At 37.0% G+C, this 72,089-nt stretch overlaps 3 protein-coding genes across 5 annotated transcripts; 1 reads left to right on the top strand and 2 right to left on the bottom strand.

Moving 5' to 3' along the window:
• Positions 1-15,646: 15,646 nt before the first annotated feature.
• ERA1 (Prenyltransferase family protein) lies at positions 15,647-30,710 on the top strand. Its single transcript, XM_039047164.2, has 14 exons — positions 15,647-15,972; positions 16,071-16,157; positions 22,737-22,842; positions 23,138-23,173; positions 24,111-24,193; positions 24,275-24,328; positions 24,528-24,579; positions 27,050-27,114; positions 28,049-28,105; positions 28,382-28,454; positions 28,593-28,682; positions 28,748-28,850; positions 29,484-29,608; positions 30,384-30,710. The coding sequence occupies exons 1-14, from the start codon at positions 15,851-15,853 to the stop codon at positions 30,615-30,617; spliced, it is 1,287 nt and encodes a 428-aa protein (XP_038903092.1). The 5' UTR covers positions 15,647-15,850; the 3' UTR covers positions 30,618-30,710.
• Positions 30,711-31,850: 1,140 nt separating this feature from the next.
• Positions 31,851-36,152, bottom strand: LOC120089774 (carbonic anhydrase 2). Of its 3 annotated transcripts, none has more exons than XR_005485323.2 (10): positions 35,924-36,152; positions 34,248-34,309; positions 33,970-34,116; positions 33,687-33,735; positions 33,467-33,583; positions 33,319-33,372; positions 33,067-33,152; positions 32,583-32,688; positions 32,269-32,484; positions 31,851-32,031 (listed from the first exon to the last, which is right to left on the bottom strand). XR_005485323.2 is itself a non-coding variant. In XM_039047167.2 (10 exons), exons 1-9 carry the CDS (start codon positions 36,110-36,112, stop codon positions 32,320-32,322), a joined length of 975 nt encoding a protein of 324 aa, XP_038903095.1. In that variant the 5' UTR covers positions 36,113-36,152; the 3' UTR covers positions 31,851-32,031; positions 32,291-32,319. The 3 variants fall into 3 exon arrangements, 2 of the variants coding, with proteins under 2 accessions (XP_038903095.1, XP_038903094.1); XM_039047167.2 differs by having other exon boundaries at positions 32,291-32,484; XM_039047166.2 differs by having other exon boundaries at positions 32,326-32,484.
• A 5,509-nt stretch (positions 36,153-41,661) lies between these two features.
• LOC120089746 (phosphoglucan phosphatase LSF1, chloroplastic) lies at positions 41,662-47,109 on the bottom strand. Its single transcript, XM_039047122.2, has 10 exons — positions 46,659-47,109; positions 46,184-46,290; positions 45,513-45,972; positions 45,256-45,327; positions 44,545-44,666; positions 44,075-44,290; positions 43,382-43,487; positions 43,180-43,292; positions 42,686-42,830; positions 41,662-41,973 (listed from the first exon to the last, which is right to left on the bottom strand). Exons 1-10 carry the CDS (start codon positions 46,965-46,967, stop codon positions 41,854-41,856), a joined length of 1,770 nt encoding a protein of 589 aa, XP_038903050.1. The 5' UTR covers positions 46,968-47,109; the 3' UTR covers positions 41,662-41,853.
• Between the last annotated feature and the right edge of the window lie 24,980 nt (positions 47,110-72,089).

The following is a 72,089-nucleotide window of genomic DNA, read 5'->3' as shown; positions in this document are numbered from 1 at the left end:
AGTACCCCCTTGGTTTCGGGGTGGACCCTTTCACTCTATTTTATTATATACGCTTAGCGAAAATAATGTTTTTTGATACACCTAGGACATGGATTCTATATGAACCAATGGATCGTGACAAGTCGTTACTACTAGCAATGACTTCCTCTTTCATTAATTCATCCTTTCCATATCCCTCTCCCTTGTTCTCAGTTACTCATCAAATGGCACTCAGTTCATATCTTTAAGTTCGATCATTGACAAGGTTCAAAGAAAGGGTGGGCCATTGATAAAGAATCGATTCCAAACCACAATGCTAGCAGATGGCGGGCCTCCGCTTTTCTTTTCATTAATGAAACCTGCCAGTTATTTATTATTAACTCAAATCAAACAGTCTTTGTTCAAAAAAAAAAAAGACATGGGTGGCATTATGACTAGGGTGTCAGTTAGAAAGGTTCTTACAATGTTCGTTCAAATCAAGCAGCATTCTTTTTTTTTTTTACTTAAGGAGGGCTTTCTAAGAAGGGCTTGGGACCTATGAACGAAACAAAACAAAAAACATGAAAGAATTCCGCAGAATGAACGGGAGGCGTCGGAGGAAGGACTGACGAACTACTTACTTGTGTTTGGTTAACTACTTTACTGACTTGGGGTTCTTTCTCGTAAGTGGTATACCTACACCCTGCACACACACTCACTATATCTATATACGTCTATGTTGATAGCCTTTCGCAAAAAGCCCCCCTCTCTCTACTAAATCGACGTTTTTTCAGGTCGAACCACCAGCTGAAAAACTGAATGGAATACTCTAAGATGCTTCATAACTTCAACAAGCCCATATTTTTCCCCTTGGGGAAAGATTCGAGTTCCAAACCTTTATTGAAGAAAGAGCTCTTGCCTTCAACTCAAAACAGAACAGAACGTTCCTTCCGCAACGCAAGGCCAATATGTTTCATAGCAACCAAGGATGAGTTCGATCCATTAGGTTCTTCGATTTATTCGGAAAAGAAATGAGAGACAAGAAAACATCTTTGATTACAATTAAAAGGAACAATCTCAAATAGACCAAGATCCAATTTCGGGTCATTTCTTGGTGAACATGATCTGCCATAATCTCTTCGATCCCTTCATTTATGTGCCAGAATAAAAAGAGATTTGGTAGGAAAGTGGAAGAGACTTTTTTGTATATAATAATTAAAGGGAGTGGGAAAGCTGCTATAATTCTTTGGAAAAGCCCGGTTCTCTTTGTCTTCAAGCTTTCATTCCTCAATCCACTGTTTCGTTCTTTCATATACCTCCCCACCAATAGATAGAGACAAATAGGAATAACCGAACCACGTCTACAAAATGCCAGTACCATGCAGCTGCTTCAAAGCCAACGTGATGCTCCTTGGTCAGATGACCAAGATATTGGCGAATACCACATATGATCAAGAAAAGAGTACCTATAATCACATGAAAACCATGAAAGCCAGTTACTAAGAAAAAGGTAGAACCATAAATACTATCCGAAATAGTGAAGGGTGCTTGATAATATTCCATTCCTTGAAAGCCTGTGAATACTAGAGCCAGTGAAACGGTAGCTACTAAAGCGTAAACTGCTCGTTTTTCCTTCCCCGTGAGTATAGCATGATGAGCCCAAGTTACGGCTGCTCCGGATGAAAGGAGAATAGGGGTATTAAAAAAAGGGATTTCCCGAGGATCTAAAACCCCAATCCCTTTTGGGGGCCAAATACCTCCGATCTCTACCGTAGGTGCCAAAGAAGAATGAGAAGAAGCCCGAAAAAAAAAAAGCAAAAAGGAACATAACCTCCGATACGATAAACAGAATAAAACCATACCGAGGTCCTAATTGTACGACTTTGGTATGATGTCCTTCCAATGTGGATTCACGTAGAACATCGCGCCACCATACGAACATGGTATATAGGATAAATATGAGGCCCAAATTTAGAAGTGTTGCACCCCCTTGAAATGGGTGCATGTACATCACACCTTCTACGGTGGTTGCCAAAGCTCCGAGTGAACCCGAAATAGGCCATGGACTTGGATCTACCAAATGATAAGAATGCCTCTGAGATTCAATCATAAACCACTTTGCCTCGGTTGTATGTAAACCCCCCTTCACCCCCACCCGTTAAAGTGGTAAAGAAGGGCTCTTTGGGGTCTCATTTTCTTTCTATCTGATAGGACAAAAAAATAGGAAGGGATGGTTCTTTCATTGCATTGATAGAAGTCTAACTAGAAAAATATCTCTCTATTACTTTGAGAAGAGAATCTCGTTGGTTTGACCGACGAACTACGTGGGAAAATGGACCTTCCTTCTTTCGTTGATTTTCAGCAAGCATTTTTGTAAAGTAACAATTCTCTTCAGTTTGGTTTCGGAAAACTTGTTGGTCGCAGATTAGTGCGTTCTGCGAGTAATAATATCGACTAGAAGTAGTCGATTGCTCTATGACGGGCTTCCCCGTTCCCTGGGCTCTTCTCGCTCCTCTACGCTCCGATCCTGCAAGTAATAATAGAAAAACTCTCTTTCCTTGCCTGCATTAAGATTTCAAACTTGTTGTAAAAAAAAAAGGCAATCAATCAAAAAAATGGAAATAGTGAATCAAGATCTAGATGGATCCCTATCTTTATCTCTATCCACGGAGATACCGATACATATGGATAGAAATCGATATATGAATCGATCTAGACGAGACTCGAGATGGATAGATATGTCCCTATGAGCGACTACACCGATCTTTATATGTTTTGGCCACGTCCGTTTCCGCTCCAAAGAGGAAGGTTTGGATCTTTCAATCTTATGTCGTGAGGGATGTGACCTATGTTAGGTCCATAAGATACCACAGCTTTTAGTGTTCTATGATTCACCTCCGAATAATGAGTAGGTAGTTCGATCCTTTTGATTTTGCTCTTCATAGTAAACTGATGGGGGGATGCGGAGCAATAGGTCGAATTACTATATAAAGAAGAGTTGTAAACTATAGGACTTCTTGTTCGAGTAGGAAGATTTCAGTTTTTCTCGTTCCTTCTATTCGATAAGAATAGGGATTGAAAATGATACAAATTCCTCTTCATTCTGTTGTGCTCAGCGAAGGAACTGCCTAAGCATATTTTTTCTGATCCAAACTTCTTTGTTCTTTCTAAGTCTTCTTCTTGCATAGAAGAACGCAACTGTTGCAAAAACTGGGATTTTAGTAGTAGGCGGCATCCCCTCTTAGTTTTGAGTAGGTGGAACCATTCTGTTTTAGTTCTTCTCCACATTCTTACCGGGTGATCCAGGAATTTTCCTATGATTTTTTCAACTGATATTTCGATATAGAAAGATCTCCTTATTTCTTCACCGCGGATTCTCGCGTCATTTTCTTGAAAAGATATTAGATCACCGTGGGAAACTTTAAAATGAGTAATGCTAACCATTCCTTTATTCACACAAACCCTTCGATGACTTATCGGCTGCCTTGCTTGAGGAATAGTTTCACAAAAATGGAGACGAACCGGAATAACGTCCGATCTTGTTTCTGGATTAAGTGGAAAAGGGATATAAGAAGTTTGTTCTGTTCCTCTGTGCATCTCTGTGATGGGTAAATCCCCATGAAAAAGGGGCAACTTTCGTGTAGTTTGTGATTGGATGTAACTATTAAGATTTTCTCTCGGATAAATCTTTCTCTTAATAGATCTCTTCTTCTTTCTCAATTTTCGGAGAATGCGGCATTGTATTATTGTAAGTTCTCTGTTCCGAACATTTCCTAAAAGTAGACGACAAGTTTGAAATCTTAATGCAGGTAAGGCATATCTTGTTGAATCTGTCTTTTTTGCCACATCGTGTATAACGGGAATCGAACCCCCTCTACACCTGGCGAGCGGATGGGGAATGTTCGAGATACTTCGATCCAGCAACTTTTTAGGAGTTGGTTTTGGCTTGCCCCTTTCTCTAATAAGAAGGTATCTTTATGCCAAAGATCCTTCCTTCAGTTGGTGCGCAGAAGCGCACTTCCGTTTTCCCCAACCTATACAAGAGGGTGTAATGAATAGAGATCTCCCGCCAGCTGTCTTCTCTTTCTATCACTTCACTTCGTTCGAGAGATCTGATCTTATCGGACTCACCAGGCTGGGCGAAGGGGAAGGAAGGGATGGGTGATCCGGGAATAGCAACAGGAGAGGGCTCGTAGCCCCCTCTCTCCCTCTTCCTCACGCCTATTTGTTCTCCCGGCCTCGGGGAGATGCGGAACTCTTTTTTCTGAATAAAAAGATGAATAGATAGGGCCATGATACATTCCGGAATATTGTAAAGAAATAGACTTTTTTCATCCCCGCCTGCCTGAGGACTTATGTGTATGTTTTGGAATAGGGATGTTCGCCTTTTGTAACAAGTAGACCCATGATACGGACTAATAGATGTTCATACTCTTACCCGAAAGTCAGATATCTATTCATAGTTGGCCAGTCCCCCGCGGCTTCTCGTTTTTCATGAATGTGTCTCCCCCTCCGCTTATGTGAGTTTGACCCGCCTTTGACTCCGCTTGCTTCTGACTCCCTATGAGCCATTTGACGACCTGACTTTTTCGAAGGGTCGGCGGGACATGGGAGCCTCAGCTCATGCATCGGTTTACCGAAATCACCTCCGCTATCCCACTTCCTTCTATTCAAAAAGGCAAGCTGCCCTTACTTAAACAAAAAGGCCAAATTCGGGGGCTCCTCTTTATATATTACATAAGCCCTCAAGTAGGTAACCCCGAAAGGCGAACTCAGCAACTTTTTAGGAGTTGGTTTTGGCTTGCCTCTTTCCGTCTTTAGTTTAGGTTCATTATGGCAGTTGTTAGTTTCATCTCTTTATCAGTTAATTCAGTATCGTTTATTAATTGCATATATTCAAAAAAGGGTAGTCCTTCCCCCAGGTACGCCTAAAGTCTTATGATGATCCCTTTCAAAACCGGTTAAACCATCAAGCTCGACTAAGAAATCAATGTCGGAGACTCCTTCTAGTAAGCATCCCCATAATCCAGGGAGGTGTTCTTGAAGACATGGCGGGCTCCAAGCTACACCCTTCTCTGCTACCAAATCATAGATCTTCCAGAGAAGACCAAAGCGAATGAGCTCACTCGATTCGCGTCTGATCCTCCATTCTTTCTCATAGACTGATGCTGAAAATCTTTCTTAAGGAAAGAAAGATCCGGTGAATTCACGACATTCCAGTACCAATGGACGTACCGAAGCCAATCCTTCATCCAGTTCTTGAGCAAAGACCACTCAAGGAAGTCCCGGACTCTTTCTGTTGGAAATCAAATAATTAATCAGGAGCCACCTTTAAATCTGAAGGTTTCATCTCTTGTTGAAGGAGATAATGAAACCGCAAAGATAAGGAAGCGAAAGCTCACTCTACCAAGCCACAATTCTAATGTCTCGTCATTATGACCCCGAGGCTTGGTGTACATAGCAAGAACCCGCTCAAAGTGACGAGATCTTGTATGACTGAGTTTGGCAAGGACCCTATGACCTCCACCACCTATCATTACTAAGGTAGAGAACCTTCGTAATGAATGGATATTTTTTACATATAGACATCAGACCATATGGATGATGGTAAGCAAGCAAACAACGAGCAGACATGGTATAAAAATCCATGCGTCCACCCTTGACGCAAAAACGCTTAGCAAACTCAAATGCACCAGTGTCAGAAAGAAGAGATTTGTGAGTTTCAATTTGAACTCCTAATTTCTAAAATCAACTTCAGCAATTTGGGTATCAGCGATGACAACATCATCACCGAGCACATTGATTGGGACACATCAACTAAAGTGGCTTTTGAACGAGACCTATCGGTTTAGGGGCAGTTGCTACTAAAATGGGTGTACCCGAAACGGGGTTCCGATCTCTAAATGGATCTACTATAGCTACTTGATCTCGATCAAATGGCTTTGGATTTGTTTCTACATCTGGAATATCTGTAAGAGGATATGGAACTCAATATCGATCTGAAACGTCGAAGGGGTGCTCCATATAGCGAAAACGAAGACTGCTTCTAGCCACCATCGGCTATGGATCACGCCCATCATCATAAGGGCATCTCGGTATGGGGTTGGATCATCGACCCTGGTGATGGCTCCCCTTATTAGTAAAGGGAACTGGAAGGGATGCTATTGGTGCTATCGGTACTGCTCTGTTATCATCGGTAGATATGCTTTTCTATTAGCGGGGGTCTTTCTCTACTGCTGTTGGTATCGGCTTCTGGATATGCTTATGCTTTTACTGATGCTTATGGATTACTTGTTGGATCGAACCCAAAAACGTCTCGATTTGATCGGCCTGCCTCGGGTGGTGGATCGAATGAACACTCAACTGCGTCATCACAGCTGCGATGGATGAACAAATCTATATTTTTAAAAAAAAGCCAGACCCGGTACGGTATTCCTTGGAATCCTGAATATGATGCTACCAATAATTGTACTAATCCACATATGTCTTTCTCCCATTCATCGGTACTAGTTGAAGAAATGGAAATTCAGAAATGTGAAACTCAAAAAATCGATAATATCGGAATGAAATTATGCTATTTGTACTTCTTTTCACAGAAAATGGAGAGATGAATTTATGTATTTTTTATTGGATTTTGATCCGTCGGGACTGACGGGGCTCGAACCCGCAACTTCCGCCTTGATAGGCGGTGCTCTGACCGATTGAACTACAATCCCAGGAAAATTAGGTGTACAGCCTAAACTTCTGATTTTTTCTCATTGGATTTCATTTCATTTGAACCATTTGGTTTCGCCGTGTTGTAACAGAGACACGAATGCTGATGAGAAAAATCATTTGAATAAGAAAGAGATATATAAACGATGATTATGGATGCAGTAAACTCATAGTGGGCTAATTCATGAATTGAATCAAATGGGCCCTTTTTTTAACTAAGCGGTAGAGTCACGCTCTTTAAACGCCCTAAGAAATAGGCGTAAGTCATCGGTTCTAATCCGATAAAGGTGCTCTATTTTCCACGAAACTCCTGTCTTAGTCTTGATTTTTTAGCAGAGGATATAGATATGAAAAGAAAAAAGGTAACCACCTGGCGAGTCGTTTTTTTATTAGTTTTTAAGCAGAATGTTCATTATGATGAGTTGTAGTCGATTAGGAGAATAGCTATGTCACTACAGGGTTTACTCTTCCTCATGTTTCATTATTCATATTTGATGTCCTGGGACATAGATATTCGAGATATTCATTATGAATCGCCAAAGTCTTCCTACTTCTCCATTGTTCCAATCAGATCCGAAAAATGAGAAAGAAATCAGAACCAGAATTGAATCATGACTATATAAGCTATTCTGATATTCAGATTCGATATAGATGAAATCATGGAAGCGGACGATTTCCTTGGACCATGTAAGAATTCGTTGTCCGATTTCATCTTCTTGTTCCTGGATGCTCCATAGGAATCCATCGCTATTCCTTTTCTTCCACCGAGAAAGGTTCATTCCGAATCACAAGAGTTCTCCTTTTTTTTTTTAATTCATTTTGATTTTCGTTATGGTAATGCAATGCACGAGGTCTCGAAAATCAATCAGGTTGTTTCTGATGATAAAAAGAGCTTTTTTTATGTGAAATTGATGAAAACCCGATATTGAATTTAAAGGTCGATAATGTTAGAAGACGACTGTCGGTATCTGATGGTAAGATACCTACGGTCGGTATATCTTTGAAAGCGAAGACGGAGAGAATAAACGGACTCTTTGAGGGCTACTTAAGGCACTTTAGTGGAAACCTGTAGGACTGGAGCTGTTGGATGTTTCTCAGTGCTGCTATAACTTAACAACCAAAAAGCTCTGCGTCAAACTTCAGCCTCTTCGAGTTGGCCACGAGGCAATAGCCTCTGACGCCTCACACCATTGCGGCTGGAGGGGTCTTGCCCATCAGCCTACTTTGCCAAGAGGTGGGGCAGGAGCTCAATGACCTAGCCCAAACCCACTTAGATGAAGCTGCAAGGCGTATGAAGGGAGCGACGACCCTTCTTGAAGATCACTCCAAAAGATCAACCTAACCTAGCCCAACCTACTTAAACAACCTAAAAGCTTGGCCAGGTCTGAAGGAAGAAGAAAGTCGACCTTGTAGAGAAGCGGATAGGAGAGGTAGCCAATAGACTCAAGCGATCAGCTCGGTGAAAACTCACCCCGTATTCTATGTGAGTCAGTTGACTTCGATTAGACCAGACCGACCTTGAGAGAAACGTGCCCACGAGGGCACCGCCAGATGTTGTAGATGAACTTCCCCAAGAAGAAGTTTAGTATATCATAGCTGACCGCACCATGGGCGGGACGGGACCATACACCCACTACAAGGGTAGAATACTACTTAGTAAAGTAGAAGGGCCAACCTGAGAGCGAGGCAAGCTGGGAACAGGCTGAAACTTACGATTCGAAGACAAAGTCAAAGACTACTGGACGTCTCGCAGAGCGACTCTCTCCTCGTTCTATCAAATGTGCCTTTTTGGGTTACTCTCGTCTTCAAAAGGGGTCTCGTTCTCCCGAGCTTCGTCACTTCTTTACGAGTGCCGACGTTACCTTTTTTGAAGATACACCCTAATTTCCAGTCTCTTCTGTTACTGCATCTTAAGTCCCTCTCACATTACCACTTCCGGTCCCTACTTTCCTTATATCTGCACCTTCACCATCTTCTGTAGGTATAGGGAAAGTATCAGGTGTATCAGCGCAGGACCTTCGCTTCTACTATTCCACAAGTTGAGCAAGCTCCTGTTCCCTCTACTACAGCTCCAGTGGACTCGTCTCCTGTGCCGGTGGCCCCTACAGTCCCGGATCCACCCTCTGACTTAGATATGCCCATCGCACTCCGTAAAGGTACTCGTACATGCACAGCTCATCCCATTCCAAATTTTTTTTCTTATCGCCATTTATCTCCCAGTTATACTGCCTTTGTTACTTCGCTATCCTCTGTGTCTATTCCTAAGTCTTTGGTAGAGGCATTATCACATCCAGGATGGCGGGCAGCTATGGCTGAGGAGATGTCTGCTCTTCATGCCAATGGTACTTGGGAGCTTGTGCATCTTCCACGTGGTAAGACGACCGTTGGCTGTCGATGGGTGTATACGATCAATTTTCGGCCTGATGGTTCTGTTGATAGGCAGGCTGAAAGCTCGGCTGGTTGCTAAGGGTTATACTCCGGTTTATGGTGTTGACTACTCTGACACCTTTTCCTCGGTTGCCAAGATTACTTCAGTCTGGTTACTTATTGCTTTAGCAGCTATATCTCATTGGCCCTTGCATCAGCTTGACATAAAAAATGCATTCCTGCATGGTGATCTCGAAGAGGAGGTTTATATGGAGCAACCTCTAGGGTTTGTTGCTCAGGGGGAGTCAGGTTGTGTATGCAAACTTCGGAAGTCGTTGTATGGCCTCAAACAGTCTCCTAAAAGACTTTACTGAGCCCAACCAACCCCCTTAACTAATAGATGCTAGTTGGCGAGGCCATCTGCTAAACCCAACCTAAGTCTAATAAATATAAGGGGGTTTGGCTCCGGACTCCAACTCGATCGAAGGGAGAGGAACTCTCAAGGAAAAACAGTTACTTCTCAATCAGACCGGGCGACAGACGAGACCTTGCTGTCGCCTTCAAGTGGAGGTTCTTCTTTCAGACGTCAGATCACACTTTACCAGAGCTCATTGTCGCTGGAATCAAACATGAAACTAAGACGACAGTGGAAAGAACGACGTTTGACTTGCTTCGGGAAGAACTCGATTTCCTCCGGATTCCGACATCCTTCTTGTCGTCTGCCTCAAATGGGGTTTGGGGATTGAATCCCTTTACTTTAAATGGAGTGATCATGCTTGTAAAAGATAGCTATTCTTCGTATCTCGAAAGAAATGTATTCATAAAGGATCTCTCCTCAGAAGAGGATGACGCGCATTCTTCTTCACTCTTATTCCCTTGAAAAGAGACGATTCGATAAAAGACTATTCTGTTTTCAGACGATAAGGACGATACTCAGGTAAGGGCAGGGATTGTAGCTAAGACTGTCTCGACTCCTTGCCTTGCTCAATGGCTTCTCCATCAACAGCAGCCGGAATAAGGGAAGGAAGAAAGAGACCATCTTGGCCCGAGGAAAGGAATGCTCTTGACTACCATTGCTATCCATCAATGCACACTATATATCTGTTTACAACTATAAATGTCAATGGTATAAACAAATTTGCATTATATGAAAAGGTGAAAAGCAATCAAAGCAGGGGGGGGGGGATCCATACACGCCCATAAACACAAGATTCAGATCTATCAAACCTATGATAGAGATTGAAAAAGCTATCCATCGAAAACCCACACCACCCAACACTTTACGCGCCCAACTCAAGACTTCCTTGCTCCCTCAAAGCAATGAATGCGCTCAAAAGCGCGCCATAGCACGAGAGAAAGTTTCCCCCCGGCTGAAGACGGCATTGAACAGTGGTACGTACGGCTTAGAGCCAAGGCATTCATAGGTCTCCTTCCTATCAGAGCTCTATGACGGAAGTGATAGCGGAAAAGGCAAGTCTTCCTGGGTCTAGAACAGCAAATGGGAAGGCTCTTTCTCCTCACACTCACGACTCTCATGTATATTCTTCCCAAATCCTAGCGTCAGCTACCATAAAAAGCTAGGCCTTCTTGCTCAAGCTGTTAGCGTGTAGTCTATCTTATATGCCTCCAAGGGCGGTGGTGGGTGTAGTACCGCACAGGAAGGCGGTTGAGCGCTTAGACCAAGACGGCGACTCTGACCCGTATGGTTAAGACATCCTTCCCCTGGGATTGTGAGAAGCTGAATTTTTCGATCCCTAAATCACTAAATTTTTACTAGATATGACTTCGGACCTATTGTAATGCATTCCAACAGTTTCTCCTATGAGAAGGCTTTTGGTGCAAACTCAACCTTTTCTTTTCAATCATGGAGGGGGCTTTGTCTTAGCCTCTCAAACTTCTGCCTTACAAGTAGGATGGTTTCCATGGAGTCGGGTGTTTGATATCTAGTGTTCTTTTTTAAAGCATTATTTTTTATTTCCATGATGGTTTATTTGCTGAAATTAGGTATCTATTAATCATGCATTCACGTAGTCGTAATCATGCCTTAGAAAATTGGATTTTCCATGATGATGCAGGGGAAAGGCGAATATTTTATTGATCCATGTCATGCATTACAATATCAGCTAGAAAAGAAAAGATGGGAATTCACCCGTATACTATTTCGAACAGCGACTAAAGTGGGCTTACTCGTATGCAGCCATTTTTGCTTCTTGCTCAGCAGCCTCCTTTCTTTCTGCGTCCTTAACTCGCCTTTTTCTCGGCTAAAGCTAGCTCTGTGATCTGCTTTCTTTGTTCACAAGCTTTGCTCCTCTCCCTATGGTCGAGCGTATTAGTTAACCTCTCTCTGTTTAGGGTCAGCTCTCTTCTTTCGACATAAGACCATAGTAAAAAAAGAGTGTTTGTTCTTGTATTTAAGGTCAATCCTTGGATACTAAGACTAAATGTGGTCTTATTTTTAGTTTGGTGCTAAAATAATGAGTAATCCTAAACTCCAGAGGAATATATGCAACCGGTTCGGGTACCGTTATCTAAGACTATATAGACTTAGGAAGACCTATTCAATAAAGAAGATGAGTGTAGATTAAGCATGCCACGCCTTTCCAATCGGTTAAGGCCATTGGTATTGCTTCAACCCACTTGGTGAAGTAGTCTGTAGCGGCGATAACAAAATGGTGACCATGACTAGAAGAAGAATTGGACGGTCGAAAGCGGGTGTGAAAGAAAAGCTAGACCTCTTGAAGGGGTAGCCGGATCCGTTGATAATCTGGCAGTTATTAATGGCTCGGAAATAAAGCTGGGCTAGGTCTTCTTCCCTGAGCTTAAAAGGAGCAGTTAGCCTCGAGGCTGATTTTCCTATCCCGTGTCCGGTTTTATAGGATATGAACTTAGTATAGGTACTTAGTAGTCATGGGTGGAAGGCATTGAGAAATTGTTAAAGTTGCTGTGGCGAGGGACTTTATTAGATTTCACAATCCCTGTAAACATCTATCCTGAAGGGTAGGAATACCCAGAGGTCTTTGTTTACCGTTTGCTTTGGGGATCAGGTTTTTAAATCGATTACCTGATAAACTCTTTTCACTGGTTTAGCGTTGTAAGATTTTTTTTAGGATTATGAATTGCATTCTTCATCCATTCGATTGTTTATCATTTATCTCGATCGCTGATAATCAAACTATTGTCAGACCCTTTAGTTCCACTTCCTTTATTGGAGGTAACTTTTTGTACCGCCAGAAGAAAAAAATCTTTCTTCAGGGCCTGAGTTCTTTTCAATTTGAAAACTCAAGATATTACCTGATTTGGAAGCTAACTCCTCATCTTCACCTTACGAACTTTCTGTTCAATCTTCTTGAAAGAAGTTTTTCATTCACAGGAGGAGATGCCCTTCCTATAGCTACTATAGTCTCTATCTCTGGTGTAACATCCCTTAGTTCGTCATTCATGATGCTAGAAAATAGCAAAAAACTGCTTATGATCTTCCCCCTGACACAACTTTTTTCTGCCTACTGCTTCACTAACAGAAGGACTAGGAGGAGAACTTGGAACTGAATCTGTGTCTGACTAGGGTGCTGGTGCTCTAGCAGTCAAACTTCCCCCGCGGCGGATAGATCTCTTCTCCTTTTCTCGGCCTCTGACGCCCTCCTGCCCGGAACTAGTCCCGATGGAAGACCAGAAGACTTTTACGAACCTTGAGCTCTAAAGCTCTCCAATAGCTCTAAGAATTCATGGATACTTCCAACCTAGATGATGCCCTCCCGTCTGAAAAGGCTTTGAGCCACTCTCAGGTTAAAGGGATATTAAACCTCTTCCCCCAGGAAAAGGGAGATGTTACTAAGTGGGCAAGTCCGTTTCTTTTAGCGAAAGAAGATTCCTCACGTAACAAGGTAATAACCGATTTGCTGTTAGATTGGACCATTGTTCCTCCTTTTCTATATGTCCTATATGTAGGTGGGAAGTACACACCGAATGTAGCATTAAACCAATGTTTATCGAAGTTAACGTGTACGCGAATGCTCGCTTCCTTACTAAAGTTAACGTGTACTTTTTGATCTCTTTGTAACAGAAAGAAGTTTATACATGATATTGATTATCTAAGAATGACGGAATTGAATTATACCCTAAAGATCTACTTCAATATGAGATTGGAGGTAATAAACATACTCGAAAGAGAAATTCATTATTGAATTGATTTTATTCTATTATAGTAGTAAACCCTCTAATTGTGTACTTTTTGATCTGTTTATACTTGATCTTTAATATGTCTTAATTACTAGAACCTCCTCAGGGAATATAAGGTTTGTTTTAATGAGGCTGATCTTGAGCCGCCATCCAAGCACTCATACCTTTGTTTAAGAGAATATTTTTGGTATAGTATAGAAAGTCTCAAATTCAGGATCTTCCGCTGCACGGATTTCCTGAGAAACGAAGTCATAGGCACGTTCAGGGCTAGACCAACTACTCCAAGAGCACTCATCCATAAACCTGTTACTGGTACAAATAACATAAAGAAATGTAACCAACGTTTATTGGAAAAAGCAACCCGGGACCAAAAACGGTTAGCAGTGACCATTGAATAAGTTTCTTCTGGGTTAAAAGCACGGAATGTATTTGCACCATCCCCATCCTCAAATAAGGTATTTTCTACGGTAGCATGAATAGCGCATAGCTGAGCAGCGCCCAATACACCTGCAACTCCCATCATATGAAATGGGTTCAATGTCCAATTATGAAACCCTTGGAAAAAGAGGATGAATCGAAATATAGCTGCTACACCAAAACTAGGCGCAAAGAACCAACCAGACTGACCTAGTGGATAAATCTGGAATACAGAAACAAAAAAAGCAATTGGTCCCGAGAATGCGATTGCGTTATAAGGTCGTAATTGAACAGATCGAGCAAGTTCAAATTGACGTAACATGAAACCTATTAATGGAGAGCAACAAAAGTCCACAGACCACCTAATTGACACCAACGAGTCAAATCTCCTTGTGCTTCAGGACCCCATAGTAACAATAAAGAGTGAGCTAAACTATTAGCAGGAGTCGAAACTGCGGCGGTTAATAAGTTACGTCCTTCCAAATAGGAACTTGCCAATCCATGGGTGGGTATACCATGAAGTTACAAAGGGTGTACCTGTAAACCAACCTCCGATGGCAAAATAGGCACAAGGAAAGAGCAATAGACCGGACCAACCCACAAAAAGGAAACGGTCCCTCCGTATCATCTATAATATTGAATAAATCATTTGATGATTGATCCATAACCTGACCTAGATCAATATTATTCACTCAATACTGTAAATGAAAGTCTCGTTCTCGTCTTCATTCTTCGTCACATTGTTAGAACAAAAATGGAATATGTATCACTATGGAAATATTTGGTACATGGAGCCGTGATCTGATATAGAATCTCTCTTTTTTATATAGATAGAAAATCTCTTATCTTATATAGATAGAAATGGATCTTATCCTTTGTTATCTTCTGTTTTGGAATGGAATCAAAGAAAGATATTTGGAAACGGCTCATATGTTATGACTTGGAATAAAGGTTTCTCTGTGGCGAAAGGGAAATAACTATTTTTTCCTATAGAATGTCTACAAACAAGAGGATTTAATCGGAAATATCGACAGATTCCTGTGTGTGGAGTCCAACTAAATATGAAAATGCAATAAAAAAGATCTACTGTTCATCATCCTTATTGAATTGGAATATCAGAATAGTGGATATAGTCATGATTCAACGAGTTAGGTCCACTTTTGCTTTTTTTTTTTTGTAATCAAAGTGTCACTATATAATTATTAGGAGTTTCTAACTAGAATTACTATTCTATATATTCTGCATTATAATAATAACTTGTTATATATAAGATAACTTTTTGATAATTGAATGAAATTCTATTTGACTTTCCTTTGATTATTACAAAACAATAGGAGAGGGTTCCGAAGGAATATCTTCTTCTGTTAAGCGAAATCGATGTTCCATCTCTCGGCTGGCTTATTGATTAAATATCCTTTGAAATGAAGCAAAAAACCCTGCCCTTAAACTTCAAAAAAATGATTAATTCCCTCGCTAAGAGAGATGGGATACTTGTTTGATCTTATTAATATCCTCTTTCCTTGAATTAGTAATGGGACGTATATCTAGTTCAGTGTGAAATTTGAATGATCTCGATTGTTACAAATTCCAATTTGAGTATCAAAGTCTCTTTATTCCTACGTTCATATATATTTGAATGGATTGGATTTTTAACACAACATACTATATTTCTAAATATTTTTATCTTTATTTAACATAATTATGGATTTTAAAATTTAAAATTCAAATTATGAATACAAAGAAAACATAAAAATGTTGTTTTCAAAAGAAAACATAAAAATGTTATTTTTAGAATTTGTACGAAAAATAATTTTAAAAAATAGAATTCAATGAATTTGAAAACCTAAAACATAACATGATTTAAGATAATTTTAACAACTCAACTAAGGAAGATTCCAAGAATTATAAAGTTATTTAGACAACAACATTTTGTAGTGAGAACTCGATCACAATGTATGAGAGTTTATGCATGCTACTTTACCAAATCAAGACAATTAAAATCTCATAAAACAAGATTAAAATAAAAAAAATGGACAACAAAAAATCAATACCGGGTCATTTAAAACGGGTTAGATCCATATCCGGGTCGTGAACCCGAGTATCTAGGGTTGGTAGGAATCTCGCGCCAAAGATAATCGGCTCGTCGTTGTGAATTTGCTCTCGAGCAGAACCAAGGAGAACCCCTTGGTCTCAGTGCAGTGTCTTTGGACGGCCAATTATGGAAGCGCCGGTGCCGGAGGAACTTACGGTGACGCAGCAGAATCAAAGGATGGTGGAATATGAGGTTGCTCGGATATACGAATTTTTCCTTCGGGCTCCTTGCAGCGCTCAAGAGTTCATGTAATAAGCTAGGAGTTCTTTCTGACTTCAAATGATTCGTTTTAAGTGCAGATGTTGTACTTCGCTTGTGGTTTTTAATGATTTTCGTTTGTTTCTAGACTGGAGCTTCATCGTGAGAATCATATCGAATATCTTACTAATGGTCTCAATCATCTAGGACCCTCATTTCGCGTATTGGATGCCAAGTAAGTCTATATTTCTTGTAGGCTGTCGAATCCGTATCTTCAACTATCATGCAGTCTTTGCTTGTGGCAATTCCTTTTGTTCTAAATGAAAATTTAACTTTTGTTAGTGGGTTAAACTCTACAAGTGGTTTTTGGCGAGGCTTGATGTGTATTTGAAGGTCATTTAGACTTCTAGTTTTGTAGCTAAGTATTCTATTTTGTTGTGTTTCTTCTCAAAATGGATAATGAACACGGGAGCGGATTGGTTCTGCGCTTAACCATCTGTTTAGGAGATGGAAAGGCATCCTAATCATGTGTTTAGGTGTTGGCTCTTGTATGTTTCCATCAGGGCTTCGATCTTCTAGACCTTTTTAACTATCTTTTAGGTTCTATTTTGTATAGTTGGAGTCCCTTTTTAGTTGAGATCCTGTTTTTATGGGCTGGTTTTTTTATGCCCATATATTCTTTCATTTTTATCTCAATGAAGGTTGTTTGATAAAAAATGGGTAGTAAATATGATGAAAAAGACAGAGTAGAGATAGAAAATAGCACACACAAAGTTTACTTGGAAAAACCCTAATCAGGGAGAAAAAACCATGGGATAAAGGATTATTATTAGAAGATTGATGTAAAGTATACACAGTGAGTACCAACTTAAATAGAAAAAAGGGAAACACTAGGGTACAAGGAAAAAGATAGAAATGCCGTTAGAGTAAAAAACCCTAATTTCAACACTCTCCCTCAAGTTGGGGCATAAAAGTCAATAAGACCCAACTTGCTAACACAAGAGTCAAACAACTGTCTGGGCAGTCCCTTCGTTAGGACATCTGCAATCTGTTGGCTAGAAGGAACATAGGGGACACAAATGTTGCCACTGTCAAGCCTCTCCTTGATGAAATGTCGATCAATATCCACATGCTTTGTTCTGTCATGCTGAACTAGGTTATTTTCTATGCTTATTGCAGCTTTGTTATCACAATAGAGTTTCATTGGACCGGTGTGACCTTGATCAAGATCACTTAAAACCTTTTCAAGCCAAATTTCTTCACATATCCCCAGACTCATGGCCCTGTACTCAGTTTCGGCACTACTTCTGGCAACAACCCCTTGTTTCTTACTCCTCTATGTGACAAGGTTACCCCACATGAATGTACAATATCCTGATGTCGGCTTTCTACCCACTATAGAACCTGCTCAATCTGCATCTGTGTATGCCTCGATGCATCGTCTATCAGTTTTTCTAAACATCAAGCCTCTCCCTGGAGAGGTTTTTAGATACCTCAGGATGCGCTCCACCGCCTTCATATGTTCTTTGTAAGGAGATTGCATAAACTGACTCACCACACTAACTGCATATAAAATGTATGGTCTAGTATGAGAGAGGTAGATGAGCTTTCCAACAAGCCGCTGATATCTCTCTTTATTAACTGGTACACCTTCACTCATATTACTTAATTTCGCATTCACTTCTATAGGGGGTGTCAACTGGTTTGCAGTCTGCCATACCTGTCTCCTTAAGCAAGTCTAGAGTATATTTCTGTTGGGAAACTGAAATCCCTTCTCTCGATCGAGCTACCTCCATTCCAAGGAAGTACCATAGTTTTCCAAGGTCCTTGATTTCAAATTCCTCAACCATTTTCGTCTTTAAGCGGTCAATCTCTGAAGCATCATCACCTGAAATGACAATATCATCAACATATACAATCAAAATTGCAATCTTCCCAGATACTGACCTCTTAGTAAAGAGAGTGTGATATGAGTGTCCCTGACTATACCCTTGTGACTTTACAAAGGTAGTGAATATGCCAAACTAGGCTCTTGGGGACTGTTTTAACCCATACAAGGACTTCTTTAGCCTACATACTCGGTGGTTAAATTGTTTCTCGAATCCTGGGGGAGGACTCATGTAGACTTCTTCCTCCAACTCTCCATTAAGAAAGACATTCTTCACATCAAACTGGTGAAGGGGCCAATCTTTGTTAACTGCAACTGAGAGCAGAACTCGTACTATATTCAACTTTGCTACTGGTGAAGAAGTCTCGGAATAATCAACCCCAAAGGTCTGAGTAAAACCTCTGGCAACCAATCTGGCCTTGTATCTATCAATCGTTCCATCGGGCCTATACTTTACTGTGAACACCCATTTACATCCAATTGTTTTGTGTCCATTTGGAAGAGTAACTTGGTCCACGTATGATTTTTCTCAAGCGCCCTCATTTCTTCCATGACTGCGGCTTTCCATTCGGGAATCTCCATTGCTGTGTGTATACTGTTCGTTATTACCACTGTGTCTAGGCTCGTAGTGAGGGCCTTGAACCCAGGGGACAAGTTGCTATAAGACAAGTAACTTTGCAGTGGATATTTCGTACATGATCTGGTACCTTTCCTCAGGGCAATCGGAAGGTCAAGAGATGCATCACGGTCTTTATTCTCCTCAGACTCCATACTGCACTCAACCTCCTGCTCATAGGTCTCATGTTCTGTCATTTCTTTTCCATTCTCAATGGTTTTTTCTGCTGAAATAGGTGACATTTCTTTTCCAGTTTCAACAATGTTCTCTGTTGGAACAAGTCTCACAATCATCACTCCTTGCCTCGATCACATTGTTTCTGGTGCAATCATACTTGCTGTCATTGTCTTCCTTGTCTTTGCTCTCATCATTTTCAACACAAGCATCAGTTTTATCAAAATTATTACCATCATCAAGAATAGGAGTACTAGTACCTGGAACTGACACCCGTTTTGACTCATGGACTGGAGCCGGAGAAATAACAGGCGGCGCTATTTCCTTTATGAGATTCCTCCTATAGTATGTGATCCATGGGACTTGTTTGGTAGGTAGGATGGATTCATTGGTACTTATGTCAAGAATGGGTTCAGGTAAGATGGATAGACTTGGACCCCAATTGGTTTCTTCACTCGTATTCTCCTCCTGGAGGGAACCATTGGGAAAGAATGGATGATCTTCAAAGAATGTCACATCCATTGAGACAAAGTATTTTCTAGAAGAGGGATAATAACACTTGTACCCACGTTGATGAAGAGGATACCCCACAAAGACACATTTCTGGGCACGAGGAGTAAACTTGGTTCGGTTAGGACCATGAGTATGGACGAACACAACACACCCACATACTCGAAGGGGAACATCAGAAATAAGTTGGTTATTAGGGTAAGACTTTTTGAAGTAATCTAGGGGGGTTTGGAATTTAGAGCCCGGGATGGCATTCGATTTATCAGATAGCCTGCTGTCAGAAAAACATCCCCTCATAAGTAGGACGGAAGAGAAGTTGACAACATAAGAGACCGAGCAACTTCGATGAGGTGACGGTTTTTCCGTTCGGCCACTCCATTTTGTTGAGGAGTGTATGCACAGGAACTCTGATGGACTATTCCTTTTGAGATTAAGAACTCCCTAAAGGAATTATTAAAGTATTCTCGACCATTGTCTCTACGGAGAATAGTGATTTTTGCATTGAACTGGGTTTCTATAGAGTAGTAGAACTGTTGGAAGACCGATGTAACTTCGGATTTATTTGTCAGAAGAAAAACCCAGGTTAATCTAGTATGGTCGCCAATGAAGGTTACAAACCACCGCTTACTAGTGGCGGTAGTAGCAGGTGACGGACCTCAAACATCGCTATGGAAGAGGGTGAATGGTTTGGAAGGCTTATAAGGCTGAGATTTTAATGATGCACGGGGCTGTTTGGCTTAGACACACTCATCAAAATTTAACTTAGAAATATTAACATAAATATTAACATTATGAAAAAGATGAGAAAACAAATAATTCATATAATGGAAATTAGGGTGCCCAAGGCGATAGTGCTATAGTTCGTTTCAGAAACAGAAAAATGAGATGAAAGTAAACCAGTCCTATCACATATCCTAGATGAGGCTTCTTCAGTGAGGAAATAGAGCGTGTCATGCTGGGCAGTGCCAATTGTCATCCCTGAGTTCAGATCCGGTAAAACAACAGCATCAGGTGAGAAGATAACACGACATCTCAAATCCCTTGTAATTTTACTAACAGATAAAAGGTTGTAAGAGACTTTTGGCACATGCAACACATCTTGGAGAACTAAGCCCTCAAAGGGTGACAAATGTCCTTTTCCGACAACAGGGGCAAAAGACCCATCAACAATTCTGATCTTTTCATTCCCAACACTTGGTTGATAAGAAAGAAACTGGTCGGAAGAGCCAGTCAAGTGGTCTGTAGCCCCTGAATCTAAAATCCATGGTTTACTACCAGTTATGCTAACAAAGCCAAAGGAGTGAAGAGTACCTGATTGGGTGATTGCACTTACTCCCACTGTACCACTAGTGCTCTGACTGTTTTCCTAATTCTGAGATTGCGTGTCTCTAGTTGCTAATTCACCTACCAGTGCCCGACCTGACTATCGTTTTTTACCATTCGGCGGACGGCCATGCAACTTCCAGCACTGATCTTTCGTGTGCTAGGGCTTCTTTCAGTGTTCACACACTGGAGTCGGCTTACTATTCTGTTTATCTTGGATAGGGCCTGAGGTTTTGAACGCAGTGGAGTCTGTCAGCGTCACAAGTGTATTATTCATTGCCCTAGACCTGTCTTCCTCAAAACGTACTTCAAAGCAGACTTTCATTAAGGATGGTATTGGACAGGTTCCCAATATACGACTTTGTATTGCATCAAACTTAGAGTTTAGTCCCGCAAGAAAGTCGTATGCACGGTCGGTTTCCTCAGACTGATAATGCAAGACTCCTCCACATGGACAATTCCAAATCATCTCACGACACAAATCCATCTCTTGCCAAAGAAGTGACAGTTTATTGAAGTATGCTGTAACATCCATTGCCCCTTGCTTACACTCATGAACTTGCTTACGTAAGGTATATAACTGAGAAACGTTTTGGCTTTTGGAGTAAAGCTTTTGGACTGCCTCCTAAATGTCTCAAGCCGTGGCTGCATATAGTAGGGGTTTTCCAATCTGAGGTTCCATACTCCCTGCCAGAATAGACCGAAGCAGAGAGTCTTCTCCCTTCCAAATTCGTTCTTGGGCATCGACTGGTCTTGGTTTTGGTATCTCACCCGTTAGATACCCAAATTTGTGACAGCCCTCAAGGGTCATTTTAATGGATTGGGACCAAGAGAAATAATTATCACCATTCAAATTTTCTCCTACAATAAAGCTAGAAGAGTTGCCTATTGCTCCAGAGAATAAATTTGAAGAGTATGCAGGGAAAGAAGTTACTGAATTTCCAGGGTAAATCGGTTGATTTTGGTTTAGATCTGGCTGGACATTGGATGTCGATCCCAGTGCTTCCCCAATGGCATCTATCTGCTGCTGGAACATCTCATTCTGCTGCTTTATCTGTAGTTGCAACTGAGTAAACTGGCCTTGGATTATACTCCCTTGGTCCTGACGATGGAACGATGATTCTCCCCCTCCAAACCCACCAATGATCGGCGATGACTGTCCCAAACTACTATTCGCATCTGGTTGGAACAGAGGATCCCGATTGATGAAGTGGCAGCCACTGGTTGGATCCATTCCTGGCTGATTTGGCTGATGAAACAAGCTGCAGCTTGGACCAGCTCCAGCGCCATTGACAGCAGCGTCGATCAGGGAACCTCGGTTCGCGCCGACTTGTGGGATTGGCTGGAACCGGTTGGACAAAGCTACTGGACTAATCCGCACGGGAGGGACGACACCGGTTGGAGGCTGCGTTAACTGGAAAGCGTCGAACGGCTGTGTCGACTTCAATCTTTGTGGCGCGGAAGAAATCAGGTGGACCTGCGTTGTATCGCCGATGGTCTGCGTCTGCGATGAATCGGACGAAATCTGGGGAAAATTGACCGGCTGGTCGAGTCTAGTCGGCTGGTCATCACGTTGAAGATGGGGAAGGACAGATTGGAAATATCAGTCAATAGCATTTTGGATGACAATGGCTATATCTGTGCCATTGGTTTGGGATTCTCCTATTGGGTTTTCCTCAGTGGTGGCCAGGGTTTCGTCTCCATGCTCTGATACCATGATGAAAAAGACATAGTAGAGATAGAAAATAGCACACACAAAGTTTACGTGGAAAAACCCTAATCAGGGAGAAAAAAATCACGGGATAAAAGATTCTTATTAGAAGACTGATTCAAAGTATACACAGCGACTACCAGCTTAAGTAGAAAAAAGGAAAACCCTAGGGTACAAGGAAAAAGACAGAAATGTCCCTAGAGTAAAAAACCCTAATTTCAACCGAATATCATTATGAAATTGAAACTTAACTGGAAAAGTAACCACATTTATTAACTATTTTGTTGTTGCTTGGATTAATGCATATCTAAGACAAGTTTTTCTTTGTGTTCATTCTGGTTCAAGAACACTAATGCAAGGTTGTGCTGATGAGGCTCTGGTCTCCTAAGAATTAGTGAATGAGTCATGGTCAATTCAAGGTTCTATGTAGAGAATCTGAGTGCAAAGTTTTCCTAGCGTTCAATTGTCTGGTTGCCTGATTATTTGTTGTCTGTCCATTCAATTATCTACTATATGCTTGATTGTGCAGTTATAATGTATCATATGCTAGCTTATTTAAGTCCTTTTCCTCTCCTTTTTTGACATTTTGCAGTCGTCCGTGGATTTGCTATTGGATCCTGCATTCTATTGCTCTATTGGGAGACTCTGTAGATGTTGAACTGGAGGATAGGGCCATTGACTTTCTTAATCGTTGCCAAGTATGGTCATTCTACCTCTTCTTGTTTGCACCATTTACTAACAAATCTTTCTTACATTAGGAATCCTTCAGCTTGTGGACTGACTACCCGAGTATCCTTGAATGAATATTATTATTTTATCAGTCTTTGTTAAGTATTACCTTCCCTCCTTGTTCTTGCTTCAGACAGTTTTCATTTTTTTTACCATTTGAACGAGATATTGCATGCATAGAAATTTCTTGCTTCATGTTGGAATGATACGTTTAAACTCTGACGGTTGAAATTGTTGTTATGTATTGGTTTCTCATGCTTGCAGGACCCAGATGGTGGATATGGAGGTGGACCTGGACAGGCAAGTCAATTTCATATTCATTTCTATGGAAAAATTATGCCATTGTCAGTTTATGATGACTGTTGTTAGAGAGTGTTTTTTAATTGAAGAAAGAAAAGCAGCAATGTTCACGTACTAGTCAAATGTTCAGCATTAAAATGACTCAGAAATGAAACATAGGGTTTTGAGTAGAAGAAAATGTCCAATCACTATGTTATAGTATTCTCTGCATATATTATGCAACTTAGTGCATTAGTCTTACAAGGAGTTAATCAGTACAATACTTCCAAGATTCTGCCATACTACCTACTTACAAGTTACACCTTATTGTGTGTTCTGTGTGCAATGTGCATGTCCGTCACTTGTCACACCTACGGAGATGTGTTATGTGATGAAACTGTAGAAAGTATAGAATGGTAGCAAATACTTGTCCTGGACTAAGAATAATTAGAAAGCACCACAATTTGAGAGGTTTAGAGCATGACCCTCCAAATCGGACTTTTAGCCTTGTAAGGACTTTCTTAAAGTAATTGGTGGTTTCTTAGATTCTGCTTTATTAGATATGGGCTTCTCAATAAGTTTACTTATGAAGGTAGAAATTGAGAAGGAAGGAAAAAAGAATTGAGGAAAAAGGAAATTAGTTGTTCAAGTATAGTCCGCAAGTATCAAATATTGAGAGGTCTGGACTTCTTCCTTCTCTAAGGAGTTATCTGGATTTATCTTCCTAGTTCCTCCCCTCTTCTTTATATACTAGTTGCTACTGACAACCTAACTAAAACTTCTCCTACATGCTAAACCTTAATTTGCATCCCTCACCTAAGACCAAGCATTACTTTTACTGTTCTTTAAATCATGTAAATCTGCACAATTCCAATACATTCAGTTTTCTGTTTTGTAGTCCTCAATCTATTGAATTTATTAATATCTGTGGATTCATTAACTTTTTGGTTCTCCACAGTTACCTCACCTGGCAACAACTTATGCTGCAGTGAACTCACTTGTCACATTGGGGAGTCATAAAGCTTTGTCGTCAATTAATAGGTGGTCAATTTATGATCAGGGGATCAGTTACTTTTCTGAGTAATTTTGCAGTGATGACATTATCGTTGAAACATCTTTCAGACATAAACTATACACGTTTTTGCTGCAGATGAAGCAACCCAACGGAGGCTTCAGGTATCAAATCAATTCTAATAGTTCATCCCCAGTTATGATTCCGTATTCTTTTATTGTCTTCCTAGAAATTGTGTTGGCTCCTTGGGTCATAATTACAACTCTATATTTAGTGTTCAAGAATTAATGCTTGATTTATGGTTCTATGGCTGAGTCTTTTTTTTTCCCTTTCTTTGATGTTGTCCGTTGTTGATATTATTAGGATGCATGACCAAGGAGAAATAGACGTTCGTGCTTGCTACACTGCAATTTCTGTAAGTCGACATCTTATTGTTGGGTTGGGATGTAAATATGTTGCATTGTGCATGTGCATGCAATTTCCAGTTGTTTGAGCGAATGGCATGTTTTCAAAGCTTTAAAATGGAAAATGGCTTATTGTAGTGTTAGACAATGCATTTAGGCCATGTTTACACCAAGTGAGAGATAATCCATAAATGGTAATGTAAAAAGTGGACCCTAGTTGATTACTTTTTTTGTTGTTTACTTGCTTCTGTAATTGTAATTAGTTGTGAGGCCCATCTTGAAATCTGCAATCAAATCATGCAATCTAATTAAAGAATGAATGGTGCTTAATCTAATTACGGTTGAAAATTACATGGGACCTACTACCTTTACCATTATCGTTATCATTACCATAACAATATCAAAATTATGAATCTACCACATTTATTGTAACCTTTACCTTTACTGTTAGGATCAAGCAGTAAAGGTAACAATAAAGGTAATAGTAAAATGTGACAGATTCGTAATTTTAGGTAAACGCGATAAAAAAACAATCCAATTATGTATGCGATTCACGCCTATTATGATTCATCCATCAATTATGAATTGGTAAACATGGCCTTAATTGCATGAATATACTGCAGTTTTATTTTATTTGCTGAAGTGATCATTCATGAATCATGATTCATCCAATGGATATACGTATTGTCAACGCACAAATATCAAGGATGGTGGCATTAAGTCTTTAGGTTCTAGCTGAATATTGTTGAGAAAGAGACTCATTCTTGTGAAGAAATGCCCCTAGCTACTTCTATCAGTGCAGCAAATGATATTTTAGGGGATGTTTGGTGTGCAGAGTTGAGTTGGTAATTATTATCTGGGAAGTTAGATTATTTGTGGAGTTAGATTGTCTGTGTTTAGGGTGCAGAGTTGAGTTGAGTTGGAATGTCTGTGTTTGGGGTGCTGAGTTGAGTCGAGTTAAGTCAGAAAGTCTGTGTTATTTTTTGCCCATTTGTGAAATATGAATTTCAATTTTTATAGTTTATTACTTTTTTTTTTTGGGTAAACGTTTGATTCTTTACATTTTACACTAATGCAACTAAATGATTTTTTCTTGTGTAAACTCTTTTTTGAAAATATTTTTTGTGCAAACAGTTTTTATTGTTAGTTTTTATGGTTAAGTCTAATTTGCCTCTTACAAATGAAATAATAATGTCCACAAAAATATCCATGTGCATGTAAAAAAAATGCATAGCAATGAATACCACTCAATACATCACAAATTGTTCCCTAACAATTAAACAAAATTTGGACTATAAAAAGGTAGACTCTGAATTTAAAACGGATGAACCTCAAACTAATTATTGGAGGAGTGCAACTAGTTTGGGTCTTACAAGTAAGAGGTGGTCTTATTCAAAGTTGGTCACTCGAAGTGATGGTTAGTTTTGGTTGTCAAATGTGGTTGTCACTGGAGTTGATCATTGAAGGTGGTCTTCATTGAAGTTGTCATCGAAGGTGGTTGCCAGAACCTAGAGTTGGTCATCGAAGTTGGCCACATGAAGGTGGTCGTCAGAGTATGTCACTGGAGTTGCTTGTGCGGATGTGGTCGTTGGAGTTATCATCGAAGTGGTTACCGGAGCTTGGAGTTAGTCGTCGAAGTTATCGGCGCGAAGGTGGTTGTCGGAGTTAGTTTGTGTGAAGATAGAGTTGGTCATTGAAGTTGTTATTGAAGGTGGTTGCCGTTGCCGGAACCTGGAGTTGATTGTCGGAGTTGGCCGTGTGAAAATGGTCATTAGAGTGTGGTCACGGTAGTCGGTCAATGGGTGGAGCCATTGAAAACATTGGAGGGAGGGAGAGTTAGGGTGAGTTAGAGGGGGAGTTGGGGGGAGTTGGAGTGAGTTGGGGTGAGTTGATAAAAAAAAAAACAACTCAACTCCACCGACCTTTAAAGTTGATGGGCCAAACATTGAGTTGGTAATTTTTACCAACTCAACTCAACTCATGTTTGTGAGCCAAACACCCCCTTATTGAGTTCTGTTTTTGGATTAAATCCGATTTGGATCTTTATTCCTTAACTTTAAGGATAATTCCATTAAAGTCATTGACATTCCAAATATTTATTTTAGACCTAAACACTAAACCATTTTGGTCATTGCTATTATTCTACCTCCTACATCAGCCAACCTATAAATGAGACGTGGATGTATATGCCCATCCCAACATTCCCTGCTTAAACAACTAGGAATAAAAGTAAGGGAGAAATCATAGTGGTTATTTAGTAAGCTTTAGGGACTAAAAGCATTTTGAAAGTTCATGGACCAAAATTACACAATCTTGAAAACTCGGTAAAAAATGGGATTTAATTGTTTGTTTTTGATTTGTCAGTTGTCAAGCATAGCGTGTTAATTGTTTTATGTATAAAATGTCAACCTTTTTTTAGTTTTATTTTTTTCAAATACAGTATGTCATGATGACAATGACTCCAAAACTTCTACCTTTCAGGTTGCCAGTATATTGAACATCTTGGATGATGAACTAGTTCAAAATGTTGGAAACTACATTCAAAGGTTGGTTCCTAGATATTGTCTGCATGCGTGTGCTTCTGTGAAGCATGTGATGAACCTATCACCTACAGGTTTTTATTTTTTATTTTTCAAATAACTGAGAAACAAGAGTAGAGTAAATACGGGAAATCCTAACCACCTCTCTCTTATCCTCGTTGGCCAGTTGTCATTTTTTTAAGAAGTTTCTGTTAGCAGCTAGCTAGAGCATTGGTTTTGGACACTCGTAGTAGCTTGAAAGAAACCGGGAGTCTTTCTCAGTTTAGAAAAGCTCATCGACCTTGTGGAAAGCCTCATTTTGTGGCTCTTAATTGGTGCAAATTTTACAAATTTTTTTGTAGTTATGGTTCAAGTTCTATATATGTCACTTGGAAGAACATTTTGTAATTTTTTTCGCATGAAGCTTCGGTGGCCCTTCCCATCCCTTTTGAATTTCATTTATTTAATGCAATTAGTTCTTTTTTATCTAAAAGAAATTGAGTGCAAACTGGGAACTTTGGATGTTGTAATTTGGCTGTACAGTAAAATTCTTCAGTTGCATGAGACTCAAGTCAATAACCTGTTGGACATGAGACTATGGTTCCCACTGGACACCTGTGACTGATGGATAAACTGGGATATAAAATTAGAATTTGTGCAAACTTTGCCTCTGTGCAGTGCAGTGGTTGGATTGAAAACCTTAAATAAGCCAATAATCTGCTGAAAGTAAAATTATTAAGCAGTTACTGAAAATCTGCCACAGTTAAAAATTACTATATCAGCTTGAATAGCAATTCCATGTGATTTTTCTTTTATTTCTCCAATGTCTGCTTCTTGAAAGAGTGAGATGGACAGCTGACAAGTTCTGCTGTGCTCTGATGTTTATAATTTCTTGCAGACATGTTAAATCAGTCTGCTATTGTGTGTGGTTCATTAACTACTCTGCTAATTTTCTCTGCAGTTGTCAAACTTTTGAAGGTGGTATTGCGGGAGAACCTGGATCTGAGGCTCATGGTGGGTATGTTTCTGCCTTTCTTCATTTTATCTTGTTGGATGCTGAGTTCTACACCATTTTTTTTCTCTCTTCTTTTTCTACTGAAAATGAGTTCTACACCTTTTGTCAGTGGGAAGATAAAAAATTGTATGATTGTTTGTGCAATCTCTATATAATTCGAAGGTACAATACCATGGAAGTAGTGCGAAACGATTTTTGAATGCTCAACACTATGAATATCTTATCATGTTCCTATGAGCAACTCTGTTTTGTACATAATTGATATATCAACCTCATCAGGTACACCTTTTGTGGTTTAGCTACCCTGATTCTGATTAATGAGGTTCACCGGTTGGACTTGCGGAGTTTACTTGTAAGACTTTGCTGTGGAAATTAATCGTCATTGCTAATCCTGCCCTTCATTTGTATTAAGACCATGCCGTTTGGCTTCAATGCTACATGTTATTGTAACATAATAAGAATAATATTGAGACCTATGTCAACACATTAGGATTGGGTGGTGTTTCGTCAAGCTGGTTTAGAGTGTGGATTTCAGGGGAGAACAAATAAGTTGGTTGATGGCTGCTATTCATTCTGGCAGGTTAGTTTTGGTATTGTTTGATTCAGTGTTTCTTTGGTTTTCATTTGATTGATTTATGATAACAGGGAGGCGTTTGCTCGCTGTTACAAAGATTAAATTTGGATATTGAAGAACAATCAGTTCAACCTTCTGCTCAAGAAGGCTCATCCTTTGATGGTCTATCAACTGGTACGCCATCAGTTTTCTTTTTCTGTTTTCGACCTATTCTTAGAGGACGTTATCTTCATCGTTTTCGCTTGGTGTAAATTGTCTAAATACTTCAAGTCATGCAGTTTTGATTCTCTTTTGTCCAATTGGAGAAGTCTTGTAATTCCTTTGGCTCAATTCTTCTCCCTATAATTTCATACATCAATAAAATTGTTTCTTATTAAAAGATAATCATAAATAAGACAATAGTTACATTAGGGGTGCACAAAAAACCAAAAAACAGAAAACGAAACTGATCCAAACTGATGCAATGGTTTGGTTTGGTTTTTTAGTATAAAATTGGACACATTGGTTTGTATTTGGAGAAAACAAAAAAGTATTGGTTCAGATCGATTTTTTATTTGAAAAACCAATCAAACCGAACCAAACCGAGGGTATGTATATACACTTAAAAATAAACTCTAGCATTAGATATCTTTTGGTATTTTAATTCTTATGGGGCATGTATATGTTTAGAAAGAAAAAAAAAGCCCAATTATTAGGGCGCTTATATGTTTTTTATTTAAGAAAAAAAAAGCCCAATTGTTATCTTGGTTATATTCATGATTTCATTCTTAAGGAAGATAATCTTGTGATATTTATTCTTCTGATTAGGTGCGGGTACTACTCGAAAGGTCAACTTTAATGATATCGGTTATGAATTTATCAAGAAACATCCAAGCAGTCAACCTCTTTTCAACAGCTTAGCCTTACAGCAATACATACTTCTGTGCGCGCAGGTAGACCTTAGAGATTTATTTCATATTACTAACTCGATAGTTGGTTGGACTTCTTTTTGCATCAGATAATTTCATTAATTTTAATTTGTGTAGTGTTCATGTAAAGTAGAATATACAAAATATTGCAGTTTTGAAATTGATTCGAGAATCAGAAGTAATTGACTGCCATCTCTGAAGATGGATGTTCATTTTATGAAACATTGAATAGCACTGGGACTCCTTGAATTCACCCTTTCATATTGCATTCATTAATTTATAGAATAGTGCATTTTTCAAAACAATAATGAGTTATTTACCTGGTAAGAGTTCTGTGTTTTGGTTGGTGCAATGATTAGATGTCATAAGATTCCATCTCAAGATCAATTGGCAATGGGAGGAGTATTCCATATATCTTATAAACATTCAATGTGGGAACTTCAACATGCACCCTCAAGATGGTGCCTCTTTGGATTCATCATTCTTGGATCGGATTCCAATTTTTTTGTTTTGTTCTTGGACTGAATGTTCGTTTGGGTTTCATGGACTATGGTACAATATTAGATAACATGAGACTTCATCTCAGAACCAATTAGCTAGGGGAGGAGAAGACCATGTGTCTTATAAAGAATGTGAGGTCCCTTGATTTTTCTGATGTGGGATTCTCAACAACAATATTTATATCTTTATCCAAATTTTGGCAATCTTATTTTCTGTAAACAATCATTTGTGTTCCAGGGCCACTCTTTGTAGGTATTCCCGTTTGTGAGGTTTGGTTCTGATCATTCTTTGGATGCAGGTACAGGAGGGCGGACTAAGAGACAAACCTGGGAAGCCAAAAGATTACTACCACACATGTTATTGCCTGAGTGGCCTCTCATTGTGTCAGTATAGCGCATCGAATGAAGATTCTCCACCACTTCCACGGGCAGTAGCAGGCCCCTATTCCAACCTTCTGGAGCCTATCCATCCGCTGTACAATGTTGTCTTTGAACGTTCTCTTGAAGCACTTGATTTCTTTAGGGGGAAATAGGTTATCTCTTCCCCTTCACCTCTCTACAACACATTGTCGTACTCTTAATACCTTAAAAACTCAGGTGGCTATCTACTCTTCCATTTTCTTCAATGGATTTATCTTGTGTATGCATAATGATGCAGGATTTAATTAGGTTATGGCATGATATTAAGTTAGGATATGATTTTCTAGGCAGTGGCTACTATGATTCGAACTCATTTCTTTAATTCTTTGTTAGGCCAATGCCAACTATAAGTATATCTCCTTCAGGTTTTGTCAATCATGACCATGGAGAAGGGAACTTTCATTCTTAACTGAAGATCTTGTCCTATTTCCAAAACAATTCGTATCCTATATCTATGGATGGTTTTGGAAATGATGCAATAAAAAGAATCTTTGTTAATTTGAGCTCTTAATTTTTATTATACATTTAAAAGACGGTAGCAGGTCGAAGGAAGTCGGGATGTTTCGTATTTGGAAAATTTTCCTATAATAGGACTGGCCCTACCTGATGCTCATTACCCCCATGTGTTAATGCTCTAATGATCAGCTTAAGACTACGAAGTCTCACTGATATTATTTTAACAAATGGCAATTTTGAAGGGGCACGCGTTCAGGGTTGAACCAGTTAACTCGGTTCTGGTTTTTTATCTCATTTTGTTATTAATTGAGTTATAAAAAGAGGTATGGTGATGTAGTGCCATCTTAAACAGCCACTAGGGAAGTTCTGGTAAGCTTATCAACCCTATGATTAATTAAAATTCTAAAACAAAAGAGAAGCACAAAATTTAAAGATCTCTCTCTAGCTTACTCCCTCAGAATTTGTGGACTATTGTCTGAGCTACAGAACATATTTTGTTTAAGCAAAGTCTTATCTATAAAAAAAATCATATCGTCCCACGATATTTAACATTGTGACGTATGGATATTTCAAACTAGTAGTTTTCAAGTTTTCAACTTGTAGACTAAACAAAAATTATGGTTAGTTTAGACCATAGTGTCATTTTATCCTAAACAATTAGAGCTCAAGATTTGGAATTAGATCAAACTGATGCAGTCCAAGATCTTTTTATATCATAGAGGTTTGAAACTGCTCCAAGATCTTTTCCTTTTCTTTCATTTTCTTCTTAGGACAATTATTCATTATTTTACTTTTGATTTCCATTTTTCTTATGCTCTTTCATAAAGTCTAACATTCCCAATGCAATTTGGATCAATAAAAGGAAAGAAATGAAAATGGAACTCCTAGAATTTGGTGAATCTGAAGTGGGTTTCAATCAATTTGAAGTAAAGATTCAGTCCTCAAGAAAAAAACAGGCTTATTTCAACATCACCAAAGAGTGTGTTATTAAAAGAAGTCTCATCTTTACAGGATTGACTTCTAAACATGTTCCTAGAGCTTCCAGTGCAGAATGGTGGCCACATCCTTTACCTAACAAAGAAAGAGTAGCATTTTGGTAGAGTAAAAAGGTGAAAAGTAAAAAAAGTAAAAAAAAAAAAAAAAAAATGAAAAAGTTTTAAAATTCTGCATCATTCTCAAGTCATTGTTTGAAAGAAATGGCAATCAAGAGTAACTTTTTAGAACTGGAGTTACTAATGAACTCCATCTCATATTTATTGTCAACTTATATACCAGAAAAGACAATTACACAAAGAAAGTACATCATACGAAGAAAATCAGTGAGAAAAACCATATCGATCCGCCGGTAATAGATGGAGTTCATACAGACAAAGGCTGAGTAACGTTGAATTCGAGTCCCCAGAGCTCGAAAGTTCCATTAATGAAGTCGTAATGACCTCCCTTGAGTCCAAGAGTTCCATTCACCAAACCATCCCTAACAAATGGATAGGTTAGCAGATTCCCAAGAGATACAGCAACTGCTTCCTGCATTTACAAAGAAATGAAATTTTTTTAAAAGAGATCCAAAAAATTCAAAAGGAAATCCAATGGTTCCACTTTCTTTTCCTCTATTTATATTTTACCTTTTCACAGTGTGTGCACAGTTCCCCAAGGTCTGCATCACCATGCTTTGATTTCACCTTGGCCTTAGCAGGCAGACCAACTTTCACCCATTCTTCAATGAAATCACTGTGTTTTCAATCACAAATGTGAGTACTAATCAGTTTATTACACAATGAGTAGCCATCTTATGTAGTATTCATACAATATTTTTCCTCGACTGCTTGTTCTTGCATCAAAAAAGTGTTCAGAGCAAAAAATATGTCTGGATAACTACTTTTATGTTTTATTTATGAAGTTGCTTTCAATTGTTCTTGTTTAGTATATTTTTGCATATAACTTCGTTTTGTTTCACGAAACAAATGATGTCATTGTTCGTCCTAAATTATGGGTTTGAGAATAGTTGTTTCAATTTGCATGATAATATTAACTTTAACGAGTAAAATTCACGAGTTTCACTTCTCGATTTGGTGAAGAGAAATCGAAATAAATGAGAAGAGGGCTTACGTTGAGTAGTTTCCATCAAATGGGAAAGTCATGAGCCCCTTAATACCACCACAAGCACTGTGACCAATCACAACAATGTATTGCACCTATACCACCAAAACCATTCAATTCACCACCCAATTTTTCTATTTGTATTGCTCACAATAAAACCAAATGAAAGACTCCTGAATGAAAATCGACTTCTTTGTGGGTTTTCCCCCCTACTTATCTATTTCTGAATTAAAAAGGGCATATTTGAAGTTGTTTATATACCTTGAGATGAAGAACAGCATATTCAATGGCAGATCCAGTACCTGAAAATTTGCTCTGTTTTCAACAGAACAAAAAATGGCCCAAGATTCAGATTTAAACACACAAAATGGAGGAAAAACTAGTTGATTAAGAAGAATTAAAGCAAAACCTGATCATATGGAGGAACCAAATTGGCAACATTTCTGACCACAAAAGCCTCCCCTGGTTGGAAATCAAGAACATGTGATGGGCAAACTCTTGAATCAGAGCAAGCAAACACCATAAACTGCATTTGGCATGACAAAATCAAATCAGATTAAATCCAGCTCTAAATAAAACAGCCTAATCAAAGTCTAATAATAATAAAAAAAAAAAAAAGTGATAAATACCTTGGGGCTTTGGCCCTTTGCAAGTTCACCATACAACTCTGGGTTCTTGCTGAAAAACATAGAGAGTAGTCAAAAAGATGAGACCAAAGTATGTTTCAGTTTCGAGAAGACGAAAAGTGTGGTCGGATTAGAGGTAAAAGTTCATATCATTGCATAAATCGAACAAGAATAGAAAAAAAATCGATTAGTTTGTGAGAACATGTTGAAGCAATTAAATAAACATGTTTTTTACTGAATTAATTTTGTCAAAAAATAGTAATAAAAGGGTAATTGAAGGGTTTACTCATATTTCTCCTTCTTGAAGTGAATGAAACCAGATTTGATTCTCTCAACAGGATCAAAGGCTGGCTTTTCTCCATCTACAGTTTTCAATTCTGCTGTTATCTGTTCCACTTTTGATGTTGCTGCAGCCTTCAAATCTCCCTTCTCTCTGCACCCACAAAAAAAAATAATAATAAAAAAATACACAAATAAATTAAATAAAAAAATATGTGATTTTATTAGTTTTTATTTTTTTATTTTTTTAAAAAACTACTTTAATGTATATTCAATTCAAAGTACCTGAGGAGCTTCTCCAAAGCCTCAATGGCTTCCTCATATGAACCATTCCCCATATCTTCTCTCTACAATATTCAATTCCCACAAAAATTTAGCAAAAAACAAGGTAGTATTATAGGGAACAAAACCATGTCCTAAAAACTTATATTTGGTATGTAGAGTAAAAAGCAAAAAATAACAAATAAGTGATTTCTTTCCTTAAAAAGTTTAATTTTACCTGATAGTAGATTAAGCGTAAAACTTTTTACCAAACAAGACTTTAATGATCTAATTTTAAAAACTGTAAAACGAAATATAAGTGGTCAACAATTCTTAGGAGAAAGATGAAAAGGGAGAAGAGTTTGAGATGGAAAGTTTAAGGTTTAAGGATTGTGTGTACACATTTTGGGTAAAATTTAGAGCTTAATTTGGTATGAATTTCGCCAACTAACTTTACTTGTTTTTATAAGGAAATAAAGAGAAAAATCTAACGTAAACATAGTATGTAATGTGATTTATGACCTATGAACCAAGGGAAATGGGACAGATGGGTGAAATTTGGCTGCCATGCATTACGTTACATGTCGGTTACATGAGAAATAGAACAGTGAATTGGATGTTGCCACGTGTCCTACTCGGAGTCCACTAGTAGCTTGCCACGTAGGAGAAAACAGTTGGTGACTTACATGAATAATTCACGTGACATGCACACATATGTGGTTCAAAGGCAAAAGGGAAGGAAGCTAGTGAAGTGACATCCAACTCATTTCTCACTTCACCCACTATTACTTTTTTAAGTTTTTACATTTTGAAGGCATTTTTTTAAATTATTAATAAAATAAATTTGGAATATTTAAAAATAGTATACACCAGTTACCGTTAAGTCATAATAAAAAAAAATGTACGAGTATAATTTAATTAAAATATTTATATTCTCAACTAAAATGTTGAAATTCAAATCTCAAACATCACATATATTTTATATAAAAGAATGTGAAATATTAAAGTGCATGAAGAAATTATTGGTCTTTATTTGGACACGTGTCCTCTATCCCATTATTAGGTGAAAAATAAAAAATAATAATAATAAGGGGCTAATATTTACAAACTAACCCTCTCCAACGACCAACTAACTAATCTCAAACTACCTATTCATACAACTAAAAATAGTAAAAAAAAAACATAAAGTTAGTTAAAATAAGTAAACATCAATAATAACCGAAAGGAAAAATCATACCACAAAAAGGAAAAGAAAAAAGACTTTCAACCGTTAAACATATTCCAAATCCATGAAACATAGAACTTTATATCACGACAAAACCAAAAGTTATAATATTATGAAAATAGAAACAAATATATATGAATTAGAGAGAAGAAGTTTAAATGAAAAAAAAATTGGGTGCAGCTTTGGAAGCATCCATAGCGATGTGACGTGGCAATTTAAAAAAAAGTAGAATTTTTTATTTTATTTTTAGTACGTAAGAAAGAGATGAACATGAAATTAGGTGCAACTGTCATGTAAAGATAGAGCATTATAGAAATTGATTTGCTACAATGTGATTGAAAATTTAACCGTTTAGACATAAATTATAAAACTATCTCAAATTTTCATATGCAGAGAGTTATGAATCAACATCGAAAGACAGTCAAATTGTAGCAGTTTCATCGAGAAAACAAGAATGCAACGAGAAGAAACGTACCCAAGTGGGGGTGATAAGAGGGGAAGGGGCAGCAAAAACAGGCCTGTTTTGGATGAGATTAGGGAGAGAAGGAGAAGGGTTATTGTTAAGCCTTGCAGAAATAGAAGGCCGATTAATATTAGAAGAAGAAGAAGAGGTTTTGTTAAGAGAAAGAAGGCAGCTTGCACTGTTAATGGAAGCCGTCGACATTGTGCACTAAGCCTTTCTATTCCCTCACTTTATAAATCCCATCTTTTTGCAAAATTTTCATTCCCATTTTAACTTCCTTTTTTTCTTTCTTTCTTTCTCTTTGGATAATGAAAGCGATCCCACAATCAACCACAGCTTCTTCTTTCTCAGATTAGGATTGGGCGTTCCACATTTTTTTTCTCTCTCTCTCTCTCCCTTCTCTTTTTTCTCCTAAAGGCTTAAAAATATAATACGTATCCAAGATTTTGGGTACCGTTGAATGTAGTTATACGAGAATTTAGCTGTATGTTGTAGTGAAAATTTGAATCTCTTACTTTAACTATTTGAGTTTCGACGACTCTATGTGACTATAGGAGAGAGAAGTTAAATACTATATTTTTGAAACTATATCAAAATCGTTAGACAAATGTTAAATCTATGCTTTAAATATTTGTTATCTGGAACATCATGTTTTTCGATAGTATTTTGGAATTTGGACTAATTACTATATTTCACTAACTTTGAATTAAGTTCTTTACAAAATGGGGAGAAGAGAAAAAAAGATTATTTTTCCAAAAATTAAGTAAACGAGCAAACACTAACAAAAGATTAAGGCTTGTTTGAAAATGGTCATTTGAATTGTTTCTAATTTTTGAAAACTACACTTGTTCGGTTACAATTTCTTCACCATTCTTTTCATCTTTATTAATTAAATAATTGAAATATTAATCAAAATATCACAAAGAAAAAACAAGTTTTAAAAAAAGTACTATTTTTTTAATATTTGACTTGGTTTTAAGTAGAATAGGTGTTTATAAATTTAATTTGCAAAAATCGAAAATAAAAAAATCAAGACCCCATTTAATAATCATATAGTACATAAACATTAATTCAACTTTTTTTTTTCTTTTGTCTACTTTTTAACTATATTGACAAGATTCATGCCACGTGGACTATTTTTGAAAATTGAAAAATAAAGTAAACTATTTATACGAAATAGAAAATTTTAGTTTTTTTTTAGAAGCTGATAGAAGTCTATCAGTGTCTATCAATAATAGAAATCAATAGAAGGCTATTATTGATACTATGTGATGATGTTGATAGAAGTCTATCGATATCTATCAGTACTGTTTTTACTGTTTTTGTAAATAGTTTGACATTTTTTCGATCGGTAAAAATTTTCCATAATTTTATTAATCTAGACCCAAATAATTATCAAAGGAAAGTTATGTGTGGTACGTACTTCCCTTTCTAAGCTGCGATGCCTTTTCTCCTCATATCATTCGTGATGTATAATTTATAAAAATCTCCTACTCAAAACCTATTTTCAAGATATTACTTTTTTTTTTTTCCTGAGAAAGAGATATTATATTCTTTTAAATATTGCTATCATATAATGTGGCTCCTATTATTTCATTAATTTCAGCTTATAAAAAAATCAATGTATACATCAAATCGCCTTCAAGTCCCGTACACTATATTAATTAGATTCGTTTTAGAAAACTAATAATACTAATAATTTCACATGTTAAGTTTTATATCTTTGTGTTAAAAAAAAAACGCATTAGTTTTCACATAATCGTGACAGTAAATTTGTAATATAGAAAAGATAGTACTTATCGAACAAAGAAAAACAACTCTAATACCAAAGTGATCAAAGACGAAGAACGAAGAAAAAATAAAAAATTTAAGTTACTTTATATGAAACTAGAATGATTTATTTATTAGGATTTGATCTAGGGTTTATGAGTTTTTTTAATCTCAAATAAATTAGGATTAAATCTTACTTTATCTTATTATTTTATCTTTTCTTTATTATTATTATTATTATTATTTTTTATTTACTTATCCAAATTCACACGTAACAATTAAATACACAGCTATATTTTTTTAAAACATATAAAACAACAATAGAAAATTGCACCAATATTTTTAAAAAATAGTAACCAAATCAAATGTCATCGTTATCTAGAATAAAGTTGACAGTTAAAACCGTTATTTCTTAATATTAAAAAAATGACGGTTAAAATATCAACCTTCCTAAAAGACTAATTTTTCCAACTCCTTTGGGTAGTAAAAAGTCAATGCAGTATATTTGTTGCTAATAAAGTCCAATATATATATATATATTCATCATTGTCCTAAGTTTGGAGAGTTTCCATTTTTTATTATAAAGTGTTGAATGATGTTTAATACCATTTAACATCACAATTCAATATTTTCGCTAAAAAATTTGTTTTAAATTTATATTTCTACGTATTAAAATATATATACTCATATCGTATTTTTTTTTACAATAGCTATTTTAGTTTATACTAAGACTACAAAGTTCAATCTTATATTACCAAAATAACAACAATAGTGATAATTTATCATTATTATATAACAATTTTTTTTAATAAACCATACTAACCTTTTATATAAGTTTTAGTTTAGCTTAATGGATAAAATATCTACTACTTTATAACCATCATGGGTTAGTCTAGTGGTAGTGGAAACATAAAAAAATGTCAAAGCGCTAAGGGATCATGGGTGCAATTCATGGTGACCACCTACCTAGGATTTAATATCCTACAGGTTTCGTTGACACCTAATGTTGTAGCGTCAAACGGGTTGTCTCGTGAGATTAGTCGAGGTGTGTTGAAGCTGGTTTAGACACTCACGGATATATATATATATATAGAAAAATACCTCTACTACTTTATGTAAACTTAAAAGCGTTATCTCGATGCTCTAACTAAAAACAAAGTTCTCAAATGTTTTGTGTTTTGTTTTAGTTTTTTTTTCTCAATAGGGTAGGAATAATGACAATGTAGATAAAATGTGAGCTTGAATTCCCAAAAAATGATATGTACCACAAAATGATATGAGGCAATGTGTGAGTGAGAAAAGGAGGCCATGGGTAAGAAATAAGAGATTGGAGCTGCAAAAAAAAAGGATGACACTCTAAACTTTATCCTCACAAAAATGGAGTTATTTCCAATGGTTAACAAAGATGACACATGTACCATTTTTAAGGTCCCTCTTATCTTCTCTTACTCTCTTGGTGGACCTAAAATCCAACCACTTCCCATAACTCTCTCCCATCACTTCTTTCCCATATCTCACTTTTTGAAAAATTTTCTACTTCCATACAATTTTCTTTCATTGTTTTGTCATAACAATTATATTTAAAAGTAGTGTACTACTCATGGAATAAAATAATATATATAACTTAATGATATGTTTAATATTACAAATGGAGGGAGTAGGCACTTACCACACTACTAAAATTTAGTAGCTTTGAAAAAAATCTCTCATATAGCTTATTGGACCAGACATTAATTATCTTTTTTCATACCAAAGATTTGATCTTTGATTCTCACATTGTATTTGTTGAATTAAAAAGAAGAATGTTATGTTTATTAATTGAATCATGGACTAAGATCATAAATTAATGAAAAGAGATAAAACATTATAAAAATTACTTTTTTTTAGTTTTCAAAACTTGACTGGTTAGTTGAAAATATTGACGAAAAATATTTAACAAAACAATAAAATAATAAAATAAAAAAAAGAAATTTTGATGAGAAAAAGGTGTTTATAATCATAATTTTTAAAAATTAAAAATAAAAAACTAAATACAACCCAAAATTTTTCAAAAACAGGCCATATAAAATTTGTTATATACATGTACTCTAATTCTCTTTATAAAAATATTTATTATATACGATTTATATCAATATTCGAAAATGCTTGCCTTGGACAATGGGCCGAAACATTATTGGGCTTGAATTGGGCCTGGCGGGAGCTCATTCAACCATAACTAGGCCCAAACAAACAGAGCCCTAACACCACTTAGATTGAGCCTGACGGCAACCCGATCGGAAAAACTCCAAATCCCTCTGAGATTTGGCAATTCCGGCACCGGCGATGAGGAAAATTTCACACAGACATAAAATTGCGGCGGAGGATGGCGTTCTCCGGCCAGATAGCGGCGGAATGAAAGGGGAGGCACCGTGGTCCATGGCGGAGACGTTCATTTGTTAGTGTCTGTCAGTAGAAAGAAAATGAAAGAGGTGGTTCCATTGATTTAAGAATATTTGAAACTAATATGTAAAGAAAGAATATTTGAAGCTAATATGTAAAGAAAATGGCGGAGAGGAATTACAATGAATGTCGACATTTTCATGACACAATTTCCAATTTTGTCGATGAGTCGTACTGAGTGGAGGCCCACGTGGTGGCCTTCAAGGCACTCAATAAAGTAACAATGTCACCAAGGCTGGACTAAGGATACCACTCTCTGTCACTATCTCCGCTCTCCATTTCATTTCTCATTCTCGTGAAATTTTTTAGGGATCAAGACGAAATTTCTCGAAATTCGTGAAGATTGATTCCCGTGAGTAATTTTTCTCTGCTAGTTATTTTTTTTAAGAATTAATTAATTTAAATCATTAATGTTGACAAATTTTAAATAAATAATTAACTTTAACACTATGTTGTTTATTATGATTAGTTTTACATGAAAATTTGAATTTAAAGATAAATTACTTAAATTTTGGCCTAAAAAAATCAATCAACTTTTTTAATAGAATGAAATAAATATAAATCAAATTATTCATATATAGTCTAAATGTAAATATTCAATTTAAACATATGCATTATCTTAGACCAATAAACAATCAAACTTAATTTAAATGTAATATTTATACAATAATAATAATAACAACATAATATTAAATAATTATACTAAATAAATAAATAAAGCTAACTGAGGCAGGAGCGGGGATCGAGAATACATTCTCCGTCCCTGTCCCCATTTAGTTCACGGAAATTTTTTTTCCCCTCACTCCCTCCCCATTCACCACTTAATTGAGGAATCCCACCTCGTTTGGGGCAGAGTCCCTCGAGGCCCCATCCCGTGGAAAATTATGGACAAAGTATTAACAAATGGGGATTTTTATTGTATATATATTTTTCTCATATGCTCTTGTTCACTCTATTATAACAAATTTGGGCCCATGCTTTGTATATTTTATGATTCATACACTCTGTTACCACAACATATGCAATGTATCATGTGAGTTGTAAATTAGCGATCTTAGGCTATTTAGTGGTTTTCTTATTTGATTATTTTCTTTGTATATTTGCATCATATGCATTTTCATTGTAAATCATTCAATTTCACCATATACTCGAAATATATATGTCTACATCTCAATTTCAATTTATTGTTGAACTCATGATCAAATAAGTTTCATTACATAATTTAGTCCAAATTCTAAATGTTAATGATTGGGCTTAAAGCCAAATGAGTCCACACCCACACAATGTCTCCTTTTATTTCAAGGCACTTAAAAGGAAGAGACGTTAGAGAATTCAAAAGACTCCTAAAAGATTACAAATTTTCTGAAAAATACTCTCTAAAGATTGGGGATATGAATACTTTGAAAATAAGTTGAAAACATCTAGAGTGTACAAGACTTCAAGCCTTTTGATTAATTCTTCAAGAATATCAAGAGGTCATTCAGCGCGATCCAAAATCAACAAGTCGAAAGGGCTTTAAATTAAATTATAGACATGAGAGAGAGAGAGAGAGAGGAAGCTTCCATATAGTTTATCTATATATTACAGTGTTAATGTTGCATGTATTAACTATTAAGTACAAGAAACCTAGAGCAAATGAGGATTTTCATGGAAATATTTATTTTTCTATATGTAGATGTAGGATTATAACTAAGACACAAAATAAAGGATTTTAAAAATTGACTATGTCCAAACTACTTGGGAGTTAATCTAATTGGACATACTGAAAAGGCAACACAACGAGCCGCTTTCGCCAACATGAATCGCTCATTTTCTGTCAGCGGTCTTTCAATTACCTTCACGATATTTGCATCCTTCAAAACAAGTACCATCATATGAGAACAAAAGCAATTTTTAAGAATTCAAGGACACGATTCTATAGAATAGATCCAGTTCAAGTAAGGTCGTAGAGGATAATTTGTAGGGGGCAACTTTTCACATCCCTAAAACATTTTTTGAGTAAAATTATGTTCTAGACTTTAGCACAATTAATAGTATCAATTTAGTTTTACATGCGTTGACATTTTTCTATTTAGTCTTCGATGGATATTAAAATTGGTTGATGATAGACTCACATGGAAAAATTATGCCATATACTTGTTCATCACCATCTAATTTTAACATTTATTGTCAATGAGGAAATAAACACCAACATTCAGGACCAAAATATATATGTGTGCAAACTTTCAAGTACATATATTATATTTTGAAGAAAAGTATAGTATCATTCAGTTCTTCAAATTTAAAATGTTTCATGTACATTATACTTCAGTTTAGTCTAGGTTGTTAATGCAAACATTAAAGGAAACATTGATAAGGTATGTCCACTAGATTAATTTTGGTTGAGTTAGTATGAGGATACTACATCAACATATCATCATCGCATCAGAAACACAGATCAAATAAAAGTATAATTTAGAGTTAACGTAGTTGAAACATTTTAAAATTTAAGGATTCAGACTGACTCACAAAATCTTGTGGGCTAAATTTATGATTTTAACTAGAAAATAAGAAAAAGGAACTTACTTTTTTTTGCGGTTGAACCGAAGGCCTAACACTGGCAGTGTCGCCGATGACTATTACATTGTTGACATTCCCCCTATCGTCTCTTTCAGCAGGTGAAGATGTTGAGTGCCTCCACTGACCATTTGTGATGTACTTATAGTAATACCTAAAGGCCATAAAAAAAATGACGATACTGTTCCAACTTCTAAGTTGCAATGTTATTTTCCATAGAATGGAGAGCAAAGAGTTTAGTCGGCAACATATAAACAATGCACATACAAATTACAATTAGAAATTTTATACTACTAAATGAGTCTGCAAGTTTTGTTCCTTCCAGAGAACAAAAGATAGATAACCTGACAGAAAAGAGAGGCTAGGTTGAATTTAGTAGATTACCGATTACTAATAAAAATGGCATGAAAAAACTTGATAAGATTATCAACAAAGATGCATCTAGTAGGTTGATGCAGAAGCTTATATGTTAGATACTATTAAGACAATCTTTCTATACTTACTTCCCCTGAGGAAGTTTCATTTCTACTTCATATCTAGGCCCACCCTTGTGACTAGCCTTTACCGGTTCTTTCCAGTTACCAGTAAAATCTCCAACCAAATTTACATCCTCCCCCTGTACCGGACAAAAAGTTGACGTATTTTTCATCATAAATAGAATAACGAGAAGATTGGTAAAGATATGCAGACTGATTCCACAATTACCTCTTGACCATTCCATATGAAGGTAACGGCATGAGTGGGCGGTCCATCATGCCTTCCATTTTCCACCATTGCTATGAGATCCCAGGTTGCCCAAGCAATCGCAGGCCTGCAAAAAGATTTTAAGAATGTACATTAAATCTCAGAAAAAAAGAAATATTATAACGAAGGATATGCACCAATGTATGTTTGACTCTGCTTCTGATCAGCACAGACAATGAAAAGAATGGGGAAGGTAAACTTTATAAATAAAGGAATGCCTTGCGAAAGGAAAAAAGAAAAGTTACTTGATATAAGCTAATAAGTGAGAACTTGAAAAGTTTAGTCTATCAAGGTAACATGGTGGTGTATCAATACGGTGATATGATATTTATCTATTTTAAATGTGATTGAGTTCTACCTAAAAATTCTTATACAACAAAGTTCCTGCTCTTACTTATATACAAAGGATCTTCCCTACATTTAACTAATCTGGAAACCATGTCCAGTGTCTACGAGAATAACATATGATTTTCTCAACCTGTCTTAATAAATGCATGCAAAATTTGTGCAGCTTGCATATCAGCCATGGGCAATCACGTTAGTTCTACCAATTTATATAGAATGTCATTCATTTCATTCAATGGAAAGTTCTGAATCATTATGTTCATTGACACATGACACGTGCATGACTGTGAAGTGGGTATTGAGAAGAACCTGTCAGGTTTGCAGGAATGCAAACTGGTGATAAAATTATAAGCTGCATGAAGAGAAGTATCGGTCATCCAGTGTAGATATGCAATCACACTTGCTGGAGATCGATCGAAACCAGAGGTACAAGTTATAAAAACTCGATGGTTCTTTTTTAACAGTCGTAAAAGTAGACCCACACAGAATGGTAGTTTTTTCCTCAAATCATAAGAATCTCCTTCCCTGAAAGAAAACTATTCAAATCAGTCATGCTACTACGAGTTTATGAGATCATCATAACTCAAACTTAGAACGAGAAACTTAAATGTGGTGCTCATAATACACTAAAATTTGGTGCTCATAATACACTAAACTTAAATGTGGTGCTCATAATACACTAAAGTTTCTTAAATGATCAAATTTACAGACAGAAAGTGATACAGTGATAGCACCATCATATCAACTTGAGCAGGATATGGTACAAAATCTTCATTCACCTGATAGGATAGCTGATCATTAGAATATCACATTTTTGGCACGACTCATTGATTAACTTGGAATTAATCCCCCAGTTTTCTGCCTCAGTTGCACTTTGAAAATTCAGTACAGCGGTGACTCCCTGCGGCAAAAGTTTAAAAGTGTAACCAAGATGGACTAAGAACCGAGCAGATGGACATCAGGAAAAGCAAATTTCACAACGGAAGAAAGATACTAATGTCAGCTTCAACCTTTTCTAAACCCAGTAGGACAGAACAGATATATGCTTGCATCCTAGAAACCCTAAGTACATGCTTAGGCCACGTTGTATTCATCTCAATAAATAACAAGACGCAGAACAAAGAAAACCTAAAAATGAGTCTCAACTGTATCAATTCTGACTTGAGCTGCATCAGTTGTGACTTAAGGTACTAGTGATGAATTATCTTCTCGTCTATAAACTTAGGTAGATTTTTCTGTTGTTGGATACAATGTAAACTTAGGTCGATTATGATGATAGTATAGTATATGTTTACTCAAGTGTGTGTTTTGATTAAGTACACATTTTCAAAAATTTCTTGAGAATAATGCTGGAAGATTATCCTGCAATACAGGTAAAAAGTACTGAACTCCAGTAAAAGGTGCCTAATGGTTAGTGTCAGCAGTATGAAGCGTGCATTGTTGGTGGTCATATTTATTATTTAATAAACCAACATTGAAAAGACACAAACCACGTTGTTTGACAAAGCCTCTACGTCTGCTTCAGTCTGTATACATGACCCCACATAGATTTGCTCCGTGATCTATCAGCACAACATGTTTAGAACAGAAGATTAGCACCATGCTGCTATATAAGGTATATAAGACAAATAAAAATAAATAAATAAATAAAAAGTTCGTTTTGTCGGTGTATTAACAAATTATTGATTCAAATATGTCAAATCTACAAGTAATCTACAGAATACCAAATTGCACAATGAAAACCCACCTTACTATAGCTCATACCACGAGAGTGATCATAATATAGCTCCCCTTTAGACCGTTCTAATGCCTTGACATATTCATCTAGGGGGAAGCTCCCATGAGCCCATTCTCCATCTCCAGGCTCCTCTTCAGTAAATATACCAACAAGTTGGCTGATTTGAGGTGTGAGAATGTTTCTCTGTATATGTGATTTTACATCTTCAATTTGATCGTTAAGAAGTTTCCAACCTTGTGCTGTTGAGAACTTAGAGGAGAAAGTTGCAAAGCCAGAGTTCCCACTGCTTGCATCAGATGTTTGTAAATTTGATGCCAAAACTTCTTTCTTCCAAGTAGCAATAGGCACTCGACCTCTGTTAAATAAAATATCTAAATCGTTTGAAAGCAGAAGCTGTTGAATAGGAAAAGGAGAAAAAGGTCTTTCAAGAACCAGGCTAAAAGATCCTGCCTTCTCCTTCAGCATCATCCTGAAGAAACCAAATACTGAAAATAAAACAAACATAAAAAATGATGAATGGGAAAAATTTCCAAAATCAAATCACAGAAAATTCAATCTACTTTGAAGCCTAAGATGTTTACTTCATACATTCCCATTATCCTAGTTTAGATCTTTACTAACTTACAAAACAAATCTACACCCAATTCATGTAGACCCTATATCAAGTAAATGGTGCATACTGTGTATCACCAAAGTCTTTAGTCTCAGTGAGCTTGACGCCTGATGAATCGCTTGCCTTCTTTAAAGTGTCTCCCACCATGATTATTCTTGACTTCTCAGCATTACCCTATAAAGATTATGGTTATTGCAGTCAAATACCTGATTAAATTACCAAGGCATCACTAAGGAATTAAAAAGCAATCAAACACATTTCATTTGCATAACTTGAACCAGAAAGTGCAACTACACAGCGTATCAGTCTAAGTACAATAGATCTTGAGGTTACTTCGAAGGCCATAACTAACTCTGGTCCAGTTCTTAGTCTCTCTGTAGTGTCAAATGTCAAATTATCCCTATTAATCGTCTCTGACAACAGACGAGTACGAAATTCGTTTCATCCTCTGGCAATATTTCAATTTCATTGAAAAAGGACTCATCCGAAACCATTGCTTCATATGAACATCATTTTAAATAAATAAGGAAAGAAATTAATACCCCTTTCTTAAGCGAGTGAACGAAGATTCTTCCATCGACGGAAATCGCGAACCGAATGCCGAGCGGTTTCTCAAGAGTAACCATGTACTCATTGAGATTCATCTTAAACGAAGAAGAAGAACTATCGGACATGGCGAAAACCTTAACAACTCGACCATTGAATGAAGCTTTCACTCTCCGACCATCCCTAATACCTCCATTTCCAAAGCACAAATCTCTTCCCCAAAACAACGACGATTTACTTCCTCTCAACAATGGGGAAGATGAATAATCAATAATCCTCACACAAGGAAGCTGCAGAACCGCCATTTTCGAACTCCGAATTAACAAATACAAATTACAAACTACACTACACAGAGAAATTCGAAATTTTGCAAAATTGAATATTGATTTTAATTTTTGATAAAACGAGGGAAGAAAAAAAAGGGGGAAAAAAGCTATCTAATCTCCCGCGGCTCACGTGGACTTAGGTAGGTCCCACTACAAGAGGATATTTATTATTGATGAATATCTTTTCTCTTTTATTATTCTTTGATGTTCGTATGCGTGAACGACCATCAAATTGGGGTGAGTGCCTATCATACTGGCCAATTATAATCCAGGAAGAGGTATATGCGTCATTTGGTCCAACTTATAAAGACACGTGGGCTGCTTTGAGTGGTTGTTGAAGGGAAAGATGTTAATTCTGAAAAGTAGGGGAACAAAATTTTCCACCAGACTTTATTTGATGAGAGAAAGTAAAACGCGCCAACGGTATTTTCTGACCGACTGATCTGGATTTAGAAACTGTCAAAAATTAGGATAGAAACACGTGGCGTTATATGATTTGTAAGAATGGACGGCGTGTGATCGTTGGAGAGTCCAATCACCCCGATCAGATATGCGAGGTTCAGTTTACATTGGGTTTTAGATGCCATGTGGATGATTCTAATTTTGATTTCTTTTAAAAAAAAAACTTAATTGACTATACACAAACTTTGTACCTCATTTCTGATAATACTTCCAAATTTTAAAGATACAATACTCGTAGCTTTAAGTTCAATTTGAAGAGTTTTCACGGAAATGGTTCAAAATAGTCTTTTCTAGTTTTCGTATTACAAATATAGTACGCTTTTTGAAAATTCGTTAAAAGAGTATCTCGAGCCCTCTCGAACGAGATTGGCTCCAAGATTGAATTTGAAACGTTAAGATTTCAAATTTTCCAACCTGTTGAAAAGATGAGAATACCCTTGCTTGAAAAAAAAACCTTCATATAAACGAAAACTATTTTAGCTCCTCACTTCGCTCGAGTTCCCTGCATTTACTTTGAAATTTTCCTAGTCTCTATGGCTATTTGCATCCTTAAGCTTCGTTATTGTAAAGGTATTCCATTATCTCCTTCATTTTGTCTACGATTTCAACTTATATTAGTGTTTGGTTAGGGTTTTAGCGTCTATTTAAGATATATGTGAAATCTGGGTTGTATATTTTTTCTTTGAATATTTGGGCCTTTTTTTTGTGTATCTTGTATGTATTTTATGATTTTCTTGATATTGCATTCTATCTCGATTGAAATATGTTTGCATCTCAGGTGAGATTGGATGAAGTAGTCCTGATATTTATTGAATGTGTCCCGAGATTGGGTGGACTATTAAGTTCTGGACTTTTTTTTTTATATGATTTCGGGGTAAATGTGGCTCGAGATCGACCTTGAGATCTTATACAGAATGTGACCAAAAACCCTAATCTCGTGGCACACCGATGTAAATGGCTTGAGTTCTTCATAAATAGTACACGATCTCGGGTAAGTTTTACCCTGAGATTTAAATAGATTCCAAATATAATGCTTCTATTTTGTTGTTGTTTTACCTAATTGATTGTTGAGTTCAATTTATGGTTTCTGGTTTGTGTGATAGATGACATTGGAACCTAAGATCTGTACTCTGACTTTTTTCCAACAAATTTGACTTGTCGTTCTCATATGTTGAAAATAGTCTCGAATATTAAGAACAAGTTAACACCTATGCAGTTGTACATGTTTAAGCAGACTGTTTTTGGTCATTTTTTGGATGTTAAATTAGTTTTTAATGGGCCTTTGTGCCATTATATTCTTTTGAGAGAAGTACATGAGGATAGAGAAGACGTCATTAGCTTTAAGTTACTGGGGAAGAAGGTTTCTTTTGGGCGGGAAGAGTTTGATATAGCGACAGGTTTAAGGTTTAGGCCTAGGCGTATAGTTGAGTTTGATCAGAATAGAGATCTTAGGCTTAGAAAGTTGTACTTGGGCTATAGGTCCAAAATGAATGGGAATGAGTTGGACAAGGATTTTCCAGTTATGATTTGAAAGTTATGAGGATGCGGTGAAGATGGTCATATTCTATTGAAGGGGTTGAAATTCCCCGGAAGCAATTGAATGCATCAGTCTCTAAATTCATTTTACATAACATACAAAATTCAGACCGACAAAAACAATGATAAACATAAACCTAAGATGTTTCTACCATGTAATTAGAGAGGAAGGGATAAAGAGATAACTTGCCTTTGATGATCTATATCTTCTTGTTTTCTCTCCACAACACGAACACAAATTGCTCCTCTCGATCTCCCAAACTCACAACCATGAACACAACGTACAAGATGAAGAGGACACCACCATGAGGTCTTCCTCGTTATTCTCAGGGACGAGAATCGTGCAGAGGTGTGGGCTGAAGGATCCCGTGAAGGGTCCTTGAGCAGAAGCGATGGATCATCCCAAACCCCAATTTTTGGTCATTTTTTGGATGTTAAATTAGTTTTTAATGGGCCTTTGTGCCATTATATTCTTTTGAGAGAAGTACATGAGGATAGAGAAGACGTCATTAGCTTTAAGTTACTGGGGAAGAAGGTTTCTTTTGGGCGGGAAGAGTTTGATATAGCGACAGGTTTAAGGTTTAGGCCTAGGCGTATAGTTGAGTTTGATCAGAATAGAGCTCTTAGGCTTAGAAAGTTGTACTTGGGCTATAGGTCCAAAATGAATGGGAATGAGTTGGACAAGGATTTTCCAGTTATGATTTGAAAGTTATGAGGATGCGGTGAAGATGGTCATATTCTATTGAAGGGGTTGAAATTCCCCGGAAGCAATTGAATGCATCAGTCTCTAAATTCATTTTACATAACATACAAAATTCAGACCGACAAAAACAATGATAAACATAAACCTAAGATGTTTCTACCATGTAATTAGAGAGGAAGGGATAAAGAGATAACTTGCCTTTGATGATCTATATCTTCTTGTTTTCTCTCCACAACACGAACACAAATTGCTCCTCTCGATCTCCCAAACTCACAACCATGAACACAACGTACAAGATGAAGAGGACACCACCATGAGGTCTTCCTCGTTATTCTCAGGGACGAGAATCGTGCAGAGGTGTGGGCTGAAGGATCCCGTGAAGGGTCCTTGAGCAGAAGCGATGGATCATCCCAAACCCCAATTTTATAGAGAAAACATACATATGCATTTACTTATAAAATAATACAACATGCATATATAATAAGATTGCAGAAAATTAAAATTAGGTTTTAGAAGCTCTTACCTTTAGAAGACATTTTTTAAAAATAAATCCCAAAAATGAAATGGTCACAACCACGAGATGACCTCGGTATTCTTTGGTGAAAATCTAGGATTTTGTGGTGCTCTGGTGATTTTGGCGAGGGAAGAGAATTTCAAAGAGGAGAAAGGAGTAGAGAATTTTTCTTTCACAGAACCTTTCTGTGTTTTGTCTTTTTCTTTTTGCAAGATGAAAAAAAAGAAGATCACTTGAAACCTTTTCCCACTTACGTTGAGTGGAGAAAAAAGGGGAGGAAGGGAGTTACAACTCCCTCCCACTAATTAATTAAAAATAAATAAATAAATAAATAATTTATTTATTTAATAAATAAGTTAATATACATTAATATGATAACCACCTTGTCATATAATATATATTAAACTATATGTTATATCAAATATAACATATAATCTATAGTTTTAATATTGTATCATATACAATATAACCTATAGTTTCTTTTCTTTTCTTTTCTTTTTTTTCTATTAATGACATTTAATATAAATCACATTTACATTAAATTTAACAATATGAATCAAGTCCATAAAATTAATATTTGAATCATATTCGAATATTATTTTCACTCACAAATAGTTAATATTATAATGTATCAAATACATTATAGTAATTATATCATATATAATTAAAATTTAATTAATTATATCATATATAATTTATTCCTTCAATTAATTTGAACAATTCAGATTAATTCAAATACTGATTCTCATTTAATCTCGTAGAGCTACCGAGGGGACCTCATGGACCCGTAGCTTGAAGCTCCAACGATATGTGAATAATTCATTAAACTCTTTAATTAAATTATTCGCCATTCGTTAACTATTAGACATTCCACTAAAGACCGACAACTGCACTCTTTGAACTAAAGATATATTTCTATGTCCATTGGCTATAACCAATCAACAATACGATGACCCTTCACAAATTGCTCGTAAGTACAGTTGGGCTAAAATTACTGTTTTCCCCTATAGTTACATCTAACTCCTTAAGTACCATGATCCTTCTAATGAATAACAAATCATAATTTAACTATGATCAAACCCCTCTCAGGCCAGGGGAAGGTGTGACGCCACATTGTTCAAGCCCCCAATAAGCCCTTAAGGGAGCAATTTATCTACTTACTCTGACAATGGGGAAGAAATGAATTCCTTCTTGTGTAGCTGTATTCCCAACTCTCCAATCAGTCGAATCCCCAAAATGGTAGGCTTGTTGAGTTGACGGTCTGGCCACTCTCATCTATACAAATCAAAGGACCGCCCTCATAGGCAGGATTTCACAACTCACTCAGGATTCAGGTCATGTTACCTATAGTCATCTTAGTGAAATATAAGTTTCTATTATGAACGACATTATATAATGAAACTAAACATTTCTTGGTTTGATCTTATACGAACTCCTTTGTATAGAATATCCCTGCTCACATGTCTTCACATGAATGATCAGGATCAAATCATTTGTAGCACTTTACAACATTTGTAACATCTACAAAACGGGCCATACTCGTAGTGTCACTAGGATAAGGTATCCAACCTTATCTATCTACTACAGACTATTTAGGTTATCACTTAAACATGATCCACCCGTATGTCTCTACATACATGTTTAAGCTACAAGATAACCTTGGATGTTAGTTTATTGGTTTATGGTTAATGCAACTAATTTTGAAATAAAACACCACATATTTTATTACATAAGTAAAATGTTTGTACATTACAATTACAAGCTATAGAACCCTACGAGATTTAGGGCATCAACTCAATAATCTCCCACTTGACCTAAAGCTAGTGGGGTGTACAATGTAAAAGTCATACTAAAATACAAAATACAAAAAACAATAAACTAAGGCACAAACTGCCCAGTGCATATCTTCCACTTGCCCTAGTATAAACGTGGCTTGTTCCATAGACCCATACTTTACAGGTGACCCTCAAACACCTTAGTCGTGAGGGCCTTTGTAAATGGATCAGCAACATTGTGCTCCAAAGCTAACTACGTGACGATCATGTCCCTTCGATGCACAATCTCTCGGATGAGTCTGCTCGATGTGTTTATCGTGCTTATAAATCCCAGGCTCTCGAAAATTAGCCACAACACCACTATTATCACAATAAAGTATGATGCGCTTTGACATATCTGGAACGACTTCCAAATCCATCAAGAATTTCCTGAGGCAAACCATTTCCTTAGCAGCATCACAAGCCTCTACATACTCGTTCACCATAGAGGAGTCAACAATGCACCCTTGCTTGGTGCTCCTCCAAACTACTACTCCTCTTTTAAGAGTGAACATTGATACTGATGTGAATTTCCTAGAATCCTTATTAGTCTGGAAATCAAAGTTCGTGTATCCAATAAGGATCAGATCCTTAGAACCATACACGAGCATATAATCCTTCATTCTTCGTAGATACTTGAGAATGTTCTTAATGACGGTCCAGTGATCAGATCCTAGATTAGACTGATATCTACTGACTATCCCCATCGCATAGCAGATGTCAGGTCACGTACATAGCATCGCATACATCAAGCTGCCAACATCCGCTACATAGGGGATTTGTCTCATTTCCTCATCCTTTTGAGGTATTTAAGGACATTATTTCTTGGATAAGATAACTCCATGCCTGAAAGGTAGTAAATCCCTCTTAGAGTTCTGCATCGAATACTTGACAAGCATCTAGTCAATATACGATGCTTGAGACAGAGCTAGCATTTTGTTTTTTCGATCTCTAAAGATCTGAATTCCCAGAATAAACTGAGTCTCTCCCAAATCTTTCATTTGAAATTGGGTCGCTAGCCAGTTCTTAACTTTAGTCATTAGACCTACGTCATTCCCAATGAGTAGGATATCATCTACGCATAACACTAGCAAAGCTACTAAACTGTTGATGACCCTCTTGTATAAACAAAATTCATCAACATTTTGATCAAAGCCATAAGATTTGATCGCAATATCAAACCTTATATTCCAATATCGAGAAGACTGCTTCAATCCATAAATGGACCGATTAAGCTTGAAAACCTTTTGCTCTTGACCTTGGGTTATGAATCCCTCAGACTACTCTATGTAGATAGTCTCCTCAAGATTGCCACTTAGAAAGGCAGTCTTGACATCCATTTGCGAAATCTCATAGTCATAATATGAGACAATGGATAGGAAGATCCGGATAGACTTTAACATGGCAGTAGGTGAGAAAGTCTCCTCATGGTCGACTCCCCTCAACCTGGATATAACCCTTTGCCACTAGTCTGGCCTTGAAGCTTTGCATCTTCCTATCAGCACCCCATTTTCTCTTGTAGATCCATTTGCAACCTATATGTTTAACCCTATCAAGTAGATCTACAAGATCCTAAACCGAATTAAAGTACATCGACTCCATTTCAAGATCCATAGCTTTGATCCATCTATCTTTGTCAATATCCTCCATTACCTTCTTATAAGACAATGGATACTCAATATCTCCGTTAGCTACCGTAGTTAGGATTTTTGTTAAATCCATGTAATGGATAGGTGGATGTGCAACCCTCCTACTGCGTCAAGGTTCCCTTAACAATTGAGGTAGAATTTGACCTATTAAATGATCCCACTTTAACAACTCTTGTTGAGGTGTTGGATTCTTTGACAACTCTTGTCGAAGGTTCAGTAGTTTCTTTGGAAAGTTCATTCAACATAACTTTATTGTGAGACTTGTGCTCCCTTATGTGATCTTCTTCAAGAAAGGTATTGTTTGTCACTATAAACACTTTATTTTCTTTAGGATCGAAGAAGAAAACACCTCTCATTCCTTTAGGGTAGCCTACAAATAGGCACAATTTTGAACGAGATTCTAGTTTCTTAGGATTTTTCTCAAGCATATGTGTTGGGAAACCCCAGATTCTGAAATGATGTAAACTAGCTTTATGACCATTCCATAACTCTAAAGATGCTCTGGTAACACTTTTGGATGGAACACAGTTCAAAATATATGTTGCAGTCTCAATTGCATAACCCCAAAACGAGTCAGGTAAGGAAGCGTAACTCATCATAGACCGAACCATGTCCAACAGGGTTCGGTTTCTCCTTTTTGATACATCATTCTGCTGAGGTATACCGGTTGAGAGTTGGATACAATTCTATGTTCTATCAAATAGTTTTGGAATGTTAGATCCAAAAATTCTCCACCTCGATAAGATTGAAATGTCTTAATTATTTTATTTAATGCATTTTCAACTTCAGCCTTGAATTCTTTGAACTTTTCAAAAGATTCAGACTTGTGTTGCATTAAATAAACATATCCATATCTTGAATAATCATCAGTAAAGGTGATGAAATATTCAAACCTCCCTTTGCTTTGACATTCATTGGACCACAGAGATCTGAATGTACCAGCTCTAGAGGTCCTTTAACCCTGTGACCTTTTCCAGTAAAAGGTCTTTTAATCATTTTGTCTTCAAGGATGACTCAAACACAGGTAAAGAATTTTTTTCTAACTTGCTTAGAAGTCCATTCTTTACCAACCTCTTAATCCTATTGAGGTTGATATGTCCTATTGAGGTTGATATGAAACATATAAACCATAGTTCTTTTTCTATTCCATGGAACTTAATGTAAATCTTATTTACATAAATCCTCTACTAGATATATCTCATACATCATACCGATTATATCATATATAATCAAAATACTTATTATCAATTTGAATATTTCAAATCAACACCAAGAACTGATCCTCAACTGAATCCATTGAGCTACCAAGGGGACCTCATGGACCTGTAGCTCGAAGCTCCAACGGTACGTGAATAACTGACTAAACTCTTTAGTCACGAGATCCACCATCCGTTAACTGTCAGGCACTCCACTAAAGATATATTATGTGTCCATCTTAACCAATCAGTTGTGCGACAACCCATCAGGTGGATCAACAAGCTCCCAGACGTTATTGAAGTACATAGACTCCATTTCTTGGTTTATGGCTTTAACTCATTCATCTTTGTCAACATCCTCCATTACTTTCTTAAAAGACAATAGATCCTCGACCCCATCATTCGTAATGACGTTTTGGGCTTCAGTCAAACCCATGTAGCTATCCGGTGGGTTCATAACCCTCTCACTACATCGAGATAGCCTTAACTCTTGAGCTGGTTGACTAGACGTCCCGACCTCAACAACTCTTGTTGATCTGTCGGCCTGTTCAACAACTCTTATTGAACCCTCAACAGTCTCAGTCTCACTAGAGATCTCACATAAAACGAGCTTACTTCGTGGCTTATAATCCCTCATGTGATCTTCTTCTAAGAAGATAACATTTATGGAAACAAACACTTTGTTAACATTTGTGGAAACAAACACTTTGTTCTCACTTGGATCATAGAAGTATCCTCATCTCATTTCCTTGGGCTAGCCTACAAAGAGATAAACCTTCGAACACGGTTCCAAATTCTTTGGATTAGTCGTTAGCACATGTGCCGGATAGCCCTAAATCCTAAAGTGGCGTAAACTACCTTTACGGCCTTTCCATAACTCAAAAGGTGTTTCATAATCACTTTTCGAGGGAACGTTGTTTAGGATATAATATCCAGTCTGCACTGCATAACTCCGAACCGAGTCTGGAAGATGAGCATAACTCATCATAGACCGAACCATGTCCAACAAGGTCCTATTTCTCTTTTCTGATACACCATTCTGTTGAGGTGTACCAGGAGCCGAGAGTTGGGACGCAATCCCATGTTCTATCATATAGTTCTGTAATTGGAGGTCCATATACTCTCCACCACGATCAGATCGTAGTGTTTTTATCTTCTTACCTAACAAGTTTTCAACTTCAGCCTTATACCCTTTAAACTTGTCAAGGGCTTCAGACTTACGTTGCATTAGGAAGAGATGCCCAAATCTTGAATAATCATCTATGAAAGAGATGAAATATTCATACCACCTCGAGCTCTAACATTCATCGGACCACAGAGGTCTGAATGTATAAGCTTCAAGGCTTCCTTGGCTCTATAACCTTTTCCAGTAAAAGGTCGTTTGGTCATCTTGCCTTCGAGGCATGATTCATATACCGGTAAGAAGTTTTCTTCTAAACTCTTTAGAAGTCCACTTTTCACCAATTTCTCAATCCTATTGAGGTTGATGTGACCTAACCTAAGATGCCAAAGATGGGTGTTTTCCTTTGGAGAAACCTTTGGTCTTTTAGCTATTGTTGTCGTACTGAACATTTCAGTGTTAAATAAGGCTTTTATGACTAACGACCTTAGTACATATAAGTTATTTTCCATTGAACCATAACCAATTTTCATTCCATTCTTGAAAATAAACACTTTATTCTAAAAAAAATAAGACGACAAGCCTTGTTCAATGAGACAAGAAACCGAGATTAAGTTCCTCTTAATATGAGAAACTACAAAAATATTATCCAGTAACAGATAACGTTTCTTGTCAACAAATAACTTCAGTCTGCCTACAGCAACAGCTGAAATAACCTCACCAGTACAGACTCGAAGAGAAATCTCTCCCTGTTGCAACGTTTTCTAGGAACTGAATCCTTGGTAAGAGGAACTGACATGATTGGTAGCACCTGAATCGAGGATTCAGGCAGAATTATCATTCTCTACCAAACATGTCTCTAAGAACAATAAATCATATTTACTGTCTTGTTTCCTCTTTTGGAGAGTAGTGGGATGAAGGTTGTTTGCCATGAAATTCATTTCACACGATTCTTTCCACTGTAAGTAATCAATCATTTTTAAAAGCTTTAAACAAAAATATTAACGAGTTGCTAAAAATAAAAACACATTGACCTACGTTAGGTTTTAAGCAAATACCCGTTGTAAAACAAAACAACATCCAATAAGGTTTTAGCAAAACTAACATGAACCCCGTGTGACATCTAGTTTCACAATGACGTTTCAAAGGTTTAGGACAAAAGTCGTCGAAGGGAGGTTAGTTATCCCTCCTCTGAATTGAGAAGTTCTCAACCAGTCATTAATACCAGAACAACTCTTATTCCTGTAACGACAAGTCATCATTGATTTACTTAACAATCTCCTGTAAGTATGACCCATCATTTTAAGCCCTAGAGGTTTGTCCCAAAAGGCCAATCCAAAGAGGAAAAATCTAATTGGGGCAAAACCTAAAGTAACCCTATCCATTTCTGGAGTTCACCTTGATATTGACCAACTGCACAAAACCCATCCGAAGGGGGACGCTCTGAAGGCGACACGAGGGCATACAAAATGATCTCACGGTGTGAACCAATGACAGAGACCATAGGACGTGTTGACACACACCCTTCACCCACTTACTATAAATACTCTCTCCGTCCACCTTGATCTTGACTCATGCAAACACCATCCAAAGGGGGATGCATCCTGGGCATCTCGAGGCCAAGCATAAATCTCATGGTGTGAACATACAGGGAGAAAAGTGAGTGGAATCATAGACATATCTGATACGCCTCTTCCTCTCACTGAGTATTTTATAACCTAGGTTTTAGCTTACTTAGAAAAAACACGGCTAAGGATTTTAACTAAGTGACTTTTAGGTTTTTCCAAGAGTAACTTTTACCTTGGATAGTTGAATAACTTTTGATCATCATCCATTAAACTCTTTAACAGAATCTCTGATCAAAATGTCGCATGCTTGTTGAAAATCTATCTAATTCGCCTTTCCAGGTAGGTTCCCAGGTAGAGGTGTTACATTTCCATCAACTTAAAAACCCCAGCCTAGCCAGAACCCGCCTTAGACAAAAGGTCCCTTATAGATAGGTTTACAACAAATTTAATCTTTTATTCCAACCAATTTAATCCTATTAAACCGATTTTAAAAGATCAATCTAGGTTACTAAGCTCTTTAGAACGAACCACTTGAACTTAGGTCTATCTCAATCCAATTTTAAAACCCTTTTAAAAAACTTGAGTTCACCCTAAGTCTGCATGCAACTTTGAATTATTGATTTTAGGTCTAATTTCCTTTATAACACTTATAAACAGAAACAACCACAATGCTAAGCTAACACATGCAAGGCATTCATAACGATTATAAACAGCCTAAGTGTCATGCTCAATGCATTATCTATTCATTACTACGTCTTTTATATAACACTTATATAAAACAGCAATGAAACAAGCAAAACATGCTTCCATTCACCCTTAGATTATAACATTTATAATAAAAGGATGATGCATGAGAATGCTTACTGCATGCAAAATATAACTCGTATATTTCATGATGCATGCGCATGCTTTCAAGTAATTTCTTCATGCAATATTATAACATTTATAATACATGATGCATGAATAATTGCACAACCTAAGGTGGGCTTTTAACTTATGACAAACACTTTGGCATATAAGCACCATACATCACATGTATAAGCAATAAAAGTTGATGAACCGGGTAAAATTGCCTTAAAAATACAAAAGGAAAGCTAACTATTACAAAGGCAAGGAGTCTCCGGTTCAAACAGTCGAACTAGGTCTTGAACTGCTCAGCAAAGCATCGCTTCTCCAACTAACCATCGTGTACTAAGCACCCCGCGATCGTCTAGACAATAAAATAAACACTTCGTTCTATCGCTTACCAGCACTCCAGAGTTAAACGATCGTTTAGCATTTACTAAATGATCGTCTAGAAAAATCCAAACGATCGTGTACCTTTACTAAGCGATGAAACCTGAAGTACATGATCGCTTAGCGTGCTCCGTAAAACATCCGCCTTCCGTGATCGTCTAAGTGACTACGATGTTGCGAAGCACCATCGCCTAAGCGATCACTTAGCTAGCATCTTCGTATCACATACGTGCGATCACATAGGTAGTAACGAAGCGATGAAGCTTGCTAACTACACGATCGTCTAGTGCGCGCCTTCTACTAAATGACGAGCATCGTATACTCCCACTATGATCGCCTACCTCCAGTGCCTACGCGATCGCGCAACCAACCCTACGTGATATGGTAAACGATTTACCCCATCGCTTAGCATTAGCTAAACGATCTATTAGAAAATAATACACAATCGTCTAGAAAAAATTACTAAATGATCGCTTAGTAAAATCCCAACGATCGTTTACCTGAGGCTACACGATCCGACTAACGCTTGGTCTTATTCTTGGTTGAGAACTGCATCGCCATGTGCCGAAGCTTTATCACGAACGACTCGACGAACTCAAACTTTTCGAATACAGACTCGATTGCAAAGTTAATTTCAACCAAAAACATAGGGGCCCTTACAATTAACACTTTGTAATATCGAAAGCTTTAACTAAAAATGTAGAATGAAAAATGCGTTCAATTCAGATCTGTAATTTGGAATATCAGAGAACCTAGCTCTGATACCAATTGAAGAAAATCGAAGCGAGATTTCCATGAGTAGCGGAACAAGACTATTCCAAATTACACTCATGAATGAACATATATTTATAGTCGACTTCAATACAAATGGTTATACAATTCACACAGAGAAATTACAGCATGAATAAACTCAAATGAATAGAGAACAAACTCTATGCACATATGAGGATGCGTCTCCACGCTCCGTTGCACGACTCTGATCGAACGACAACAACCACAAGCGCTCGATCTACACGACCGCAACACAGCATGAACACTTCGCGCTCATCCTTAATGATCTTCTTGGTCACGAACTCCTCCATAACACGAACGACCTCCACAGCACCACGAACGGCCTCCAAAAAATCTCGACGGTGTCGAGTTGAGTCTAACACCACCAACAAAGCGACCTTGGTATTCTCGATGTGAGAATCCAGAGGGTGGGCTCTGTTCGGACTTGGTATGAGGCAGACGGAGGAGGAAAACACCGATCGCGTACACGACTGAGCAAGTGGGAGATGGCGGAGACCTATCATATAGGTCGATGCGCAATCATTTAGATAAAGCTAATCGATCGTCTAGCAAAAGCTATGCGATCATTTAGCTCATCGTTTAGCTTCTTCTGTCACCTACAGATACTACACGGTCGTTTACCTTGGGCCAGCGATCGTCTAGCAAAACTATGTGATCGTTTAGTAAATACTGCACGATCATTTAGCTTGCACTTGCACGATCATTTAGCTCGCCCAACCGTCGTTTAGTAAAGCTGAATTTACTTGATGACTTCGTGAGTTTTTTTTGCGCGGAAGAAAACTCAAAACCTTTTCAATTGTTTTAAAAAACTTCTTTTTGAAAATAGGAAACCACTTTCCTTTTAAACTTACGATTACCATGATCTAATAACCACCCACTCATATGGTTATTAAAAGAAAAATAATTAATTATCTAATAATTAATATTATTATAAACATAAATGATAACCAACTTATCATACTATATTTATAACTTATAGTTTTAATATTTCATCTCATGAAACATATAAACCATAGTTCTTTTTCTATTCCATGGTACTTAATGTAAATCTCATTTACATCAATCTTTCACTAGATGTATCTCATACATCATATCGATTATATCATATATAATAAAATACCTATTGTCGATTTAAACATTTCAAATTAACACCAAGAACTGATCCTCAATTGAATCCATTGAGCTACCAAGGGGACCTTATGAACCTATAGCTCGAATCTCCAACGGTACGCGAATAACTGATTAAACTCTTTAGTCATGGGATCCACCATTCGTTAACTGCCAGGCACTCCACTAAATACCGACAGCTAAACTCTCCTTACCACAGATATATTATGTGTCCATCTTAACTAATCAGCAGTGCAACAACCCTTCACATATCGCTTGTAAGTACAGCTGAGCCAATAACCGTTATGCCCCTGTAGTTACATCTGTCTCCTTAAGTACCATTGATCCCTCTAATGAACATAAGTCATAGTCCTACTATGGCTGAGTCTTAGTCCTACTATGAATGAGTCTTCTCTTCCAAAGAGAAGTTGTGGCCACTATGTTCAAGCCCCGAAATCAACCCTTAAGGGAGCAATCTCTCTACTTATCCCTGCTTCGAGAAATGAGTGAATTCCATATTGTGGATTGAGTTCCCAGCTCCCAGATCAGACAAGTCCCCAAAAAGGTAGGCATATTGTGTAATGACCCAAGTTTAGGAGGGGTACATAAATGAACCGGTATCACATTCGAACGAGAGAGATCCTGAAGACATGAAAGTATGGTTAAGAAAGGCTTAAAAGAATTGAAAGTTACTACCTATACCAACAAGGTGCACCCCCCAAAGGTAGGAGTTCCCAAAACACTCAGGATTGAAGTCGTGTCACCTATGGTTGTTTAGGTGAGATGCAAGTCTCTAGTATTAACGACATTATATACAGAGTCTAGTCATCTTGTGGTCCAGGTCTTATACAAAGGGGTACATAAATGAACCGGTATCACATTCGAATGAGAGGGATCCTGAAGACATGAAAGTATGGTTAAGAAAGGCTTAAAAGAATTGAAAGTTACTACCTATACCAACAAGGTGCACCCCTCAAAGGTAGGAGTTCCCACAACACTCAGGATTGAGGTCGTGTCACCTATGGTCGTTTAGGTGAGATGCAAGTCTCTAGTATCAATGACGTTATATACAGAGTCTAGTCATCTTGTGGCCCAGGTCTTATACAAACTCTTTGTATATGACACCCCCGCTCCATGTCTCCATATGAATGGTCAGGATCTACCATCTATAGTAGTTTACAACACTTGCAAACCTCTACAAAGCGGGTCATATCCGTAGTGTCACCAAGATCAATCCCAACATGTTCAACATTCTTACATTCTTGCTTATAGTGTCTTTTTCAGCTTTAACTTCTGAAAGTTCTAACTTCAACTCTGCAATCATAGACATAAGCCTATGATTGCCATCAATCAAGGTCTCAATTCTTTCTTTTTGCACATTAAGAGCCTTCTAATCATCTTGCCATGTTATAAATAAAGCTTGATAAAAAGGATTTGTAGACCCATGGTTGGTAGTGTCGTGAACATTTTCTGCATACACATCATACTCAAAAATCTTAAATGACAGGGTGTCAGATGAGATGTTACTAACAAGTGCTTTAACATCTTCCTCTAAGTCACTGCTGTCTTCAAACTCAACATCAGACATATTTAAAACATAGCTTTTACCCTACTTCTTTAGAAAATTACGACATTCTATTTGAAAGTGTCCATAGCCGTCATACTCTCTACATTTGAAGTGTTTTTCTTTTTGGAAAAATAAAGTACCTGACTTATCAGCTTCCTTCTTACTACTCTGAGTTCTAAATTGTTTGGGAGGAGGAGAACTACCAAACTGGTTATTGTTGGACGTGTCAGACCTCTTTTCGAAATGTTTTAGAACACAATTAAACTGTTTCGAAAGCAAAGAAATTAATTCAACAAGAAAATCTTCTAACTCTCTATCATAATCAACAAGTTTTTCCTTAACAAACGATTGAAGAGCAGTACCCTTAGTTTTCTTCTTGATTTTCCCATTTAGTGACATCTAAAAGATAAGCAACAAACCAAATGGTTCATCTACTCTCAACCTGGTCATGTCTTGAACCTCTTCAATAATAGTAACTTTCATATCAAACCTCTTAGGTAAAGACCTAATGTAAACCTCTAAAATTTTTTTACTTGCTATTTATGTTTAAGTCCTCTTAATTGTGTAATTAAGCTCTTTTAATTATGTACTTATGATGCTTGTATTATTTGAAGCGTTAGGAAGCTCAATGTATGTGTACGTATGATTGAATGAGGAAAAATATTCTAAGTGTTAGGAAGCCATACTCTTGGGTACTTAAAGGACAGGAAAATATGTTACGTGTGGAATGTCAAGCTCTCGGGTGAAGTATGGAGAAGTTAACACTTAGAGGAAAGTGGAGGATTTTATGCGTTGGAGTTATGACACACTATGCAACCAACCTCGTATGCAAGTGGTAAGAGCTAAGTTGGAAAATGAGGTGGCCATGGACCAATGCGTCGAAGGTGTCTCTCAGAGGGTGCGACGGTGAGTAAAAGTATGCGATTACCAGGAAAAGGCTTAAGTGGCCACAAGCCCAATGCGATGAAGTTGAGCTGAAGAGTTCAACTTAATAAATTAATAAATGGGCTACGTGGCAGCCTTAGAAACATTGAATCGAGGATTAACATGCCAGGTGATGTTTAATTAAAATAAGTCTACATGCAAGCCCACGTATAAATAGGCCTTGCGAAAAAGAAAATTGTTTTGCCAAAAATTTTCCTACACTTAAGAGGAAGTGTTATTGCCATCTGAAAGCTTGGAAGAAGTTGAAGAAGTTCTCGGCAAGCTAGAGTGATTAAGGGGATTTTCGACCTATTCAAAGGAATTTAATGCTCAAATTCTAAGGTAAGAGAGTTAAGATGTTTATGGGCAAATTCACTAAAGGAAATATAGTTAGTTAAAGGTTAGAATTAAAGTTATGGAATCGGAAGATTGAAATCTGAAATGATATTATGGACGAATAAGCAGGCATCTATGTCGGAAGAATAAGCAAGCAACTGCCCAACCAATGATATGTGTTGATACGTGTGAGCATCGACACAGTATTCACAGTTGAGGTGCATTGGGTATGTCGCATAGTGGACGTTCATCGCATAGGCTAAGAAAAGTGTTCCAGTGCCTACCTAAGCACCGTGAGAAACGATTGTCATTCTTCAGCCAACATACTAGTAATTCATCGCATAGGCTAAGAATAGTGTTCCAGTGTAGCTGATGCGATGAATTACTAGTATGTTGTTGGGAATGTCCTAAAACTCGCAGTTCGTAATTTTGGAAACATATTCTATTTATCAATAAAAGTATTGTTGAAATTTCACTATGTTATAAAATCCAATAAACGAACTCATGTCTATAGTATGAATACTTTAATTTTATGTAGAGACATAAAAGAGGATCAAGTTATAGTATATAGCCTAAAAGGTCTATAAGTATAGGGATGAGATTGGATACTTCATCCTAGGGATACTATGGATGCGGCTCACTTTGTATACTGATACAAACGATGTGATCCCGAAATCGTTCATGTGGAGACATTCAAGTGAGGGCATCTTATGCAAAAAAAAAGTTTGCATAAGACCGTGAAGGAAATCGTACATGAGGACTTCCATGAGCAGCGAAATGATCGTTCCAAATTCCAATAGTATTTGAACATAAACAATTACAGTAAAAAAACGAAAACTAAGCGGTCATGTACAAAATTACAACATGCTTAACAAAGATCAAGGGAAAGAATAAACATACCTTTGAAGACTCATCTTCAATCTCCCTTGATCCCGAACGCTCGTTCAATCAGCAATACAACAATTTCAAACGCTCGAGCACTACGATCGCAACACAGCACAATCACAGCGACCACCACACGAACACCACGAACATAACGAACGGCCTCCAAAAAACCTCGAACTATGTCCAGTTGAGTACGACACCATCACAATGGCTACCTTGGTATTCTCAGTGTGAGAATCCAGAAGTGTGGGCTCTGTGTGGATTTAGTTAGATAAAGAAACTGGAGGAAGAACAATTGTGTAAACGATTGAGCAAGTGGGAGATGGAAAAGGTCTATCGTATAGACGATGCCCAATCGTTTAACAAATGCTATGTGATTATTTAGCAAAAGCTCCGCGATCGTTTAGCTAATGGCCAGCTGAGTGAACTATCGTGTAGTGTCACTCCACGATCGTTAAGTCTCTCTTCAGCTATCATTTAGTGAATCTAATCCACTTGACAGCGATTCCGTGAGTAATTTTGAGAATGAAAAATCTCAATTCAACAACTACTAAAAATAGGAAAAAAAAATTTCTTTTTATCTTACGGTTGCCATGAAACTACCAATAACCTCCCACTCAATTGGTTATTAGAGAAAAAGATATAATTATCCAATAATTAGTATTATTATAAATATACATGATAATCAAACTATATTGATAACCTATAATTTTAATATTTCATCTCATGAAACATATAAACCATAGTTCTTTTTCTATTTCATGGTCCTTAATGAAAATCTCATTTACATTAATCCTCCACTAGATGTATCTCATACATCACACCGATCATATCATATATAATCGAATTTCCTCTTGTCAATCTCAACATTTCAAATCAACACCAAGAACTGATTCTCAACTTGAATCCATTGAGCTACCAAGGGGAGCTTATGAACCTGTAGCTCGAAGCTCCAACGGTACGTGAATAACTGACTAAATTCTTTAGTCACGGGATCCATCATTCGTTAACTGCCAGGCACTCCACTAAAGACCGACAGATGAACTCTCCTTACCACAGATATATTATGTATCCATATCAACCAATCAACAGTGTGATGACCCTTCACAGATCGCTCGTAAGTATAGTTGGGCCAATAACCGTTATGCCCCTATAGTTACATCTAACTCTTTAAGTATCATAGATCCCTCTAATGAACATAAGTCATAGTCCTACTATGACTGAGTCCTCTATTCCAAAAAGAAGTTGTGGCCACTATGTTCAAGCCCAATCAGCCCTTAAGGGAGCAATCTATCTACTTACCTCTGCATCGGGGAAGGAGTGAATTTCATCTTGTGTAACTGAGTTTCCAGCTCCCAAATCAGACAAGTCATAAAAAAGGTAGGTATGTTGAGTTGACAATCTGGCCACTCTCACCCATACTAATCAAATGATCACCCTCATGTTGGAATTTACCATCGTGCAACGGAAGTAACCAGGATCAATAAGCACTCTAGTTCATTAATTTTGGCAGAAATGAAACCATGCTTCAACAGAAATAAATGGGTTTCATGATATACCTTTGAAGAACTTCCTCTAAGCTTGAATCCAGCTGCAAATCTCTTCTGAATCTTGTTGTAGACCACCCCAAGATCTTCCCTACTATCTTCTTGGTACTCTAGATTGAGTAGTGGGACTCAAAATAAGCTTGAATTAAGGGAATTTGGAGACTAACTCACAGCAGCAACCCAACGTGAAGAACACCCTTCTTATAAGAATTTTTTAGAGAAATTCCATCGGTTGCATTCCTTTTAAAACACTCCAATATCTTCAATATATTGCAGACATTTATGTAAAGAGATTTGCTGCATGAGATGCAGCTCATGCTTGGAGTTTAATGAAGCTTGAAGAGGTGGGTTGTTCGTGAGCTACTTCATGAAGATCGTGGGAAATCCTTATTTTCCATTTTGTGATTTTTCTTCTTTTTCAATTTTGATAAATTGATTTCATAAATCAATTTCTTTTAATAAAATTGAAAATATTATTAATTTTACAAAATTAATTTTATAAATTAATTTTCTTAATAAATTTAATAAATAATTATTTAAACAATTTAAATAGTTCAATTTTACACAATACCATCTTCAAATATTTAAATCATATTTAAATATTATTTCTCAAATTTCATTTAATTCTAATTTGAACACTTCAAATTAACTTATCACGTTATTCTAGAGTTAATCCATTTACGAGTTAGTAGGGGGACCTCGCGGACCTATAGATCATGGGCTCCAATGATCCGAGATTAATCGACTAAACTCATTACATCGATCTAACCCCCATTCGTTAACTAATGAGTGATTCCACTAAAGCTCATAGTTGAACTCCCCTCACTATAGATATATTATGTCCACTCGATATAACCATGATTAGTAAGTTAACTCTTCACAGGTTGTTTGTAATAACGACTGGGTCGAATCTCTGTTTTACCCCCGAAATTATTTCTTTTCCTTAAGTCCCACTAATCCCCTAATGAACAATTGATTTGTGATCCAATCAACAAATCGAATCCCTCTCGGGCCAATGAGAGGGTGAGGCCTCTTATTCAAGATCTAGAATCAGCATTTGAAGGGAACAACCTCTCTACTATCCCTAATTGGGTAGGAGTGAAATCCTTCTTGCACTCTATGTCCCCAGTTATTCATCTGATCTTATCCCCAAAATGGTAAGCTTATTGAGCAGAGGCAGTTGGTCTACTCTCACTGTTTGCAGATCAAAGGATAATCCCGAACAAATAGGAGTTCATAGTTAGCTCAGAATTAAGGTCAAGTTACCTAGGTCATGGCTTTAAAATAGTCAATCTTAAATAATAAATAGCGTTATAAAGTAAGAGTGATGGTTTCGTGGTTCGATCTTGCACAAAACTCATTTGCACAGTATACCCCCACTCCTCATGTCCCAACATGAACGAATTAGGATCACTTTGTTGGTAGCACTTTACAACTTTTTGTAACAACTACAAAGTAGACCGCATCCAATAGTGTTACTAGAATAAGACATCCAACCTTATTCATATACTATAGATCATTTTGACTATTTACTCGAACTTGATCCACTTGTATGTCTCCACATAAAGTTCAAGTACTCATGTAACAGTCAAGGGACCTTAGTTTATTGGATTTCTAACAAACAATATATTCAATAACAATTTTATTAAATTTTTAGAATAAGTTCTATTGTTTACTAACCACGATTTTAAGACATAAAACCCAACACCTCAAAGGCAGGAATTTCCAAAACACTTGAGATTGAGGTCATGTCATCTATGGTCGTTTAGGTGAGATGTAAGTCTCGAGTATCAACGGCGTTATATATAGAGACTAGTCATCTCGTAGTCCGGTCTTATACAAACTCTTTGTATAGGACACCCTCGCTCGCATGTCTCCACATGAATGGTCAGGATCTACCATATGTAGTAGTTCACAACACTTACAAACCTCTACAAAGCGGGTCATATCTGTAATGTCACCAAGCTTAGGTATCCCTTCTTAATCCTTATACTACAAACCTATTTAGGTTATCACTTAAGGCATGATCCACTTATATATCTCATATACATGCTTAAGTGTACATACAATAACCATGGAGCTTTGTTTATTGGATATGAGTAAATACCAGATAAAATAACTCTTTTTTTATTCATAACAATGTGTTCAAATTACAAACTACGAGACTTTGGGAGAATTAGGACACCAATCTCAATAGACTGGATTACGAAATAGCCGCTTTTCTTTATAATGACCGTTTACTGTTAAAACTGACTATTTCAATTTAATGACCTAGGGTAACTCGATCTTAATCCTGAGCTAACTATGAACTTCTATTTATTCGAGATTATCTTTTGATCTGCATAGGTGAGAGTAGTCCAACAACACTGCTCAATAAGCCTCCCATTTTGGGGATAAGACCAGATAGATAGTTGGGGACATAGTCCTGCAAAATGGAACTCACTCTTACCCATTTTAGGGTTAGCAGATAGGTTGTTTCTTTAAGTATTGATTTCTGGTCTTGAACAAAGGGGCTCTGCCCTCTCATGGCCGAGAGGGACAAGGTTTAGTTGGACTATAAACCAATTGTTCAATAGAGGACCAGTGGAAGCTTAAGGAGTAAGATGTATTAACAAGGGTAAAATGGTACTTTTGATCTAGTTGTAAATATGAATGACCTTTAAAGGATCGAAATTATTGATTATGGTTAAATCAAGTGAACGGAAATATATCTACAGTGAAGAAAGTGCAACCATCGAGCTATAGTGGGGTGTCTTAGTGGTTAACGAATATTGATTAATTCGGATTAAAGAGTTTAACCAATTAATCTCAAATCGTTGGAGCTCATGCCTGTAGGTCCAAAAGGTCCCTCTACTAACTCGTAAAACATTACACCTTGAATTAGAACATTCAGCAAATTTGAAGCGTTCAAATTCGAAATTAGGGTTTGACTTTGAAATGTTCAAATTCAATTTAGGGTTTGGATAATTATATTCGATATAATTAAACATTTAAATTTATCAAAATTAACATAATTGGAGAGTTTAAAATATTTAAATATTGAGATAAATATTGATTACATGAATAGGATGCATGTTTAAATTAGGTGTTTTATTAATTTAATATTTGATATTAAATTATTGATTACTTAATTAATTAATGATGTTTAATTAATTATTTAAATTAAATCAATTAATTAATTATTTAAATTAAATCAATTTTTTGAATTTTAATTTAATTTAATTAAGTTGAAAAATTGAATTGAATTAAATTTGAAATTGTAATTAGTGGAATTGTCCAAGATTTCTCTTTGTTAGTGGATTAATCCACATTTTAACACCTTGTCCATTATCTAAGTGTTAATTGAAGTGTCAATTAGCTGAATGAGTAAGTGCTTACATGAATCAAATTGATAAATACTCCATTTTCAGAGTATTGAGTGGATGAGATCTTAAATTTGTGAAATTTTCGCAAGAACTTTCTTTGACTCTCAAACTCTCTCAAACCCATCTAAATCCCTCTCAATTCAGAGTTTCACCACTCAAATCAAGGGCTGAGAATAGTAGAGAAGATTTTCTTGGTGGTCTACTGAAGATTTAAAGGTCAAATTCATGGAAATTAGTAAGAATTTGAAGGATTCTACAAAGATTGTAAAGATGAAACCCTTTTCTTTTAAAAACCTGTTTTTTATATCATGCTTTTAACTAAAACATAAGTACAATTAGAGTGCTTAATGATATTGTTAGCTTCCGTTTTATGCATCTTTACTCTATCATATGCGATGAAGTTAAGTTTATGTGTTAAGCTCAAAAGGGAGCTAATTATACTGACTAAGGGACCTTTCCTTATTTTAGGGTAAACGAAATAGGAAAGACTTACAAATCCTTGGATATGTAGCTTAAGACAGTGAGTGACAAGTTTTAATAAATGTTTTCTAATAATCAATTTTGCGTATGATTTCCAACACATAATTAATTCAACATGCAGTTTTATAACCATGATTTCTACATTGCATGCTTTACTCGTCTGTTGGACGCATGACCCATGTTTCTAAATAAATGAGATTTCATATGTGAATTTAGCATGCTTCAGTCAGTTATAGCCTATGAATTATACTTGATATTTACAAGGCACTATGTGATGATATGAGATTTATGAAGCATGGTTAACTCACATGAGTATTCTGTTACTATATTTGTAATAAATGTTTTAATACCTTGAATAAACCCTGCTCCAATGTTGGCACCGAAGGTATGGTAAGGTACCAAAATTTCAGTTACACTAGGGATCCTTGACACCGAGGCTATGGTAAGGTGGTCAGGACCTAATCCAACTCTACGTGCACGTATGACCTATATTTTCGACGTTGACGAGATCGAGTGATTGAGCAAAAGGGCTCTCTCTCAACTAAGTTTATTGGGAATTGAGCAAAAGGACTCTCCCATATGTTCAGGTAGAGGAGTAGAAGTGCTTTACAGCATAATAATGAGTGTATTTCAGGGTCTTCACATACGATATGATTTCATGTTCTCATTTTTATCTCATGATTATGTAAATGTTTTATGAAAAACCACATCTATGTTGTTTATGTTAAAGCATGTTTAATTTTAAATAATCACTCATTGGGCATTTTAAGCTCATTCTTTTAAATGTTTTCTCTTTCCAGGTAGCGATCAATGTCCCAAGCCCGAATAGATCTGCTAGTAAGTCATTATCAAAATTCTTCAGTAACTTGAAGTTTAGGTGGTCCACTTGTCATGTTTTAAACCCTAATTTTGTTTGTTCATGTCTTGGGATTTTTGGGTAGAGTTTTGGAGTCAAAGGTTTTATGTGTAAATGTTTGTTAACTGGATAACTGTAATATAATGGACGTGAATTTTCTGTACGGTAGCACCTGTGTAGTTAAGTGAAAGATGAGATGATGTATGTAATTACTACAACATTCTTAAATGCTATCAAGTCAACAGGTGCTAAGGATATATGTTCATTAGTACAGGTTGGACAGTAATTGTCATAAAAGGGTTGTCAACTACTATCTTCACATCCCTTCTCGGGTTAAGAGGGAAATTTGGGAGAGGGGGTGACACCTAAGCACCTTTCGAACAAGTTATTCTTCTGAGATTTTCTCACCAAGAGTGAATGATCATTCGCAATATTTAATAGTCTGTTATTAGAATTAGCAACGGAATCATCATCATGCATTTTAAGATTCTCAAATTTTGATGTCAACAACTGCAACCTTGACATCTTGACTTTCAAAGTCCCTTCATGCGTTACGGACAAAATGTCCCATGCCTCCTTAGTAGAGACACATGTGTTAATTAGTCTAAATATGTTGCGATCTACACCATTAAATATGGCGTTCAGTGCAAAAGAATTCCCCACCAAAGCTTTTTCTTATTCTTCAGACCATTATGACTCTAGCTTCAATCTATTTGGATGGTAGGATGAATCCACCCAACAACCACAACTTTCCATGTTTTGCTATCGATCGACTTCAGAAAGACAGTCATTCAAGCTTTCTAATACAAATAATTAGTTCCATCTAGAACTAGAGGACGAGTGATAGAGCCACCTTCTTTGATCCCACCCATGATCAAAACACCTGAGATAAAGGTGACCCGCTCTGATACCAATTGAAAAAGTGCTAGGGTGACTTACCACTCGATATACAGATGTTAACAGAAAACACCGACAAGCACTGTAACAACATAATACTAACAACAATAAAACAAGTAAATGAATACAGAAGTTGGTAACCCAGTTCAGCGATAAACCACCAACATCTGGAGGGCAGTGTGACTAGGAAAGATAATCCACTAATATTAAAGAGTTAAGCAATTTACAATGTAGTACTTATATGTAATGCACCAACTACTACAGTGACTCCCGTAGAACTTAATTTACACATCACCTAGACTTCCCCTAGATGTAAGACTCTCTCTCAACTGAACTTAGGCTTCCCCTAAGTATGTTAATATTAGCGTCTAATATTTCGACACCCGACAGTGTGTGAGACTTCTTCTCACGATGATATCTTTCCTCAAGTTAGCGAACTTCCTTCACTAATGAATCTTAGGATTTCTCTAAGACGGAGAACTCCTCCTTTGGAGCTGAGTCTAAGCTCCCCCCAAAACTGAGAATCTCTTCTCTGGCAGTTATGGCT

Source organism: Benincasa hispida, chromosome 11, assembly GCF_027475165.1.
Source record: "Benincasa hispida cultivar pf3 chromosome 11, pf3_genome.v1.1, whole genome shotgun sequence".
NCBI classification, from domain to species: Eukaryota; Viridiplantae; Streptophyta; class Magnoliopsida; order Cucurbitales; family Cucurbitaceae; genus Benincasa; species Benincasa hispida.
The sequence above is the reverse complement of the archived record's forward strand: the minus strand, read 5'-3'. Positions and strand labels throughout refer to the sequence as shown.

Excerpts from the sequence above, each read along its gene's own strand:
- ERA1 (XM_039047164.2), top strand. The coding sequence starts at position 15,851 with ATGGAAGCGCCGGTGCCGGAGGAACTTACGGTGACGCAGCAGAATCAA. Across the intron at positions 24,194-24,274 it reads GCTTTGTCGTCAATTAATAG|ACATAAACTATACACGTTTT; the intron begins GTGGTCAATTTA and ends AACATCTTTCAG. Across the intron at positions 28,683-28,747 it reads GCTGCTATTCATTCTGGCAG|GGAGGCGTTTGCTCGCTGTT; the intron begins GTTAGTTTTGGT and ends TTATGATAACAG.
- LOC120089774 (XM_039047166.2), bottom strand. The coding sequence starts at position 36,112 with ATGTCGACGGCTTCCATTAACAGTGCAAGCTGCCTTCTTTCTCTTAAC. Across the intron at positions 34,117-34,247 it reads GCTTTGGAGAAGCTCCTCAG|AGAGAAGGGAGATTTGAAGG; the intron begins GTACTTTGAATT and ends TTGTGGGTGCAG. Across the intron at positions 33,373-33,466 it reads TGGTTCCTCCATATGATCAG|AGCAAATTTTCAGGTACTGG; the intron begins GTTTTGCTTTAA and ends TGTTGAAAACAG.
- LOC120089746 (XM_039047122.2), bottom strand. The coding sequence starts at position 46,967 with ATGGCGGTTCTGCAGCTTCCTTGTGTGAGGATTATTGATTATTCATCT. Across the intron at positions 45,328-45,512 it reads GTGGTATGAGCTATAGTAAG|ATCACGGAGCAAATCTATGT; the intron begins GTGGGTTTTCAT and ends TTGTGCTGATAG. Across the intron at positions 43,488-44,074 it reads CATTCCTGCAAACCTGACAG|GCCTGCGATTGCTTGGGCAA; the intron begins GTTCTTCTCAAT and ends ATCTTTTTGCAG.